At 37.8% G+C, this 72,089-nt stretch overlaps 3 pseudogenes; all 3 read left to right on the forward strand.

Annotated features, from left to right (window-relative positions):
• Positions 1-25,529: 25,529 nt before the first annotated feature.
• On the forward strand, positions 25,530-28,050 carry LOC149250584 (putative mannitol dehydrogenase; annotated as a pseudogene).
• Positions 28,051-33,634: 5,584 nt separating this feature from the next.
• On the forward strand, positions 33,635-40,225 carry LOC149250585 (mannitol dehydrogenase-like; annotated as a pseudogene).
• Positions 40,226-66,867: 26,642 nt separating this feature from the next.
• Positions 66,868-68,563, forward strand: LOC149250586 (putative mannitol dehydrogenase; annotated as a pseudogene).
• The last annotated feature ends 3,526 nt before the right edge of the window (positions 68,564-72,089 follow it).

Here is a 72,089-nt window from a genome sequence, read left to right on the forward strand (position 1 = left end):
AAGGCCTATGCTACCTCTTCTGAACCAAAAGGATAAACTCTTACTGTGCAGATACTTCTCTTGGATAATGTTATTCCAAATACCTTTATCAAAGATCCCCCGCCATAAAGTTTTACAAACAAGAGCTTTTCCAAAGGACTTCAGGTCTAACAGACCCCAGCCACCCATAGATTTCAGAGCAAATATATGTGAAAGTTTCGAGAGGTGAAACTTTCTTTTCCCTGCCTGACCACCCCAGATGAAGTTGGCGGTGAGTCTGTTCATAGATTGAATGATGCTTGCTGGTAGAAAAAACAAGTGCACCCAGTAAACCGCCAGCTGGTTTAAAACTGATTGGGCCAAAACAACTCTCCCGGCCAGCGAGAGGCTTCTGTTCTCCCATGCTGAAATCTTCTTGAAATATCTTTCAATTAACCACAACCAATCAGATTTTGAGTAACCATTTGGTTTTAATCTATAACCCAAGTACTTGATTCTCCCGCTGATGGATTGCACTTCAAAACCAAATAGATTTATTAACCAGTCCAGCTCTTCTTGGTTAATCTCGCTGTGATAAATAACCAACTTTGAACTGTTAATCTGTAGGCCAGTCGCCCTTTGGAAATTTTGAAGGATATCATGATAGCACATCCATGTTATTCTGCATATAATGCCGAAAAAATGACATCATCGACGAAAAGATTGTGTGAGATAGAAATATTCCTGCATAATTTCAAGGGGAGGCATCTGTTTTCATCAACGGCCTTGTTAATATGAAGACTCAGAGAATTCATGGCCAAAATGAATAACAGGGGAGACAGAGGGCATCCCTGTCGAAGGCCCCTCGAAGCTAGGAAGAATGCTGATGGCATCCCGTTTACAATGACTGAATAATTTACCTGTTCAACGCATGCCATGATCGAGTTGATCATGTTTGCTCTTAACCCGACCTTTGCTAGCATACATCTCAAGAAGGTCCAATCAATGCAATCGTAGGCTTTATAAAGATCTATTTTTAGAAGGAAAACATTGCAATTTTTCCCCTGACAGGCAAAAAGGGCTTCCTATGTTGAAGCAATTGCATCTAATATGTTCCTCCCCTGTAAGAAGGCATGTTGGTTCTTTTTTAAATATTGAGACAAAGTACCTTTGATCCTGTCAGCGATTATTTTTGATATTATTTTGTAGGATATATTGCACAATGAAATTGGTCGGATATCCTTGAAAGAGATGGCATTCTCATTTTTTGGGATGAGAGCTATGTATGTAGATGTAGTTTTCTGATTTATGCTGCCTGATAACCTGGAGCCCTCCACCATCTTCAGCAGGTCAGATTTGATGAAATCAAAAAAATGATAGAAAAACTCTATTGTCCACTCGTCTGGGCCAGGACATTTATCCTTTTTGAAAGCTTTTAGAGTTCTCAACAGTTACTCCTCCATGATAGGTTGAAAGATTTGATTATTTGTGTCCTCATTGAACATCTAAGGAAACAAATCGATGCCCCATAGAATATCCAGAAAAGACCTGGATCTTGTACCCTTATACTGATTTTCAAAAAACCTCTTAGCCGCCTTTGAGATTTCCTCTTGGGAACACAAAAACCCTCCTTTTCCATCACTGATTTTCCAAATTGAATTTTTTTCGCTTCTTTCATTAGCGAATTTTTGGAAAAACTTTGTGTTTTTGTCCCCTTCTCTTAGCCATAAGGCCCTACTCTTCAGCCTCCAAGTTAATTCCTCTTTTTCTAGGATTTTTGCCTTCTTCCTTTGAAGCTCCTTTATGTGATTCCTCTGATTGAAAGATATGATGTTTGATGCCATGACGTCCGCAACATAGTCCAATTCCTTTTGGATTTTCCTAAGGTCCATCCTGTTTGACTATATTTTCTTATATTGCCATTCTTTAACTTCTTTTCTTACAAGATCCATTTTTTCTCTGAAAGTCATAAAAAAAAGTGTGGATTGGAAGGCAGCCGCTCACACCAAAGGTTTTTAAAGAGTTCATTGAAATCTGGGTCTTCCAAAAAGGTCCTATTGAATTTGAAGGTATAACCCTTCCTGAAACCTTTATTCTTCCATCCCAACACTATCAGCCTATGATCTGAAATAAAAACCTTTTCTATGGATGAAAAAGGCATGCCCATCTTGTTGATTAAGCTGACATGGAGGATAAAACGATCAATCCTCTTTGTGATATAATCCTTATATGATCTTCCATTCTCCCATGTTGGAAACAACTAAGCTGGGATGACATCCACAAAATTTCTACACTACATCTCATTTTTTATTTTGTCGGCCAAAGGATCCTTTCTCTTATTTAAACCCCAGATTTCATCCATATTCAGAGTGAAATTTAAGTCCCCTGCAAACATTAAATTTTCAATGTCAAGAATTTTAGAAATAAAAAGTTTCTCCCAGAAAGGCTCTCTATTCCTGTAAGGAGCATAGACATTTAAAATATTAATGAGGAAATTTTGACCCCTTATTTGGGCCGAGATTAAAATTCCCGCCATAGTCGAAATATACCATGAGGGATACATTTTTATGAAGTAAGATATAGTAACCTCACCATCATGCATCGTTTCCTGGATTAAAATTATCTTGGGATTAACAGATAAGAACAGATCTTTTAACTCCAAAAAAAAATTCCCCGCCCCCAACCCCCGAATGTTCATTGATATCACAAAATTCATTTTGGAAAATTCTCGGCCCTGCATGCTCTAAGAGGCTTTTCATCATTCATATCTATTATTGGAACATCAATAAGCGACAAAGACCGGAAATCTCTTCCCGCACTCTCGCCCCTTCCTCTAAAATGTCTGCTGCCTCTGTCATTCTTCCTCCTTACTGTGATATTGTTGGCAGAGTTTGGGCTGATGAGGGGAGATTTCTTTGAATCAGGTTTATGGATGGTGAGGGCTTTTAGCTCTAACGACTTCTTTGACAGCAAGATATCCAAATCGCTTCCTATGGAGTTGGTGGGAGAAAGATTTGGAGAGTTTGCCGGGGTGGGAGAAATCAGGATTTCCTTTTCTTTTTCTATTTGAGGACCAGTCTCCAAGGGAGAAACTGATGGAAGATTGGAGAGGGATTCAGTTCTTCTATTGATGATGGGAGGAGGAATCAGAGGCGGGTTTGGTACCTCGTGATCAGAGCTCGGTTCGATAGGATGCAGGGGCTAAGAAAAAGTCGTAAAAGGGGCGTCTTCTAAAGGAGGCATCGAGGGAGAGATAGGCTCCACAATAGAGGAAGGATTTGGATGCATGGGATAAGGAAAAGTGTGATCCGGAGAAGATGCCTGTAAATCCTCTGTTTCGAACAAGGACCGACTTTTGGAAGAGAGGAAGAACTCCGAGTCCGGGTAAGGAGGGGATGCCTTATCTGAAAGGGGCCTGATAGCACCCCATGATTTACGTCTATATTGAGCACGCCGAGAGCAATTTCTTAATAAATGACCTATATGGTGACATGCTGAACATCTGAAGGGAATCCCCCAGAAGTCCAATCTCTGCCTGATATTCAATTCGCCCCAGGATATGTCGATATGTTCCAGGAAACCTCCCCTGTAAGGTTTATCAATCAATACCCACGCCACTCTCTTATCTTTTTCTCCAAGAGACCATGGGTCCACGTAGATGCATTTTCCAATAGCATTGCCTATCTCATACAAAGTTTCTTTGGACCATAATTCCAAAGGCAAGTCGGGGAACTTAACCCAGATGAAGTTGTTAGAGGGAGTGTTCCTAAGCGGGTTAAACCCTAGATACCATCTATGCAGAACCAGGAAACTCCTGTTGAAAACCCACTGATGCTTAAGGATGGACTCCAGGTCACTTGACTTTAAAAAATGGAAACAAAACCAACCCTTTAAAAGGCTAGCTATAATCGGAATGTAACCTATAATAGGTTTCCACTGGGCCGCAAGCCAATCTCGCATTTTGGCTTCATTCATCTCCGCGAAATGCCAGCGTCTAGTCAGGGCTTTTTCTTGGAGGCTGGATATGCGTTTAGCAAGTTGACGACTGTCTATTCTAATAGCAGTAGGGGGCGGAATCGTCTTGACCGGTTTCTGAAGATTCTGAAGATAGGCATCCTCCAGATCTTTTCGAGCGTTTTCATTTCTCGTTCCTATGAATGATCGAGAAGGACTACTTTTTTTCCTATCCCTAAGCACTGCCTCAAACTGAGACCGATGGCTTGATTAACAGATCCTCCAGGTTGGACTGCCAGTCAGATGATAGCCAAGCATTGACATGGGCGGATTCAACATTGATGACAGCTTGGTCCATTTTCTCCATCGCCGAGTCGGAGGGAAAGTCCATATTGAATGCTCCACCAACCCTTTACCTCATTTGGTACCCCCCAAATCCAAATCCGATTGATCCGGACAGAATGGGACAAAACACTCTGAACAAGTTGCCCAGAGAGAGAGAGAAAAAAGCGCAGACTTCTCACTGAGAAACTGGCAGATGAAGCCTCGAGAACTTAGAAACTCAGTTCCCAAAAAGTCCCAATGACTGAGATGATGCCATTTGTCCTCCTGACTTAACTTCCCTGATCTCATCAGGGGCAAAGATCAAATAAAAGAAAGGAATTTCAAAATTTGACGGCTCCTCCGGACTGTCTAAAAGTTAAGAATAATAAAAATATGGGGTAATGAAACAGAGTGACATCACCAGGAGGGGGCCAAGATATAGAAACCGGCAGTCGGAGACAGAGTTCAGCCTGAAAAAAAACCAGGAGAATCAGAAAGAAAGGCTCGAAAGCCGATCCAAGAGATATCAGGAGTCCCAAAACATCGAAAAGAGAAAGACCGTCACGAAGCTTCTTCACGGCAAACTACGCAGCAACAAAACAATACACAGCTGCACCACGATGGACCTAGTGTGAAACGAACATCTGAACACGGCTTTGAAAAGACTATATAATTCTGAACCTTTGTAACCGAAGCCCTCAACCAGTTCAAAACCATCCCTTACATTCAAATTATGGAGTTGAGCAGTAAAAGCGTACAGAAACTTTCATAAAGATAACAGCATTCAGGCAAAAACAAGAGTTAACAAGCGCATCTCTCATTTTAACATATCCTTCCTGAGAAAAAACATTCATATATATATCTCATAAACTTAAAGAAGAACTTCACTGACCTGGGTTCGCAAGCGTGTCGAGAAAAGAGTGCAGCAAATCAAAACAACATCGACGTAACCATCCTCAGAAAACAGGGCCGAATTATAAACCAGATAGACGGAAAGGCTCGAGGAAGAAAGTGAGAAACCACTGCGGCAGAGGCGCACAGTGGGGCGAGACAAAAACTGGTTAAATCATTGGAAAGAGAGAAGAAGAGGTGCACAGCGGGGAGAGACAAGAAAACTTTCTCCACGAAGAAAAAGATGGTTAAATCATTTGGTAAGTGGAGAGGAGGCGCAAAAGAAGGAGCGTACCCATCCTTCCTCGAGAGACAGATGTCAACCAGACAAAATGCATGTAGAACTCAAAATGTGGCATCAGGCAATGTTTTGGAAGGACCATATGAAAGGCTCACCTGTTACTAAAACGTTTTCTGGTTGGCCGCACTCCATTGCTCGCCAGCACCAGGACACCCAGCTCCAGCTCCATCTCCACCTCCTTCAGGAGTCTTCCATATGTAACGGAAGCTTACATTCATCATGGTTTTAAGTGTTATTTGCAGTGTTTTCCCAGGAAAACCAGTACGCAGGTTCACGGAGGATTGTGAAGTCTTTTCGGTTTTTTTACTTGCAGGGTTTCTAGATTCCTTGTATGTCTCAGAAGTTAAATATAAAGGTTTCAACTGAAAGACCTAAGAAGCCTTGTGTTGCATGCAGGAATTATGAGCGGATTTTTGAGCTGATGCCAAAAGTGATGGACGCTTGCTAGACTTTGACTTTCTGTGCAGTTAATTTCCTTTTGCGTCTTCAACGACTTCGTAAAAGTTTTCCTAACATGGGTGAGATTGCACAAAACATTTGATTCAATTTCGTTTTAGTTTAGTTATAGTACGATGGAGGATAGCTGAGGTCAATTTTGTTTACATTTCGAGTAGAAAGACACTTTCGTTGCTTGAATCTTAATTTCTGGTTCTGAAGGATTTCAGAGACGGTTCTTTGGGAAGGAATAAATTGCCATACTTGTTCATGACCTTTTTGAGTTGGGAGGTGTTTTTTTTCATGTTTGGCATTTAATAACTCTTAACGGTTTTGGAATATTATGTTTCAAACTCCCTTTTGTTTCTTGAGCTAAAGCATTTGCCCTTTACCCTTTGGAACATGCCACAGTGTGAAGGTTCGCATTTCCTTCTTTGCATCTATTCAAATTATACAAGGAAAGCCATGCATTTAGTCTTCAAATCTCTTCATCAATTACGCCATTTTAATTACGAATTTTATCACAAAGACCTGAATGCTACAACATACTATGGAGCGATGTGGGCTTCACGAGATGCAATGTCCTAAAGAATCCAGCTTATTGTGGTCGTTTTTATTGATTTTACATTTATTTACCCAGGTGATTGCTGCATTGGACCTTTCCATTGACTATCAACTCACATGTGTTCGCCTTGATAATATTAGGCACAATATTATTTTTCTCCAGTTATTCTTAGGCACAATTTTCACCCAAATGATAGGGAGTTTTTCTTTCTGCAATTTTGAGGCCAGGATAATTCCATCGTCCCATACAAGGAAAATTTTAAGAACCCCCCTAAATTTATAAATATAATAAATGGGCGAATCTCCATGGTATATAGGAAAAATGGAAGGCAATTTTATCAATAATATAATATGTATATATAATTTTTTGGCGAATCTCTCACTAGGCATGGCGAATATTTTACTCAATTATAAAATCTTGTAAGATCTTGGCGAGTTTTTCACTAAATAATAAAACTTTGTAAAGTCGTAGTGAATCTTAGCATAGGCTACATGCTGGTTTAATTCCCCCATTTAAATAGGCTACATTCCAGGTGAATACCATGGGTCAATACCATGTGCCATTTTTATTTTTATTAGAATATTTTACTCAATTATAAAATCTTGTAAGATCTTGGCGAGTCTTTCACTAAATAATAAAGCTTTGTAAAGTCCTAGTGAATCTTAGCATAAGCTACATGCTCGTTTAATTCCCCCATTTAAATAGGCTACGTTCCAGGTGAATACCATGGGGCAATACCATGTGCCATTTTGGTGAATACCATGGGTCAATACCATGTGCCATTTTTATTTTTATTAATTCTAATATTAGGGTTAATAATGGTTTTTTGCATGGTATTAATAACAATCTAGTCCATGGTATTTGTCCCATAGTATTTTGGCCATAGGTTTCACCTAAATATAACCCATTTTTTGAGTGTTCGTAAATATAAGGTGACTTATGGAGTAAATATAAAAAAACGTTTTATTTGTTTACCATACCTTTCGTTTATTTATATTTTTATTAATTTACCATACCTCTTTTACAAATATGGTATTTGTCCCATAGGATTTACTTAAATAAAACCTCTTTCTTGAGCCTTCATAAATAGAACGAGGGTTATGGACTAAATATAAAAAGAGGTTTTATTTATTTACGATACGTCTAGTTTATTTATATTTTTATTTATTTACCATACCTTTTGAGTAAGTATAAAAAGACGTTTTATTTATTTACCATACCTCCACTTTACTTATATTTTTATTTGTTTACACCCTTACATGTATATAAGGTGACTTATGGAGTAAATATAAAAAATGTTTTATTTATTTACCATACCTCTCATTTATTTATATTTTTATTAATTTACCATACATCTTTTATAAATATGGTATTTGGCCCATAGGATTCACTTAAATAAAACCTATTCTTGAAAATGGGCGAATGGATTCACTTAAATAAAACCTATTCTTGAAAATGGGCGAATGAAAGGCTGTAAGTCCTAATTTCAAGGGCTAAATTTACCTTTTTTACCCTCTCCCTTAAAATAAGGTGGGCTATTTGAGGTGATTTGTAAAAATGTACTATGATACAAAATATTCGCCCACTAAAAATTTAAAACCCCTTAATTTCGCCAAAGGGCGAACATTCGCCCCTAAAATTATCCTTGGTCCCATATTTTGCAGGTTTAGTTTCTTATGGGCTTAAATTGATCCCACTTTCTGGCTTGCCACCACCTCCTGGTCTCATACCAAATATCCGCAATGGATGATATGTTACCATTTAAAAGATTATTTACATCTTTAGATTTTTAAATAATATAAAATTTATTTATCCTAATCAATTCAAAACTAAATATAATATTCCTTCAAATAATACGCTGTAAAGAGTATGAAATGAATATAGTATCAAAGGTCATATCTCCACTATCATAAATTTCCATTTTAAATATTTGGAAATTCATTCATTTTTGTAAATCATTTGATTTTCTAAAGATTCAAACATTCAAATCTCTTTTACAAACCATTTTCTAAAGATTCAAACATCATATCCCAATCACTCTGACATCACTTATATGTGCATCATCATAACAACTATAATATTACTTCTGAATGCAAGTGTCTGTTGTGGATAATATCAATAGTTAAAAATAAATATCAAACCAAATCAAAATCTCCAAAATTCATAAAAAGATTTATCAAGGCAACCGAGCACATTGTCAACGACCAAAGCGAACCCAATAAAATTTACATGAACCTTGATGCAGGAGCATCTGGTCAACAGGGTGAAGACCGAGGGAGGGCGGACAAAGTTTCTGAAAAAGATTGGGGACGAGAAATAGTTCACTGAACGGACAACAAGTCTGTCACGTTCTTATGTTTTTTTTTTTCTTTCTTTCTTTGTCAGCTACATTGTTAACCGTTGTTATTTTGGTTTATGTTTATTATGTCTGAATTACTGTAATAGGTTCTAATTAGAAACGATAATAGTAGGTTAGGGTCATTAGACAGTTAACAATAAATTCCTATTGTAAAGAGCAGACTAAGTAAACTAGTTAATAGTCAAAGAGAGTCATGTCTGTAGTAACTGCTAAAACTGTAATTGAGCAACTACCAGCAGTTATCAAACTGCTTGGAAACATTGTATAAAAAGACAAGCAAGCAAACCCAGTGGGGTTCAGCAGCGGAGCACACACAAGAGAATAACAGAAAATCAATATACATTTCCTTCATTTTATTTCAGTGCACAAGCAAACAGATTATTCATATATGTGTCCTCAGTAACAAAAGACTGTATGTACAGTGCTGTATAAATACTTCACTTTTATTTACATATATCAAAAATTCTTTACAGTATTCGAAGAGTTAGGAACTGGCAGAGAAGAAAGCGAACAAGAGGCGGGAAGGACCAGCACCCACTACGGGTTCAAACCAAACAAACACAATCACCAGGCAAGCGACCAGAACTGGCAGTGAATGAGTCTATCTTCTACTTAATTTTACAATGTATCTTCTCAGCATAAAAATTACATAGAACAGTTCATCATAGTGCAACCGAACAGCGTTGCAACCGACACCACAAACCCTTCTAAGTTACGGCCAAGGGTTTGACAAACCCAGAAATTCCAAACACGACAACTAAACAGGTATTCCACATAACAAGCGACCATAATCCGTGACCAGGACCAAGACTCATTAAAGAAAAGCAAAACAAGAATAGGACTACCCGGAAGGAGTCGACGAGTGCCACTACCACGACACAGAGGACGGCCACACCTGCAAAAGACACAAAAGGCGGAAGGTCAGGGTTTCTTTTAAATAAAAACCTTGCATAAGAAGTGAAGCCATAAAGCCTGGAAACGAAAACCCTGAGCATGGATATAAGAGAGTGACCATACCTTATAGTGAGCCGGAATCGTAGGCCAAAAGAACCCGAACCAGAGACCCCTGCCCACTGAGGGGCCGAAGAACGTTAGTCTCTGTGCAAATAAAGGTAAAGAAACTCCAGCATAGAACTGTGACATACCTTGTCAAAATAGCCGAGCGTCGGAGAGGAAAGAACCTGGAATTCCATCGACCTGGGTAACTGTCGAGCTGAGCGGACCGAGCACCATTACGCCATAGCAGTTAACCAAAGAATTGTCAAGAAGACCAGACCAGACAGTACCCACGTAACCAAACAAAGGAGAGTGTTCACAGCCATGAAAAACGAAACGAGCATATGATGGAACCGTAATAACTTACCACAGAAACCAAGCGCCGGACAGACAAACCAACACAGGAACGACAGAGTATAGCTGAGCCCTCATCATATCACCACGGAACAGGCGGAAACCCAAAGGGTTTCATCACAGACAAATAACCAGAGGCGGAACCAAACAACACAGAGGCCACCGAGACCAAGCACCGAAGGTAGAAATGACCGCAAGGGCGCGAACCGGGTAACAAAAACAAGGTAGGGTTTGCCAGGATCCCGAGGAGGACAGGTGTCCAACGGAGGAGTAATGAGAGTACATGCCAAGTTGATTGCAAATTAAACAATAATCAATTTCCAATTAACGCGCATCTAACCAGTTCAATAACGTAAGTCCACATCAGCTGAGGCAAGGCGGGACCACGTGGGTTGGCCCCATCAAGTGGTATCAGAGCAGTTTTTTTTTAGAAATAGAAGAGGATGGAAGTACCAAGACGAGGACGTGGAAGAGGTGCACGTAGGGGAGCAGATGAAGGATTGAGGGAGCAGATTAGAGTTCTTACAGCTCGTTTGGAAGCAGTGGAGGCGGGTAGGCGAAGAGACCCGGAACTTGGAGATGACAGTGAGGAGGAAGCGGTAACTGCTACAGACGGGTCAGACGAAGAAGCTCCGGAATTGAGACTGCTGCGTTCAGTTCTATTGGCTAGCAGCAAACCCAAAACAGAGATTTCTAATTACGATGGCAGTCTGTCCGCAGATGTCCTGTTGGACTGGATAAGCGAACTAGATAAATATTTCGAAAATGAGGAAGTCAGTGAGGATAGAAGAGTTAGGTTCGCTGCAACTAAGTTAAAGGGACACGCCCTCTTGTGGTGGGACAGTGTCCAAGCGGACAGAAAACGAATGAATAAGTTGCCGATACGAAAATGGTCAAGGATGGTGGCAAAATTGAAGGGCAGATTTCTGCCAAAAGACTACCAGGTGGAATTATATCAGCGAGTACAGAATTTAAGGCAGAAGGGTATGACTGTCAAGGATTACACGGAAGAGTTTTACCGAGTGAATTTACGTGCTGGTTATACGGATGATACCCCAGAAAAAACAGCAAGGTACGTAAATGGCTTGAGGATGGAAATATTGGATGAAATCAGTATTCTTTCTCCCCAGAATATTGAAGAAGCCTTTCAGAGTGCTGTAAAGGCTGAGGAGAAAATCAACAGAAAACATAACAACAGGAGAGGGGGAGGGAATGGCAGAGGACGGGGACAGTCCTACGGCAGAGGAAGGACTGTTGCGAACAGCGAAGAAGGCAGCAGTTCTAAAACTTCGGGGACAGCAGAGAAAGGAGAAAGCACCAGAGGAGGTCGGTCATATCAGCGAGGACGAGGGAATGGCCGCGGAAGAGGGACTAGTGTCCAGTGCTACAGGTGCCATAGATGGGGGCACAGATCCTTTGAATGTCCAGAAGTTGAACAGGCAGGTCAGAGGGGAACACTTATGGCACAGCCTGAAGAAGCTGAAGCACAACCCCGGGAGGTGGAAGACATGGCGGAAACGGGAGAAGCTTTGATTTTGAATAAAGTGCTGTTAAAACCAGCCAAGGAGGTGGCTGAACCAACACAGCGGAAAGCACTGTTCCGGACAGTCTGTAAATCGCATGGAAAATGCTGCAAATTGATAATAGACAGCGGAAGTACGGATAACTTGGTTGCCACTGAGATGGTGGAAAAGCTGGGGTTGAAGCGGCTGAAGCACCCCACACCTTACAAGGTGTCGTGGCTACAGAAAGGCCACCAGCTGTTAGTTGATGAACAATGCGAGGTAGAGTTTCACATTGGCAAGTACCACGACACAGTGGTCTGCGATATTATGCCAATGGACGTGTGCCATATACTGCTTGGAAGACCATGGCAGTATGATCGGAAGGTGACACACGATGGAAAGACCAATTGTTATAAATTTACAAAGGATGGGGTCAAACACACACTTGTACCCATCAAAGAGGAAGACACAACAGAATCAAGCGGAACAAAGGCACTGTTAATTGGAGGAAAACAGTTTGTAAAACAGGTTGAGGAAAATGAAGTTAATTTTGCAGTTGTGAGGAGGATGAAGCCAGTATTGCTGAACTTGGAGAAATCAGAACTGCCCAAAGAAATACAGGAGCTGTTGGAAGAGTTCCAAGACATTGCGGCTGAAGAGTTACCTGATAAATTACCTCCCAAAAGGAGTATCAGCCATCACATTGATTTTATACCAGGAGCAAGCTTGCCGAACAAGGCAGCATACAGGATGAGTCCAAAGGACAATGAAGAAGTACGCAAACAAGTGCAGGAGTTGTTGGATAAGGGACTGATCAGAGAAAGTCTGAGCCCCTGTGCAATACCAACAGTACTTGCACCCAAGAAAGGTGGTGAATGGCGAATGTGCACGAATTCGCGGGCTATAAACAAAATTACGATTCGATACAGGTTTCCCTTGCCTAGAATGGACGACATGATGGACTGTCTTAGTGGGGCAGCTTACTTTACAAAAATAGATCTGAAGAGTGGGTACCATCAGATCAGAATTAGGGAGGGAGACGAATGGAAGACAGCCTTCAAGACCAACGAAGGACTGTACGAATGGCTGGTCATGCCATTTGGGTTGAGTAACGCTCCGAGTACTTTTATGAGACTGATGAATGAAATGTTAAAGGAATTTATTGGAAAATTCGTGATAGTCTATCTGGACGATATTTTAATTTTCAGCAGGACGAAAAGAGAGCACCTTCAGCATATTCGAAGGGTATTCGAGAAGCTGCAGCAGAACAAACTGCTGATAAATTTGAAGAAATGCACTTTCTTGCAGAAGGAGTTGATCTATCTGGGATTTGTAGTTGCAGAGAACGAGTTAAAGATGGACCCAGAAAAGATTGCGGCAATCATAAGTTGGCCGTCACCTAAGAATTTGTTTGAGGTACGTAGCTTTCACGGTTTAGCAAGTTTTTATCGAAAATTCATTAAGAATTTCAGTGAGATCTGCGCACCAATGCTAGAGACCATCAAAAAGGCCAGCCAACCTTTTTGTTGGACCAAGGCGGCAGAAAACAGTTTCCAACTTCTGAAGCAGAAAATAACGGAGAGGCCAATCTTGAGACTGCCCGATTTTAGTAAACCTTTTCAGGTTCGTTGTGATGCAAGCGGGACAGCTATTGGCGCTGTGCTCAGTCAAGAGGACAGACCAGTGGCGTTTTTTAGTGAAAAACTGAATGAGAGTCGGCAGAAGTATTCGCCATATGACAAAGAGTTCTATGCAGTGGTCCAAGCTTTGAAACATTGGAGGCACTACTTACTGGGCAATGAGTTTGTCTTGTTCTCTGATAATTCAGCATTACAATATGTAACGCAGCAGCACAAATTGAACCATAAGCATGCCAAGTGGGTAGAATACTTGCAGAGTTTTACTTTTGTGTTAAAACACATAAGTGGGCAAGCCAACAAAGTGGCGGATGCTTTAAGCAGAAGAGCCTTGCTCTTACAAGAAAGTGGCATACAGGTGATGGGATTTGAGTATCTGAAGGATTTGTACCAGATGGACGCGGACTTCAAGGAAGCTTTTGAAGCATGCCAAAATCCCGTATTAAGGAATACAAGCCCATGGCTAGATTTCAATTTACAGGAAGGATTATTGTTTCGAGGTGGACAGCTATGTATTCCGGATTGTTCGATGAGGGAAAATTTAGTAAGAGAGAAACACAGTGGCGGACTAGCGGGACATTTTGGCATCGATAAAACGTTGGAGCAGCTCGGGCATTTTTATTATTGGCCAAAAATGAGCCGGGACGTGCAGAGGTATGTAACCAGGTGTAAAATCTGCCAACTGGCGAAAGGACACAGCCAGAACACTGGACTGTACACACCCCTACCTGTTCCAAGTAGGCCGTGGGATTCAGTCAGTATTGATTTTGTCCTAGGATTATCCAGAACGCAGCGGGGATATGATTCAGTGATGGTGGTGGTAGACAGGTTCTCAAAGATGGCTCATTTCATTCCTTGCCGAAAAACTAGTAACGCCACGAATGTGGCACACCTGTTTTTTACAGAAGTAGTTCGATTACATGGCTTACCTAGAACTATTGTTTCAGACAGGGATGTGAAGTTCACGGGACATTTTTGGCGCACCCTGTGGAAAAAGTTGGGCACGCAGTTAAATTTCAGCTCTGCGTATCACCCGCAGACTGATGGACAGACAGAGGTGGTGAACAGGAGCTTAGGAAACTTATTACGAAGTTTGACAGGAGAAAATTCACGATTATGGGATCGAGCTCTTGCCCAGGCAGAATTCGCTTATAACGATTCGCCCAATCGGAGCACCGGATTTAGCCCATTTCAGATTTTGTATGGTATGCATCCTCGAGGGGTACATGAACTACGAGATTTGGGACAGCTAGAACGGAGAAGTGCAGATGGAGAAGATTTTGCTGAAGCAATGAGTGAACTTCATGAAAAGGTCAAATTAAGATTGCAGGACAGCACGCAGAAATACAAACAGCACGCAGACACAAAGCGACGAGAGGTACATTTTGATGTTGGAGACGAAGTCCTTGCGCATCTGCGCCGGGAACGGTTTCCTAAGGGCACATATAACAAGTTGAAATACAAGAAAATCGGTCCATGCAAAATTCTGCGGAAGTTTTCGGCTAATGCGTATGAAATTCAGCTGCCACCTGATATAGGCATATCACCTATATTCAACGTGGCAGACCTGTTCCCATATCATGCCCAGGCGGAAGATGATAGGATGGTACAGCCACAACGGGACACCCAGTTAGAGAGCAGTCTTTGGAAGAAGCAGATGCCTTCGGTCCGGACCCATGAAATTGAAGGAATCCTCAGCACCCAGGTAGCCAAGAAGACGCGCAGGAAGGAGTATCTGCGTTACCTCGTCAAGTGGAGAGACCGTCCAATGGAGGACAGCTCATGGCTCGACGCGGCGCAGATTCAGAAGGCTGGTTACTCGGTGGAGGAGCTCATGGGACGGAGCCATGAGTTCTCTTTTACCCCGGAAGCCTGATGCAGGAGCATCTGGTCAACAGGGTGAAGACCGAGGGAGGGCGGACAAAGTTTCTGAAAAAGATTGGGGACGAGAAATAGTTCACTGAACGGACAGCAAGTCTGTCACGTTCTTATGTTTTTTTTTTTTTTCTTTCTTTGTCAGCTACATTGTTAACCGTTGTTATTTTGGTTTCTGTTCATTATGTCTGAATTACTGTAATAGGTTCTAATTAGAAACGATAATAGTAGGTTAGGGTCATTAGACAGTTAACAATAAATTCCTATTGTAAAGAGCAGACTAAGTAAACTAGTTAATAGTCAAAGAGAGTCATGTCTGTAGTAACTGCTAAAACTGTAATTGAGCAACTACCAGCAGTTATCAAACTGCCTGGAAACATTGTATAAAAAGACAAGCAAGCAAACCCAGTGGGGTTCAGCAGCGGAGCACACACAAGAGAATAACATAAAATCAATATACATTTCCTTCATTTTATTTCAGTGCACAAGCAAACAGATTATTCATATATGTGTCCTCAGTAACAAAAGCCTGTATGTACAGTGTTGTATAAATACTTCACTTTTATTTACATATATCAAAAATTCTTTACAGTATTCGAAGAGTTACGAACTGGCAGAGAAGAAAGCGAACAAGAGGCGGGAAGGACCAGCACCCACTACGGGTTCAAACCAAACAAACACAGTCACTAGGTAAGCGACCAGAACTGGCAGTGAATGAGTCTATCTTCTACTTAATTTTACAATGTATCTTCTCAGCATAAAAATTACATAGAACAGTTCATCATAGTGCAACCGAACAGCGTTGCAACCGACACCACAAACCCTTCTAAGTTACGGCCAAGGGTTTGACAAACCTAGAAATTCCAAACACGACAACTAAACAGGTATTCCACATAACAAGCGACCATAATCCGTGACCAGGACCAAGACTCATTACAGAAAAGCAAAACAAGAACAGGACTACCCGGAAGGAGTCGACGAGTACCACTGCCACGACACAGAGGACGGCCACTGCCACGACACAGAGGACGGCCACACCTGCAAAAGACACAAAAGGCGGAAGGTCAGGGTTTCTTTTAAATAAAACCCTTGCATAAGAAGTGAAGCCGTAAAGCCTGGAAACGAAAACCTTGAGCATGGATATAAGAGAGTGACCATACCTTATAGTGAGCCGGAACCGTAGGCCAAAAGAACCCGAACCAGAGACCCTTGCCCACAGAGGGGCCGAAGAACGTTAGTCTCTGTGCAAATAAAGGTAAAGAAACTCCAGCATAGAACTGTGACATACCTTGTCAAAATAGCCGAGCGCCGGAGAGGAAAGAACCCGAAATTCCATCGACCTGGGTAACTGTCGAGCTGAGCGGACCGAGCACCATTACGCCATATCAGTTAACCAAAGAATTGTCAAGAAGACCAGACCAGACAGTACCCACGTAACCAAACAAAGGAGAGTGTTCACAGCCATGAAAAACGAAACGAGCATATGATGGAGCCGTAATAACTTATCACAGAAACCAAGCGCCGGACAAACAAACCAACACAGGAACGACAGAGTATAGCTGAGCCCTCATCATATCACCACGGAACACGCGGAAACCCAAAGGGTTTCATCACAGACAAATAACCAGAGGCGGAACCAAACAACACAGAGGCCACCGAGACCAAGCACCAAAGGTAGAAATGACCGCAAGGGCGCGAACGGGGTAACAAAAACAAGGTAGGGTTTGCCAGGATCCCGAGGAGGACAGGTGTCCAACGGAGGAGTAATGAGAGTACATGCCAAGTTGATTGCAAATTAAACAATAATCAACGTAAGTCCACATCCGCTGAGGCAAGGCGGGACCACGTGGGTTGGCCCCATCAAACCTGAAGTGAAATTAGAACAATGCATAACGAGCCAAATTGAATGGCTGAATAACGTTTAAGAAAACTGGAGAAAGAGATCTCCAACCAATAAAACCGAAAGGGTAATAATTTATTCATGTAAAACTACATTATTAAAGAATGTAAAACAACCTGAAATTACATCCAAATAGAATGACATCAGATCTGGGCTATCGTAAGCCACCGTTAGTCGGCTGCATTTATTTATTTGAAGAAATTAATATTGTAAAAACTTTTATAATACTGAAATTAATTTGATAATAGTATCGGCCTCTCTTTACACTTTTGAGACCATAGCTAATAATAAAAACAGGACTCCATGAAAATCCGTATCATTGCCGGTACTAAAACCATTATAATATATTTGATGAATGTTTATTGTTTAACTCTAGTATCATGCAAGCTACTGTTACTGATGTCTAAACAACATAGCTAAAGAGTAGACAGTGTCTAACGGCTCCTTTCAGGTGGACCGTAGTTACGAAGGAAAGTTTCCTTAACAAATCCGGCCTTCTCCAGAACTCGCGCCGAGGCCACGTTTTCAGGGAGCACAAGAGCCTCAATTCTCTTCACTCCCTGCAATTCTTTGAATCCCATTTTAAGTGCATTTTCGGTGGTGAAGCCCATCCCCCAGTATCTTCTAGCGATGGCATACCCCATCTCAGCTCGGCAGTTGTGAATATCGGTTCCTTGTTTGAGCATTACGTGACCAATAGTCTTCCCTCTGAAACATATAGCCTTGAACCATGGATGAGGAATCACCACCTTCAGCAGAAACTCCCTGAGTTTCTCCTTGGATTTAAAAGCTTCCCATGTCATGAACTTGATCACTTCTTCGTCACTAGCCCATTCGTACAGGTCTTCCAAGTCGGCCGGGCAAAAGTTCCTCAATTCGATTTGCCCAACAGTAAAACTGCCACGCTTAGCTTCCATTCTTTCGATCTCCGACTCTCTCAAATGCTCAGCTGTGGCTCAGCGATTCACAATGGAATCTGTAATTTAAATGAAGAATATGAGCTATGAGTTTGCAGTAGCGCAACACTAGTCGAGTTGGATGAATGCTGAGGTGAAGATGGCGGAATTTATGAACACCCAAAACTGCGTCACATGCCGATAAATGTAACGTGGAGGTCGGCAATGAATTCCTATCGAATGCTGACTTCTGGTAGGTAGCAACTCAGAATCTCTCAGTCAGTCTAATATGAAGATGCATAGTGTTGCAGAGGTCGGCAGAGCTAAATAAAGAGATTATAGGGAAAAATAATCACAATATTTTCAGATGAGTTCCGGCGCAGAGGCCCAAAGATTTCCTTCATTTCCTTTTACAGTTTGGACAGTTTGAAACGGCATGGGCGGATTCCTAACGAGGCATGTGTTTCATCTTCCCAATATCTAGGTAACCTACAATTTCACTTTGTAGAAGATATTCGAAGGGACATAAAGGAAGGTATCCAATAAAAGATTTAGAATGAGAAGTTTTAGTTGTGTTTTGGGAGGGCTGTGGATTTATGTTGAAATCCCTAGAGGGCCGACTAAGCTTCAATATCGATGTTTGGTTGGTGTTCAAATTTGACGACAGCTGACTATGTAAATTGAAACATACATATATCAAAACATACGATAAGAACACTTCCAACACATTCTTACAAAAAGATTTTTTAAAAGGTAATTTAAAACTAAATTGAGAAATTGGTACTCTAAAATATTGTAAATGTGCAATGTTCGCAGAAGTTTTTTGAAGAAATATTTCCAACGCTTCCCAATTTGCCTAGCAGCAGCTATTTAGTCTTTTCCTTATTCCACTGTCACCCAGAATATGTTTTAAAGTTCAGATGAAATTTTCGAGAATTTGATCCGCATTTCGTATTGGAATTCCTTATTCCACTGTCACCCAGAATATGTTTTAATAGTTAATATGGATATCCCAATAATTTGTCTATTTTCTACATTGAAATATTTATAAGTTAATTAAAAGTGTTTTTTAATTTTGTATTATTATATCTATATAAAATTATATTATTTAATATAAATATTGAAAAGTTTTATTTATTTTCACAATGAGTACAATGAGATTGACATTATAAATCATTTTAGTTAAATGACTGTAGTTGTAATAAATCCTTGATATTTTCGATGTTTGTTTTAACTTGATAAAACATAAATAACACTATATTGATTTTGTAACTGCCTAGTTTTGGTCACCAAATTAGTACTATGTATATTTCCTCTATTGGAATTGGCTACTTTAATCTTTTTCTTAATTTTTTTTTGATCTGATGGTATCAACTTAAAAGATGCCACTATTTTCTTGTAATCCCACTAGATCAATAAATAAACTTCACACAATTAACTTTCTTGCATAACTAAATCATATGTTTCAAAGCTACTTAAATTAACTTTTTACAAAGCACACTGAAAAGGTTCACAAGTTATTTTTCAACAAATATGAAGATTACAGAAATAAAATTAAAAATAAAAATATTAAAATTGTAGTATCAACCAATTGTGAAAACATTAACATGGTTTTATAACCAGAATTAATAGTTTTAAGTTATAATAGTATTTTTAGATTTTAGGTTTTCAATATTAACCTAATTTATATAAGATTAAGTTTTAGTATTGTTAATATAATATATAATATAATATTCTCAATAAAATATTAGATATTAGTATTAAATTTAATATATATAATTGGTTTTAATAATAAATTTGAATCACTATGTTTTCCCTCTTCAAGGTTTGTCTTCACCTTTCTCTCTTTTTTTACTAAATTTCAAATAAATTTGTTTGATTTAAAATCAACAGGAATTTGAATATATATATATATATATATATATATATATATATATATATATATATATGACAAGTTTTTTTTTTTTTTTTTTTTTTTTTTTTTGTATATAATAGAATTTTTTTAATAAAAACTAGGTAAACTATAAGATGCTCACTTGGGTAAACTATGAAAGGCTCTCTTGGAAAAGTTCAAATAATGTAAAGCCCTGATTCAGGCTTTAAATTCATTAATTTGGTTGAACCCTATATAGTGATATTTGTTATAGCACTATATTGTTCAAATGAATATTTTATATCATCATATTTATTTTCACTTGAATGCCTGTTTCAATCATACATATTTCAGTTTATTTTAATATAATATTATAGATATTATAATATTAGTTTTATGGTTTTAATGTTAACTTTTAAATTTCAATGAGTTGGCAATGGATGAGTTTTTTTTCCTTAACAAACTATTTAAATTTTCCTTTTTAAATTCATTTCAATCACAAATGCGTAAAATAAATAAAGATATTTTATTTTAAATTCAAGTATTATTAAATTTTAATAAACATATTGTTTGTTTATTAAAAATTTTAAGGGATTAATATTATCATTCTCTTCTTTTGATTGGAAGTGCCATTCTTTGAATATATAAATATAACCCTATATTTCATATTCGAACAACACACATTCTTTGAATATCTAAATGGAGTCTATTACATATTCAAACAATTCTCAGTAATTTCTTTCTCTCCATAGCCACAAATTTTTATAGGTCTTGCAAGTTACTGGTCCATTATTTATATTTAATTTTCTTTTTATCTATAGAAATTTCAGTGCATGTATCACAACTTTTGGTTTTGAATATTATGACAATATTTGTTGTAAAACAAAAATTATAACTGGAAAAAAATGTATCATAATATTTTTGTGAAATGTTTGTGAGTTGATTTATATGGGTGAAAATGTATTGTAATATTATAATATTTTTGTGAAACGTTTGTAAGTTGATTTATATGGGTGAGTTGATTTATATGAGTTGATTATAATATGTTTTCTTCCATGGACCACTCGTGTTATTGCTTCCTTCTCGGGTGAGGGTAGTCAGTCAATCGTGCCATTCCTTGTCTGTAATACCTGGTATTCATTTTAATGCATTCAACAAAAAGATCAAATCCACATAATACATATTGCATTTCCCATTGATTCAGAAGTTGGAGAATATTATGTTGTAAAGGTAGAGGAGTCAAAACACAAATTCACACACAAAACACATTAGCTGCGGCTCTTTTGTTGATCACAGAAAACATGATTGTTACAAGGAACTCGGTGAAGGGTATTTAACCTTTTCCAACTAGTGAATTGCCTAAGATATATTGACATGCAGACAGATTTAACTCAGTTAACTCATACCCTAAATATGGACTGCACTTAACTCTTTATCCATCACTCAACTTGACTCACCGCTCAACACTCAATTAACTAACTCTCCAATTTTAGTCAACTCCTCATGCGGGAGTAATTAAAATTTCTAACACTCCCCGTTAATTACGACCATATGAATCAACATAAATCAAACATGACTCAACTTTCCCTGTTAGGATTACAATAGAAATTGACTCAATTATCACTCAAACATGCCTGTTGTTCTATGTCTCAGATAGGCTTACAATGACTCAAGACTTTCATAATTTTGCATTCTTTTTTCACTTCTTCCAAATTTCAAATCTTACAATTATTGAAGAATTTCACAATTTTGCATTTTTTTCCGGTTCTTCCAAATTTTAAATCCTCGAAATTCCTTAACTCTCTGTTGCGCTTTCTTGTTGTAAGCTTTATTCACTTGTTGCTGCTGCAATTTTTCTTTGACTTGACGTGAGCTTGTTCTATGAAATAATTGGATCATGTCTTCGACAACTTCCTCTTCAAATATTCATTCAACTATGGACTGTTGCCAAAACATTGGATCTTCAAACTGTTGTCTTTGCTTTGTTGCTTGTGTTTCATATTCCTGATTTTCTTTTTGCCATATTTCCTGATACCAGAATCTTATCTCTTCTTGATTCCATTGCTGAGAAATGGTTTCAACGCATTCATCTTTGTCTTCAGAAACATCCATATCATTCTTTTCATTTCCATCGTCAAGTACTACTACATTTTCCCTGTAATCTGCACACTCAAGATCATTATTCACCATTTCATTCAATTCTTTTATTTTAGTTGCTTCTTTAAGACTCGAATCAATTTGCTTTATTGGTTTTTCAATGCATGCTTCAATGAGCCTCAAATCTGCATCAAATTTATTAACAACCTTGTTTTCAATTTTTTCACTCATGCTATTCTGAACACCTGCATATTCGAAAGCAATGTTAAAAGCATCTATATTATGCTCTTTAGTGACAACTTCCTGCTCTACCTCTTCCTTCTCTGCCTTCTTTTCAACTTCACTAAAACTATCTTCCACTATTATGTGGTCAGTGGATATTCTCATCAAAAATTATTCAATCACTTTATCATGTTCTTGATCATCAACTGTTGCTAGATCACATACTGCTTCATGAGAAATTACAACTGCTTCATATCTTGCTACTATAGTGGCAACTTTAACCTTCAATTCTTCATCAAATATTGCACTTACTATATTGCCACAATTAATATCTGTTTCAAAAAATAAACCATACATATCATCAACATAATGTTCATCTACACTATGGTGGGATATCCGAGCATGCATATGTTCATTGCCAATTTCATCTTCGCGAAATCCATCAGCTACGGTTGGATTCACCAATTCACATCTCACTTTGCAGTCATCATCCACACGTGCATCATCACAATGGGATTCACAATCATCTGTATCGTCCATGTTACAATGGATTCCTTGAGCATTTATATGCTCTTGCTTTGCTTCAAATACAGATACTTCTTCTTCTATCTCTGCAATATTTGTTGCATATTGTTCATCCATATGCATGTTTGCATAATGGGTTTCAATTTATGGTCTTGAAAACCATTGTCCACTTTTTAGTGGGATTCTCCAAGCTCTGTTTTCCTCTCAGAGTCTTGCTCATACACTCTTAGATCTGCAGCTGACTTGTTTTCCTGTGACATAACCTGATGTTGCATGTCACTCTCCCTTGCACCAAACTTTGCTTCCAGAAACTTCCATGCTTCCTTGGAAGTTGTAGCTTTTGCTACCTTGCACAAACAATTCTCATCCAATGCTTGTTTTATAAAATTCAATGCTAAAACATCACATACTGCATCATCAAGGTTATTAGACACGTACTCAATTAACTCTCTAGCTTGAATAAAAGTTAACATCTTGATAACCCAATCATCAAAATATTCACCTGTAAACATAGGAGGTGGTAGCAAATCAAAGTTACACCAATCACCCTCGTTTTCTTCTTTATCTTCTGCTAGACTTCATAGTTCCTCGGCTGCATCGTGAACCTCTCTAACCATGGCAACAATCTCTACCTCTTCTTTCTAATTCCTTTTTTTAATATGCTTCAGTTGCGGTTTGCAACCCATGACTAATGTCATTCCTTTTTTTTATAGTAGTTTTGCTGATTGCTTGATTGTATCTTCCGTATCGCCCCCCAAAAAAATATGATTTTCAATATGTGCCGCCATAAGGCACAATCTTTACCAAAACACTGTCATACTTACAAAGAACCAAATAACTGACGAATTTTACAAAGCCCTAAATTCTCTTGCAAATAATTTTTTTCATAAACTATTTTATAAAATCCCTTAATGATTTTTTATATATAAAGCCGATCTATTTATAGAATATCTTTATATATAAAAAAGGCAAAAACCTTTATAAACTTGAACTTTTCAATATATCAAAAAATGACTTTAAAAACCTCCGAATACCTTTTATGTTAAAATCCTTCAATCTTTATGGCAAAACTTTCATATTTTATAAACATTTATCACGGGGAATAACCCATAAAATTTTAATAAATCAGTCCTTCAAAAAACCCTAACACTTTAATATGGGTAAAAAGAATCCACCGAACTTTTTAAAAAGCCCTTCCATAATAGATTTTTATGAGTCAGCTATCACCACGTGACAGTTTAAACAAATTTTCTTGACTTGGTTGGTTGAGACCTGCGTACGAATTCTCTATATGGTCACGATAACCTGCGTATGTGGTAAGTTTTTCATCTTTAACGTGGTTCTATGCTAAGCACAATAGCATTATAACACTCTGAATACCACTGTAAGGAGTGTTATAGGTCAAACAAGAGGAGTGTTATATGAAAAAATATTTCTCTCTTCTATTTCACTATTGTTGATTTGTTTTTTGGGCTCTTTGTAACCGCTTTGATATCAATTTGTTGTAAAGGCAGAGGAATTCACTTTAATTTGTTGGAAAGGTAGAGGACTCAAAACAAAAATTCACACACAAAATATATGAGGTGCTGCTTTTTTATTGGTCATACAAAACATGATTCTTATTGTGAATCCAGTGAAGTGAAGGGTATTTAAACCTTTCTAATTAGTGATTTTCCTAAAATATCTTGACACGCACACACACTTAACTCAGTTAACTCATGCTCTAAATATGGATTGCACTTAACTCTTTATCTATCACTTAGCTTGACTCACCACTCAACACTCGACATTCATTTAACTGACTCATTAATTTTAGTCAACTCCTAATTACCATTTCTAAAATATTATTGTGTTAATGATTAAGAATATGCCCAATATTTTATAGTATGTGGATCCCTAAAAATATGCCCAACATTGCCATAAAAATATATATAATTTTGATCGAAGACCTACTCTGCCTCTCTACAAAACATAATATCCCACTCTAATTAGGATGGGCTGAAAGATGTAGGATAAATTTCAAAAATTCATGTGCTCCCGATTACAAATTTAAAATGGATGATGCAGGGATGATATGGGCACCTACGATATGAGATGGGATGCAGGATGTTTGGCAATTGCAAATGGACACGACGCTACAGGAGGCTGAACACCGCAACAACAGGGATAGCCAGTTCCAGATATGGGACGTGGAGAAATATGAAACATTGATAAACAGGTACGATATATTATGGTATTCGAACATACAACCTCTGCATTGATATGTAGGGTGAATGGGCGCCATTGGGGCGCTTTAAATGGCCGATGGCAATTCCGTTATTTGTTGTCATTTTTAAAACAATCATTTCTTATTCAAAAATACATTTTATTTGCTGTCAATTAAAGTGTATATTATTATTTTATATTTATTAGGCCGATAGGCCTTCCTTTGAATGAGTTTAGTCATCTACCTATTGATTCTCTGATTGACATCTGGCGTCCCACTGGCATCTGGTTTAATTGACATCTGGCATATGTTCTCGGACTATTCCTCCCTCACCAAAACCTGCATTCCAATTTCTGCTCCTCCCGCTTTCCGCTTTCTACTCTTCCACGACTTCCTGCAATAATGTTTTCAGGCTCTTCCACAACCTGTTGCAATAACGTTTCCGGTTTCTGCTGTGCACGACCTGCCTCACTGCCTAACAATGAATTTAGCTCTCGGTTATTCAGTGGTCATCCTGCTATATCCTGCCATACTTGACCTTTTAAAAACCCATCCCAACACCTGTTGTCTCCTCAAATCTGTTCTTTATATTCATCTGCTTAGCTGCTTCTTCTAAGTGAATCAAATTTATTTATGAGTGTTGTGAAGAAGAGAAGATGGTTAAGGAAGTAGGTCAGTCTAATGTTCAAGGATGGGCTGCTAGAGACGAGTCAGGAATTCTCTCACCCTTCAATTTCACTCGCAGTTTTATCCTCGTTTTACTCTCATAACTGCTTTTATTGATACCCATTTGCAGAAAACTTACATTTAAATTGTTTGCTTCTATTGATACCCATTTGCAAAAAACTTACATTTAAATTGCCTTGAAACAGAAACTGGGCCGCATGATGTTACTTTCAAGATCGTATACTGCGGAATCTGTCACACTGATCTACATCAAATTGGTAATGAATGGAAAGCTTCCCAATACCCAATGGTTCCTGGGTAATGTCTTCATGATCTTCAACACTGCTTCACATCAAATAGCAAGACAGAAAGAGTATATGCCTAGAAGTTCATACTCAATTTTAATTTACTCACAATTCTATTTTTGTAGCCATGAAATAGTAGGTATAGTAGTTGAAGTTGGTTTAGAAGTGAAGAAATTTTCTGCTGGAGATCGTGTGGGCATGGACTGTATGGTTGGAAGTTTCCATCATTGCGATTCTTGTAGCAAAGGCCAAGAACAATATTGTGAGAAGGTCATTTGGACGTATGGTAGCACCGATGTTGATGGTTCTGTCACTTTTGGAGGTTACTCATACTTGGTGGTTTATAACCAGAGGTAATTAATCATTATCCCAACTCATGCAACCATTTTTGTTTTAGGGCACATGGGCTAAACTCGCCATAAAAGGCTTCCTTTTCTGTCCATATAATCATGTTCATGTTTGGAATGGGATCAACGAGTTTCGAGAATCTCTCAATTGACTCAAAACCTCAGAAAATTTAACTGCGCCAAGCTCCGGCAGGCCTTGCCGAGATGGGTGGTTTGTCTCTTTTATATAAAACCGGAGACAAATGGCATTAATATTTTTTCTTTATATTGGTTAAATAGGGTTTTAATAATTTGGGTGGTTTGTGGTTTGTAAGTAGCTTTGTGGTGAAGGTACTAGAGAATCTTCCCTTGGATGTCGCTGCACCATTGCTCTGTGCGGGAATAACGGTGTACAGCCCCATGAAATATTTCCAGATGACGGAGCCTGGGCATGGTGGGGCTTGGCAGTTTGGGACACATGGCTGTCAAATTTGGAAAAGCTTTTGGGTTGCAAGTGACGGTGATAAGTACATCGCCTAGCAAGGAAAAGGAAGTGAGAGAAATTTTAGGAGTAGATCACTTCGTCATCAGCAAAGATGAGAAATAGATGCAGGCTGCAGTCAAGTCTGTAGAATATATTATTGACACAGTCTCTGCTAATCATGCTGTGAAGCCCCTCCTTAATTTGCTAAAGGTGAATGGTAAGTTGGTCATAGATGGTTTGCCAGAAAAACCTGTGCAATTTGCTACTCTGGCTGTTGCTATGGGTATGTCCTCCGTGCCCTTTTGTCTTGTAGATAAAAGATATGAATAAAATTATATTTTAATCAAACTGAGAGTGTCAAAGGCATCCACAGCTTAGGCAGATATGCTATCTCTAAATTTTGGATTTCTCTACTATTTTCTTGAACAAGAATTTGGGTGTTAATGACATGGAAGTTGGGATTTGATTTTAATTTTGGTGTGTGCAGCTCGTCGATTTGTTGGGGGGGAGTTTGATTGGAGGGGTGAAGGAAACTCAGGAAATGTGTTATAGTTGGTGGGGAAGCTTTTATCTCTCATAAAAGAGTAGGTTTATGGCCGAATGAGGATGTGAGAAACTAGGAACTGTAACTCGTAGAATGTAATAGATGCCCGAGAGCTTGAACAATTTGGGTAATAAAGTTTGCATAATTATGTTATAGTTTAATTTTTTGTAAATAATTTTTTTATGAGAATGAGAGCCTAGAAGAAGACATAGCTGACGAGCTCAGTACTGGATTGGGCTCTCAACTGCCTGGCAATTTCCACAAGTCTCTTGCAAAGGAGAGGACTAAGGCTTCTGGTGCCAAAGCCAAAGATGGAATGAGGACAATTGAGTCTACTGCTATAAGGTTTCTGGTGCCAAAGCTAAAGATGGAACGAGGACAATTGAGTCTACTGCTATTTCAGGTAAGAAGATTCCAAGGATCCATGAATGCTCAATCTGTCAAAAGGGTTTTGCTTCAGGTCAGGCTTTGGGTGGTCAAAGGAGATGCCATTAGGGTAGTGGAGCTTCAGATACTATAATTACTAGTTGTGGCAACAAGGAGACCCCTAAGCTGCAGCAGCTGCCTGCAAGAGTGAAACTATTGGACCTAAGCATGCCTGCCCCTTTTGATGATGATGGTGATGCTGGAGACCTCAATACTCTAGATGGTAATGCAGTGGATTCTCATGGAACTTCCCATGCCCAAACCCACAACCCTTCTTCCTTGCTGTCTTCGTTGATGAGCAACCACCCAAGACAAGGACTGTTCTTGTACAATAGTGATGCTGATTTAAGTAAAGATGATGAAGCAGATAGTAAGGTAGAAAGGATATTAGATTTGGTAAAGGGAGATATTCAAAATTCCCAGTGAGGGCACAATCATGGTTGCAATTCTAAGGCACACAATTCGTTATCTGTGATTGACTCATTTGTGTATACCTACGCATTGAAATTTCTTTTTGTATAAGACCAATAATTTCTTTTTGTATAAGAGCAATAATTGGTAAGTATAAGTATTACAACAATGATATCATGAAACTTTGAAAATATTTAACAAATAGGTTTATAACCTTCGGATTCAAATGAGTGACTGCATTGTGAAAGATAACTAACACCAACTCAACTATCTCTTTGCTTTGTACCAAACATTGTGAACATGATTTCACCAATTCCGAACATCAATGAGAAAATTCCATTGTTAATTTGTAGTTATTTTACATTTATGGATTAGTTAATTTAGTAGTTATTTTATGTTTTTAGATGAGTTAATTTTGTTAAATTTATTATATATTTTAACAATTAAATGTATGAAGATGTAGTTTTAATTAATTAATTATATATCTATATCTATATATCTATATATATATATATATATATATATATATATATATATATATAAAAGAAGATTTATTTTTTTTAAATGAAGGTGCAAGGGGAATTAGGGCAATAGCATAGTCCTCTTGTTGCCCACATTTGCTTGGAATAGGAGTTGTTGTTATGAAAGCTAGACGATGCTGGACTGCTAGGTGAAAAAGGACCTCCTGCAATAATGTTTCTTTCAATTCTATTGTTTAATTTATTTTGTAATAGATATTTCTTTACTCATGTTGTTCTTATTTGGTTAATGATCATGTAAAAATAAAAAGAAAGATATTCACCTCCTGCAATAACGTTTCTTTCAATTCTATTGTTGAATTTGTTTTGTAATAGATATTTCTTTACTCATGTTGTTCTTATTTGGTTAATGATTATGTAAAAATAAAAAGAAAGATATTCCTTTCGTCACTAATTTTGAATTGCTTGTTTGCTGGTTCAAGAGTGAACACCAAAATATTTTTTTCCATAAGAAATATCTTTAGATTCCCTCTGAAACATATTGCCTTGAATCATGGATGAGGAATCAACACCTTCAGCAGAAACTCGTTTCTCGGATTTAAAAGCTTCTCACTTCTTCGTCACAAGCCCATTCGTACAGGTCTTCCAAGTCGGTCGGGCAAAAGTTCCTCAATTCGATTTGCCCAACAGTAAAACTGCCACGCTTAGCTTCCATTCTTTCGATCTTCGACTCTCTCAAATGCTCAGCTGTGGCTCAGCGATTCACAATGGAATCTGTAATTTAAATCAAGAATATGAGCTATGAGTTTGCAGTAGTGCAACACTAGTCGAGTTGGATGAATGCTGAGGTGAAGATGGCGGAATTTATAAACACCCAAAACTGCGTCACATGCCGATAAATGTAACGTGGAGGTCGGCAATGAATTCCTATCGAATGCTGACTTCTGGTAGGTAGCAACTCAGAACCTCTCAGTCAGTCTAATATGAAGATGCATAGTGTTGCAGAGGTCGGCAGAGTTAAATAAAGAGATTATAGGGAAAAATAATCATAATATTTTCAGATGAGTTCCGGCGCAGAGGCCCAAAGATTTCCTTCATTTCCTTTTACAGTTTGGACAGTTTGAAACGGCATGGGCGGATTCCTAACTAGGCATGTGTTTCATCTGCCCAATATCTAGGTAACCTACAATTTCACTTTGCAGAAGATATTCGAAGGGACATAAAGGAAGGTATCCAAGAAAAGATTTAGAATGAGAAGTTTTAGTTGTGTTTTGGGAGGGTTGTGGATTTATGTTGAAATCCCTAGAGGGCCGACTAAGCTTCAATATCGATGTTTGGTTTGTTGGGGTTTTTTCTGGTAAAATCCTAAAAATAAATAAAAACTGAACACAGAGAGGCAATGCTCTGTTTCTTGATCTTTGACACAGGGAAGGTTAAAAAAAAAAATTGTTTGAGAACATAGTATTACATACCAAGAAAAATGCACATTAAACATAAAATGTCTGATACATATTCATCCTCTTTCACTCAGAGGGATTTACCAAAAAGAAACATTTCAACCAACAAAAATAGAACTCTGTCTCCTCCTGAGATTTTACACTGCTGGGTAAAATTCTCATTTTCTTTTACTGTTGTAAAACCCTTTTTACATTTACTGGTGTAAAACTATTTTTACACATATTGTTGTAAAAATAAATTTTCATATGCAGCTCCACAAAAAATTATGTGCTCACACTCCCCGCACTGCTGTGCGATGTATATACTCCTTCGTTTACATGCTGTTCAACTCAAATTACAATCAACACATAAAAACCTTTTATGATGCTTCCCCTGTTTTCTTTCGCTGCCGCGAGCTCACACATTGCACTGCTGTGCATATCCTCCTTGCAAAACTCTACGCACTGTTGTGCGATACATTACATGCCTCACACACTGGTCGACTCATAAAAACCATTTCTTGAAACATATGCGCTCCACCTGTTCTTTCGCTGCTGCGCGCTTACATCTCTTCCATGTGCAAAATACAACAATACAGAGCACGTTCCTTTTGTTTGGCTCGTTACATATATATGAATTAACCCTAAAACAAAAGCATATATTAAAACATAAAACAAACGTGCACTTAATTATTTTACGTGCCGTAAATAAAAAAACTTAAATGTTTACCAACTTTCTACGACCATGTTTAAATTCGATTTAACTCTTTTGCAGACGGAACCGGCGGTCAATCGGACTTTAACTTTACTCCACGCAATGTCATTAATGCAGGCTCGTATGCAAGTTGAAACGATGGATGGCGGAAATTGATGAGCTGCATCGGACGGTGGACAAGAATATCGGGAGCCCACTTCATGCCGAACGTTAGGCTCCAATATGGCAGGTTTTGTGAACGTACAGAGGACCACGCGTCCAAAAATGATTGCATCGGAGGCGAGCGTATGGAAACTCCCTCACAGCAAAAGGCGGTCCGATGAGTTTCGGGTGGTTTTGCTGAAGCGGTTTTTCCTGCTGCATGCTCGCTGATTTGATGGCGGATTCCCATTGATCACTGCCCTGCCATCGCTGTCCCGGTCCACGTCCGCAAACTCTCCTGCAGTTGGAATTAATATTCCAACATGGTTGGTATTCCAACATGGTTGGTGTTCAAATTTGACGACAGCTGACTATGTAAATTAAAACATACATATATCCAAACATACGATAAGAACACTTCCAACACATTCTTACAAAAAGATTTTTTAAAAGGTAATTTAAAACTAAATTGAGAAATTGGTACTCTAAAATATTGTAAATGTGCAATGTTCGCAGAAGTTTTTTGAAGAAATATTTCCAACGCTTCCGAATTTGCCTAGCAGCAGCTATTTAGTCTTTTCGTTATTCCACTGTCACCCAGAATATGTTTTAAAGTTCAGATTAATGAATGCGATGTATTTTGTGAAGTGGAGAAAAGAGGAAAGAACTTTAGTATCACTCAAGACAAAATGCCGAGACCTTTTGATTTTGGAACATGAAGTTTTTTAAACCTTTGATTACATGTAACCTTTGAAATTTGTAAATGGTTCTATTAGCACTCTATAAATTTCACTAGGTTGAGGTGAGAAATTCTAGAGGTAATCACAAACCACTTTTAGGCTAGGATCCAACCCTACTAGCCTTGGAGAGGGCTCTCTCACTAGGGTTTCACTCAGTCAATCAAGTGACTGAAATAATTCTTGATCTTAGGTTGGCTACGATGATACAATAAGGTAATTTCAATTTGTTGTTTGAAGGTAGGTTAAAGAAGGAAGATCCACTTCAAATAGGCTCAATATAGTTAATGATTCAAGTGAATAAGGGATAACAATGATATTTTGAGCAAGGGTAGGATAGGAAGCTATGTTGATAAGTAACCAAGATTCATTGTAGTGTGTCGATGAGTTCAACATCAAAAGGTGACAATAAGAGGATCAAACTATATATCAATTCAAATTTCCATTAGAATAAAAGGAAACACATGAATGTTTAGTTAATATAAAACATAGCACAAAGTTAATTCTGCAAAACTCCTTTAAGATGAGAATGGAGAATTCTTTTCACGCCATGGAAACATAAGAACCACTAATAACAAAGACAATACACATACCAATAGACATCTGACACAAGAATCCATGTCAAAACACCTTCTCCCTTCTTTTATTCAATTGAGAAAATGACAAAAAAATGCAAAATTTGTAAACTAGCTTCTTCACACTGACGAACTCATTTTCTGTTATATGTACATAATAATATTGAGTTAAAAAAGTCATTTCCCACCTTCATGGGTTGAATTCCTCATTAAGAATTTTGTTCCTAACTTCTGCAAGGAAAATAGATCTAACGGTTAAAAACTAGGGACTCATTTAAACAAATTATTTTCTAAGCATTTACATTAATTCATTAGCCCCAATTCAATCTTATGAGTTTCCAAATGTTTTATCACAATTAATAACACCTAAAAAAAATTGCATCATGTTTTTACTAAGATAACTCACTCAAAAATATGACTTTGCAGTTTCGTAGCTCATTCACAACAAGTCTACTACAGAACAGGGATTGAATTTCTAGAAAACTAGGGATAAAAAACTAGCTCATATCTCCTAAATCCTAAACTATGTTACAACAAAAAGGAGTTTTTTATATATTACTGTTTCCTTTTGAGAAACCTCTCTAAGTTTCAAAAAATTATTCTCCAGCTCCTCACAATCTGAACCTAAATATCATAATTAAGATAGGAAATGACAAAACATGAAAACTAGGCTGCAAAGATGAATTTGAATATTCCAATGTATGAATCATATGAAGAAGCTTAAGGATTTTTGTGTTCTTTTGGTCTTTCTTAAAAAAACATTATTTTGTTTTTCCCAAATTCAGCTCCATTTGGTCGGAACCAACTTTTGAAAATGATGAAAAAAATAGTCAGGTTTTGCAGCAAATTCATAACAAGTCCAAGTAGCCCTCCATGCTTTATATGGTTTTGCACCTCCTCTCAAATAATGGATGAAATGGGTAGGATTTAAATGTATTTTTTATGGTAGAAATATTGAATTAGTATCTCTAAAGCTTAAAGACCTCCTAGATGATTGATTTCCACTTGCGCAACAATTTCATAGCAAGTCCAACATTTCAAGCTTATGATTGCCTTTCTGTTTCAAAATGGCCGAGGAGAACTCTTACCAAATAAAAACTCCTTATAAAACCTTATAAATCTTTTAAAATTACAAATTTTCCACAATTCACCAAAATGAGGGACTATGCAACTTGCACAACAAATGCGAATGCACATCCAAGGTTGGTGTACTTCGGGTCTTCTGCAAATTCTGAGACTAGTTGGATGGTGTTCAAAAAGATTCATGAAACATTTAAAATTGAATAGAAGAGAGAAAAATTGTTACTCAAAATCCCGAGACCGTTTCACCACTTATGCAACAGTTGCATAGCAGTAGATCACTTGTGTAGCAAATTCACAGTGACTGCTTGAAATCGACCTACAACCTCTCCTTTGCCCTTCTCAATGATTTATTTCACCTTGAAATTTCTCCAAAGCTCAAACTAGACTTTGGATGAGAGAAAATGAGTGTTTTATGATACAATTTTGAATTCTTATGCCACACGAGTCAGGAATTCTCTCGCCCTTCAATTCCACTCGCAAGTTTCTTCTCGCTTTACTCTCATAACTGCTTTTATTGATACCCATTTGCAGAAAACTTAAAATTAAATTGTTTGCTTCTATTGATACCCATTTGAAAAAAACTTACATTTAAATTGCCTTGAAAGGGAAACTGGGCCGCATGATGTTACTTTCAAGATCGTATACTGCGGAATCTATCACACTGATCTACATAAAATTGGTAATGAATGTAAAGCTTCCCAATACCCAATGGTTCCTGGGTAATGTCTTCATGATCTTCAACGCTGCTTCACATCAAATAGCAAGACAGAAAGAGTATATGCCTAGAAGTTCATGCTCAATTTTAATTTACTCGCAATTCTATTTTTGCAACCATGAAATAGTAGGTATAGTAGTTGAAGTTGGTTCAGAAGTGAAGAATTTTTCTTCTGGAGATTGTGTGGGCGTGGCCTGTATGGTTGGAAGTTTCCATCATTGTGATTCTTGTAGCAAAGGCCAAGAACAGTATTGTGAGGTGGTCATTTGGACGTATCGTAGCACCGATGTTGATGGTTCTGTCACTTTTGGAGGTTACTCATACTTGGTGGTTTGTAACCAGAGGTAATTAATCATTATCCCAACTCATGCAACCATTTTTGTTTTAGGGCATATGCGCTAAACTCGCCATAAAAGGCTTCCTTTTCTGTCCATATAATCTTGTTCATGTTTGGAATGGGATCAACGAGTTTCGGGAGTCTCCCAATTGACTCAAAACCTCGGAAAATTTAATTGCGCCAAGTTCCGGCAGGCCTTGCCGAGATGGGTGGTTTGTCTCTTTTATATAAAACCAGAGACAAATGGCATTAATACTTTTTCTTTATATTTGTTAAATAGGGTTTTAATAATTTGGGTGGTTTGTGGGTTGTAAGTAGTTTTGTGGTGAAGGTACCAGAGAATCTTCCCTTGGATGCCGCTGCACCAAATTTTCTATGTGCGGGAATAACGGTGTACAGCCCCATGAAATATTTCCAGATGACGGAGCCTGGAAAGAGCCTGGGCGTGGTGAGGCTTGGCGGTTTGGGACACATGGCTGTCAAATTTGGAAAAGCTTTTGGGTTGCAAGTGACGGTGATAAGTACATCGCCTAGCAAGGAAAAGGAAGTGAGAGAAATTGTAGGAGTAGATCACTTTGTCATCAGAAAATATGAGAAATAGATGCAGGCTGCAGTCAAGTCTGTAGAATATATTATTGACACAGTCTCTGTTAATCATGCTGTGAAGCCCCTCCTTAATGTGCTAAAGGTGAATGGTAAGTTGGTCATAGATGGTTTGCCAGAAAAGCCTGTGCAATTTGCTGCTCCGACTGTTGTTATGGGTAAGTCCTCTGTGCCCTTTTGTCTTGTAGATAAAAGATATGAACAAAATTATATTTCAATCAAACTGAGAGTGTCAAAGGCATCCACAACTTAGACAGATATGCTATCTCTAAATTTTGGATTTCTCTACGGTTTTCTTGAACAAGAATTTGGGTGTTAATCACATGGAAGCTGGGATTTAATTTTAATTTTGGTGTGTGCAGCCCATCGATTTGTTGTGGGGAGTTTGATTGGAGGAGGGAAGGAAACTCAGGAAATGTGTTATAGCTGGCGAGAAGCTTTTAGCTCTCATAGAAGAGTAGGTTTATGGCTGAATGAGGCTGTGAGAAACTAGGAACTGTAACTCGTAGAATGTAATAGATGCCCGAGAGCTTGAACAATTTGGTTAATAAAGTTTGCATAATTATGTTATAGTTTAATTTTGTGTAATTAATTTATTTATGAGAATGAGAGCCTAGAAGAAGACATAGCTAACGAGCTCAGTACTGGATTGGGCTCTCAGCTGCCTGGCAATTTCCACAAGTCTCTTGCAAAGGAGAGGACTAAGGTTTCTGGTGCCAAAGCCAAAGATGGAACGAGGACAATTGAGTCTACTGCTATTTTAGGTAAGAAGATTCTAAGGATCCATGAATGCTCAATCTGTAAAAATGGTTTTTCTTCAGGTCAGGCTTTGGGTGGTCAAAAGAGACGCCATTGGGGTAGCAGAGCTTCAGATACTATAATTACTAGTTATGGCAACAAGGAGACCCCTAAGCTACAACAGCTGCCTGCAAGAGTGGAACTATTGGACCTAAGCATGCCTGTCCCTTTTGATGATGATGGTGATGGCAGAGACCTCAATACTCTGGATGGTAATGCAGTGGATTTTCATGGAACTTCCCATGCCCAAACCCACAACGCTCCTTCCTTTCTGTCTTCGTTGATGAGCAACCACCCAAGGCAAGGACTGTTCTTGTACAATAGTGATGCTGATTTAAGTAAATATGATGAGGCAGATAGTAAGGTAAAAAGGATATTAGATTTGGTAGAGGGAGCCATTCAAAATTTCCAACGAGGGCACAATAATGGTTGCAATTGTAAGGCACACCATTCATTATCTGTGATTGACTCATTTATGTATACCTACGCATATAAATTTCTTTTTGTATAAGACCAATAATTTCTTTTTGTATAAGAGCAATAAATGGTAAGTATAAGTATTACAACAATGATATCATGAAACTTTGAAAATATTTAAGAAATAGCTTTATAACATTTGGATTCAAATGAGCGACTGCTCTATGCAAGATAACTAACACCAACTCAACTATCTCTTTGGTTTGTACCAAACATTGTGAACATGATTTCACCGATTCCCAACATCAATGAGAAAATTCCGTTGTTAATTTGTAGTTATTTTACATTTATGGATTAGTTAATTTAGTAGTTATTTTATGTTTTTAGATGAGTTAATTTTGTTAAATTTATTATATATTTTAAGAATTAAATGTAGGAAGATGTAGTTATATATATATATATATATATATATATATATATATATATATATATATATATATATATATATATATATATATATATATATATATATATATATATATATATATATATATATATATATATATATATATATATATGAAGGAAGATGTAATTTTTTTAAATGAAGGTGCAAGGGAATTAGGGCAATAGCATAGTCCTCTTGTTCCCCACATTTGCTTGGACTAGGAGTTGTTGTTATGAAAGCTGGAAGATGTTGGACTGCTAGGTGAAATAGGACCTCCTACAATAACGTTTCTTTCAATTCTATTGTTGAATTTATTTGGTAATAGATATTTGTTTACTCATGTTGTTCTTATTTGGTTAATGATCATGTAAAAATAAAAAGAAAGATATTCCTTTCATCACTAATTTTGAATTGCTTGTTTGTTGGTTGAAGAGTGAACAGGAAAATATTTTTTTCCATAAGAAATCTCTTTATATTCCATATGAGGAATATAAATGTTTTGGTCCTTAGAGGATTGCTCATACATTAAGGCTAGAAGCCATTACAAAAAATATTCATTATGAACTCAATACATCACATGCAGGGATTGCACCTATTTGGGTGTGATAACAAGTTAACAACATTTATTCCAAACACCTGAGCTAAATCTGGTTGATGTGTGTGTGTGTGTGTATAAGTTACCAGATTTCACATTTAAATTTGGATATAGATCCACCGTTGTTTTAAACATCAATAATTTGTTTTTACATTACATTAAGTCATTCTATGAACAATGTCACTCTTAACATGTTACTTTTAAGATTACTTACTAACTTGTTATCAACATTTATGCCAACCACCTGAGCTAAATCCGGTTGATGTGTGTGTGCATAAGTTACCAGATTTCAAATTTAAATTTGGATATGGATCCACCAGTGTTTTAAACATTAATAATTTGTTTTTACATTGCATTAAGTCATTTTATGAACCATGTCACTCTTAACATGTTACTTTTAAGATTACTTACTAATAACATGTATGTGGTTTATAAAGTTTACATTTAATTCAATTATGTACAATGGCAGTGGTTTATAAAAATTGCTTTAATATATTTAAGAGCCTAATTCAGAATTTCACAAAAACAATTGTTGAACTTCAGACTCTATCAATCCCCTCTTAAGGTGATATGTGAGGAGATGCAAACCTGAAGGAAATATGCTACATGTCACTACCAGAATTGAAAAATGAAAAATTAGAAATGGAGTTTATTCAAGAGTAGGCTTCTATAAATCTATGGATCCCATTTTTGGTGCGGTCAATTTTATGGAAAGACCATGCAAAGTTCACAACATTTGCTTAAGAAGTACTGCGCAAATGTATGAATTATACAGTTTGGTATAGCTTCATAATGACAATGGTCTGCACTGTCCATTGTGAACAAATAATGAGTAGAAATATTAAAAAGATTTATGAATAATTATGTAAATGAAATATCAAAATTGTATCTTACTTGGGACAAGCATAGTAGATTTGATACAAACTGCTCATTTATAAATAAGTTCAAAACATATTAAAAATATATATTTATATATAAAGAAAGATTTCTCAACCTTTCTTTACAATATTTCCTATTGCACTGCACTAATGTGGCAGGTTTCACGAAGAATATGAATCAATGTTGGAGAAGAGTTACAATTGTGGAAGCATATGTTTGTGTAAAAGTTAACCAATACCCAAATTGACAATACAATTGAGATTTTAATATATATATATATATACATATATATAATTTAGACTGTACATGTTATATGGTTTCCAATATTCATTATTTTCAATTTTTTTTTTTTTAGAAATACTTGTACTTTTTAATCATTCATAGAAATTCAACAATTCCAACTTCATAAGTCTATAAGCCTCCCTTTGTACTTTTGGGACAATGGCAATTGATACGCTTTCTTTCGAATCAGTTCCCTTTTCATTTTCGTCTACTTTTTTGCCCAGATTTGACATCTGTTACATGATTTAATTAGACGTGTTACATTATTTAAGTATCCTACATTGTTTATGGAATGATATGCGTTGTTTATGGAATGATATGGCTTTAAAGTTAAGTCACTACGTGGGTTGTTGTTTTATGCCATGATGTTGCGTCTTTTTATTGTGGGCGGTTGGTTTATGCAATAATGTGGCTTGAAAGTTGCGCCACTACTCTTATCAATTGAAAGAAGCAAGTCCATCATGGTTTTAAGTGTTTTTTTTCCATAGAAAAAGCATAATACTTTTATATCAGAAATATAAAGGAGTCCAAAAATACAATAAAGGAAGAGTTCCAAAGATTTGTATCAACAGAGAAGCCATGAGCTGATGAAAAGAGGCCAGAAGGTCAGATCCAAAGAAGAAAGAAAAAAAGTATATCAGGAATCCATCCACATGGACCGATGCATAGACCAGATTCAGAAACAAAAATTCACCTGAATGCAAGGAGAAACCGTCCAGAAAAGAAACCCTGTAACAGTAAACAAAATCTACATCTTGATGAAGACCTGTTCAAAAAAACGGAAAACCCATAGCATATTGTTCGAATCAGCTAGCATCTTTGAAACAAACAGAAGCAAAAACATATAAAAAATTGCATGATAGAACTAGAAATAGGGAGGGTAAAAGTCCTGGATGGAGTAACATATCCCATTAGAGGTAACCTGTAGATGCCACGCTCCCGGAGCAGATTGAAGGCCTTTTTTGATAAGGAGTCTGTCGTCTGATTTTTTCCCCTGTGAATGAAGTTGATTGTGGCACCTTTGAAGGATGGCCAGTAGAAACTGATGCGATTAAGCCAGCCCTCAAGATGAGGCCTTGAAATGGAGATTTTCCTAGCCATATAATCCACTAGAACTTTAGAGTCACCATAAATAGGAATATCTTGAAGATTTAGGAAAAGGTAGAAACTCAAGAGACCAGCAAAGGCCATCGCCTCATCCATCATGTTAGAACCCCTTCCTCCATTCCAGTGAGCGAAGAAAAGACAGTCTTCATTTGCTTGAATATGGAAACCACAGCCACAAACCCCATTCTGTGCAGCACCATCGAAAAACGCTCTAGGCAGAGATGAGGATGCCATAGGAAAATTTGAAACAGGAGGCCTTCCCAGCATGGGTGAGGAGGGCTGGAATTCCTCAAAGAGATTACAAATGGAGGAAAACATTTCCAGCATTGGAGACTTTTTGTCATTAAAGATGAAATTATTATGCCACCTCCAAATACACCAAAAAGTAATGATAAAGATGGATCTCCATTTGGCGTTTTGTTTACTATACCAATTAAAAGCATCCATGATCGACAACTGAGACATGAATTTAAAATCATAACGAATCGCCAGGAGCGACCAAATTTGACGGGATCCCTTGCAATTAAGGAATAAATGAGAATTGTCTTCCTCGGACGATCTGCATATGGGGCATATACCCGGACGCTGCCAAGCACGCTTTTTTAAATTGTCCCACGTTAGATTTTTGTTGTGGAATGATAACCATGAAAAAAAGACCATTTTTAATTGACAACCCGCTTTCCAGTATATACTCGGGAAGGAACATTCATTTTGTTGCAGTCTTTCACTAATCATGTGACGGTATATGTCCCTTACCCTGATGCTGTCCATTCCATGAGAGTTTCCCCAGATGACACAGTGCTGTTCAACAGAGCGGAAGATGCCTCCATTTCTGAGAATAGTTAAGATCTGCATCCACAAGCCACCAATGTCTTGCGGTATATCCATACTCTCAGCTTCCCCCCAGATAGGGATAGGGCCCTGCCATCTCTCAATCATCCCATCCCGAAAAAGATACCCTTCCTATGAAAGAACTTTAACAGGGGAACAGGGACGTGGATCTCCTCACTGCCACATATAAAAGAGTCTTTTCCCACCAGAATCCGCTCCCCCGTATGAAAATGCCATAAAAGATTCTTCCAGAACATATTTTCAATTTTTCTCAGGCTCAGCCAAATTGGAGGTCCACGTGAAAGGCCTATGCTACCTCTTCTGAACCAAAAGGATAAACTCTTACTGCGCAGATACTTCTCTTGGATAATGTTATTCCAAATACCTTTATCAAAGATCCCCCGCCATAAAGTTTTACAAACAAGAGCTTTTCCAAAGGACTTCAGGTCTAACAGACCCCAGCCACCCATAGATTTCAGAGCAAATATATGTGGAAGTTTCGAGAGGTGAAACTTTCTTTTCCCTGCCTGACCACCCCAGATGAAGTTGGCGGTGAGTCTGTTCATAGATTGAATGATGCTTGCTGGTAGAAAAAACAGGTGCACCCAGTAAACCGCCAGCTGGTTTAAAACCGATTGGGCCAAAACAACTCTCCCGGCCAGCGAGAGGCTTCTGTTCTCCCATGATGAAATCTTCTTGAAATATCTTTCAATTAACCACAACCAATCAGATTTTGAGTAACCATTTGGTTTTAATCTATAACCCAAGTACTTGATTCTCCCGCTGATGGATTGCACTTCAAAACCAAATAGATTTATTAACCAGTCCAGCTCTTCTTGGTTAATCTCGCTGTGATAAATAACCAACTTTGAACTGTTAATCTGTAGGCCAGTCGCCCTTTGGAAATTTTGAAGGATATCATGATAGCACATCCATGTTATTCTGCATATAATGCCGAAAAAATGACATCATCGACGAAAAGATTGTGTGAGATAGAAATATTCCTGCATAATTTCAAGGGGAGGCATCTGTTTTCATCAACGGCCTTGTTAATATGAAGACTCAGAGAATTCATGGCCAAAATGAATAACAGGGGAGACAGAGGGCATCCCTGTCGAAGGCCCCTCGAAGCTAGGAAGAACGCTGATGGCATCCCGTTTACAATGACTGAATAATTTACCTGTTCAACACACGCCATGATCGAGTTGATCATGTTTGCTCTTAACCCGACCTTTGCTAGCATACATCTCAAGAAGGTCCAATCAATGCAATCGTAGGCTTTATAAAGATCTATTTTTAGAAGGAAAACATTGCAATTTTTCCCCTGACAGGCAAAAAGGGCTTCCTATGTTGAAGCAATTGCATCTAATATGTTCCTCCCCTGTAAGAAGGCATGTTGGTTCTTTGTTAAATATTGAGACAAAGTACCTTTGATCCTGTCAGCGATTATTTTTGATATTATTTTGTAGGATATATTGCACAATGAAATTGGTCGGATATCCTTGAAAGAGATGGCATTCTCATTTTTTGGGATGAGAGCTATGTATGTAGATGTAGTTTTCTGATTTATGCTGCCTGATAACCTGGAGCCCTCCACCATCTTCAGCAGGTCAGATTTGATGAAATCAAAAAAATGATAGAAAAACTCTATTGTCCACTCGTCCGGGCCAGGACATTTATCCTTTTTGAAAGCTTTTAGAGTTCTCAACAGTTACTCCTCCATGATAGGTTGAAAGATTTGATTATTTGTGTCCTCATTGAACATCTGAGGAAACAAATCGATGCCCCATAGAATATCCAGAAAAGACCTGGATCTTGTACCCTTATACTGATTTTCAAAAAACCTCTTAGCCGCCTTTGAGATTTCCTCTTGGGAACACAAAAACCCTCCTTTTCCATCACTGATTTTCCAAATTGAATTTTTTTCACTTCTTTCATTAGCGAATTTTTGGAAAAACTTTGTGTTTTTGTCCCCTTCTCTTAGCCATAAGGCCCTACTCTTCAGCCTCCAAGTTAATTCCTCTTTTTCTAGGATTTTTGCCTTCTTCCTTTGAAGCTCCTTTATGTGATTCCTCTGATTGAAAGATATGATGTTTGATGCCATGACGTCCGCAACATAGTCCAATTCCTTTTGGATTTTCCTAAGGTCCATCCTGTTTGACTATATTTTCTTATATTGCCATTCTTTAACTTCTTTTCTTACAAGATCCATTTTTTCTCTGAAAGTCATAAAAAAAAGTGTGGATTGGAAGGCAGCCGCTCACACCAAAGGTTTTTAAAGAGTTCATTGAAAGCTGGGTCTTCCAAAAAGGTCCTATTGAATTTGAAGGTATAACCCTTCCTGAAACCTTTATTCTTCCATCCCAACACTATCAGCCTATGATCTGAAATAAAAACCTTTTCTATGGATGAAAAAGGCATGCCCATCTTGTTGATTAAGCTGACATGGAGGATAAAACGATCAATCCTCTTTGTGATATAATCCTTATATGATCTTCCATTCTCCCATGTTGGAAACAACTGAGCTGGGATGACATCCACAAAATTTCTACACAACATCTCATTTTTTATTTTGTCGGCCAAAGGATCCTTTCTCTTATTTAAACCCCAGATTTCATCCATATTCAGCGTGAAATTTAAGTCCCCTGCAAACATTAAATTTTCAATGTCAAGAATTTTAGAAATAAAAAGTTTCTCCTAGAAAGGCTCTCTATTCCTGTAAGGAGCATAGACATTTAAAATATTAATGAGGAAATTTTGACCCCTTATTTGGGCCGAGATTAAAATTCCCGCCATGCATCTATAAGTCTTTGCCATGATCCAGACCGGATCCCATAGGACTGCTAAGCAACCCGAGAGTCCATTTGATTCTATAGCCGAAATATACCATGAGGGATACATTTTTCTGAAGTAAGATATAGTAACCTCACCATCATGCATCGTTTCCTGGATTAAAATTATCTTGGGATTAACAGATAAGAACAGATCTTTTAACTCCAAAAAAAATTTCCCCGCCCCCAACCCCCGAATGTTCATTGATATCACAAAATTCATTTTGGCAAATTCTCAGCCCTGCATGCTCTAAGAGGCTTTTCATCATTCATATCTATTATTGGAACATCAATAAGTGACAAAGACCGGAAATCTCTTCCCGCACTCTCGCCCCTTCCTCTAAAATGTCTGCTGCCTCTGCCATTCTTCCTCCTTACTGTGATATTGTTGGCAGAGTTTGGGCTGATGAGGGGAGATTTCTTTGAATCAGGTTTATGGATGGTGAGGGCTTTTAGCTCTAACGACTTCTTTGACAGCAAGATATCCAAATCGCTTCCTATGGAGTTGGAGGGAGAAAGATTTGGAGAGTTTGCCGGGGTGGGAGAAATCAGGATTTCCTTTTCTTTTTCTATTTGAGGACCAGTCTCCAAGGGAGAAACTGATGGAAGATTGGAGAGGGATTCAGTTCTTCTATTGATGATGGGAGGAGGAATTAGAGGCGGGTTTGGTACCTCGTGATCAGAGCTCGGTTCGATAGGATGCAGGGGCTAAGAAAAAGTCGTAAAAGTGGCGTCTTCTAAAGGAGGCATCGAGGGAGAGATAGGCTCCACAATAGAGGAAGGATTTGGATGCATGGGATAAGGAAAAGTGTGAGCCGGAGAAGATGCCTGTAAATCCTCTGTTTCGAACGAGGACCGACTTTTGGAAGAGAGGAAGAACTCCGAGTCCGGGTAAGGAGAGGATGCCTTATCTGAAAGGGGCCTGATAGCACCCCATGATTTACGTCTATATTGAGCACGCCGAGAGCAATTGCTTAATAAATGACCTATATGGTGACATGCTGAACATCTGAAGGGAATCCCCCAGAAGTCCAATCTCTGCCTGATATTCAATTCGCCCCAGGATATGTCGATATGTTCCAGGAAACCTCCCCTGTAAGGTTTATCAATCAATACCCACACCACTCTCTTATCTTTTTCTCCAAGAGACCATGGGTCCACGTAGATGCATTTTCCAATAGCATTGCCTATCTCATACAAAGTTTCTTTGGACCATAATTCCAAAGGCAAGTCGGGGAACTTAACCCAGATGAAGTTGTTAGAGGGAGTGTTCCTAAGCGGGTTAAACCCTAGATACCATCTATGCAGAACCAGGAAACTCCTGTTGAAAACCCACTGATGCTTAAGGATGGACTCCAGGTCACTTGACTTTAAAAAATGGAAACAAAACCAACCCTTTAAAAGGCTAGCTATAATCGGAATGTAACCTATAATAGGTTTCCACTGGGCCGCAAGCCAATCTCGCATTTTGGCTTCATTCATCTCCGCGAAATGCCAGCGTCCAGTCAGGGCTTTTTCTTGGAGGCTGGATATGCGTTTAGCAAGTTGACGACTGTCTATTCTAATAGCAGTAGGGGGCGGAATCGTCTTGACCGGTTTCTGAAGATTCTGAAGATAGGCATCCTCCAGATCTTTTCGAGCGTTTTCATTTCTCGTTCCTATGAATGATCGAGAAGGACTACTTTTTTTCCTATCCCTAAGCACTGCCTCAAACTGAGACCGATGGCTTGATTAACAGATCCTCCAGGGTGGACTGCCAGTCAGATGATAGCCAAGCATTGACATGGGCGGATTCAACATTGATGACAGCTTGGTCCATTTTCTCCATCACCGAGTCGGAGAGAAAGTCCATATTGAATGCTCCACCAACCCTTTACCTCATTTGGTACCCCCCAAATCCAAATCTGATTGATCCGGACAGAATGGGACAAAACACTCTGAACAAGTTGCCCAGAGAGAGAGAAAAAAGAGCAGACTTCTCACTGAGAAACTGGCAGATGAAGCCTCGAGAACTTAGAAACTCAGTTCCCAAAAAGTACCAATGACTGAGATGATGCCATTTGTCCTCCTGACTTAACTTCCCTGATCTCATCAGGGGCAAAGATCAAATAAAAGAAAGGAATTTCAAAATTTGATGGCTCCTCCGGACTGTCTAAAAGTTAAGAATAATAAAAATATGGGGTAATGAAACAGAGTGACATCACCAGGAGGGGGCCAAGATATAGAAACCGGCAGTCGGAGACAGAGTTCAGCCTGAAAAAAAACCAGGAGAATCAGAAAGAAAGGCTCGAAAGCTGATCCAAGAGATATCAGGAGTCCCAAAACATCGAAAAGAGAAAGACCGTCACGAAGCTTCTTCACGGCAAACTACGCAGCAACAAAACAATACACAGCTGCACCACGATGGACCTAGTGTGAAACGAACATCTGAACACGGCTTTGAAAAGACTATATAATTCTGAACCTTTGTAACCGAAGCCCTCAACCAGTTCAAAACCATCCCTTACATTCAAATTATGGAGTTGAGCAGTAAAAGCGTACAGAAACTTTCATAAAGATAACAGCATTCAGGAAAAAACAAGACTTAACAAGCGCATCTCTCATTTTAACATATCCTTCCTGAGACAAAACATTCATATATATATCTCATAAACTTAAAGAAGAACTTCACTGACCTGGGTTCGCAAGCGTGTCGAGAAAAGAGTGCAGCAAATCAAAACAACATCGACGTAACCATCCTCTAGAAAACAGGGCCGAATTATAAACCAGATAGACGGAAAGGCTCGAGGAAGAAAGTGAGAAACCACTGCGGCAGAGGCGCACAATGGGGTGAGACAAAAACTGGTTAAATCATTGGAAAGAGATAAGAAGAGGTGCACAGCGGGGAGAGACAAGAAAACTTTCTCCACGAAGAAAAAGATGGTTAAATCATTTGGTAAGTGGAGAGGAGGCGCAAAAGAAGGAGCGTACCCATCCTTCCTCGAGAGACAGATGTCAACAAGACAAAATGCATGTAGAACTCAAAACGTGGCATCAGGCAATGTTTTGGAAGGACCATATGAAAGGCTCACCTGTTACTAAAACGTTTTTTGGTTGGCCGCACTCCATTGCTCGCCAGCACCAGGACACCCAGCTCCAGCTCCATCTCCACCTCCTTCAGGAGTCTTCCATATGTAACAGAAGCTTACATTCATCATGGTTTTAAGTGTTATTTGCAGTGTTTTCCCAGGAAAACCAGTACGCAGGTTCACGGAGGATTGTGAAGTCTTTTCGGTTTTTTTACTTGCAGGGTTTCTAGATTCCTTGTATGTCTCAGAAGTTAAATATAAAGGTTTCAATTGAAAGACCTAAGAAGCCTTGTGCTGCATGCAGGAATTCTGAGCGGATTTTTGAGCTGATGCCAAAAGTGATGGACGCTTGCTAGACTTTGACTTTCTGTGCAGTTAATTTCCTTTTGCGTCTTCAACGATTTCGTAAAAGCTTTCCTAACATGGGTGAGATTGCACAAAACATTTGATTCAATTTCGTTTTAGTTTAGTTATAGTACGATGGAGGATAGCTGAGGTCAATTTTGTTTACATTTCGAGTAGAAAGACACTTTCGTTGCTTGAATCTTAATTTCTGGTTCTGAAGGATTTCAGAGACGGTTCTTTGGGAAGGAATAAATTGCCATACTTGTTCATGACCTTTTTGAGTTGGGAGGTGTTTTTTTTCATGTTTGGCATTTAATAACTCTTAACGGTTTTGGAATATTATGTTTCAAACTCCCTTTTGTTTCTTGAGCTAAAGCATTTGCCCTTTACCCTTTGGAACATGCCACAGTGTGAAGGTTCGCATTTCCTTCTTTGCATCTATTCAAATTATACAAGGAAAGCCATGCATTTAGTCTTCAAATCTCTTCATCAATTACGCCATTTTAATTACGAATTTTATCACAAAGACCTGAATGCTACAACATACTATGGAGCGATGTGGGCTTCACGAGATGCAATGTCCTAAAGAATCCAGCTTATTGTGGTCGTTTTTGTTGATTTTACATTTATTTACCGAGGTGATTGCTGCATTGGACCTTTCCATTGACTATCAACTCACATGTGTTCGCCTTGATAATATTAGGCACAATATTATTTTTCTCCAGTTATTCTTAGGCACAATTTTCACCCAAATGATAGGGAGTTTTTCTTTCTGCAATTTTGAGGCCAGGATAATTCCATCGTCCCATACAAGGAAAATTTTAAGAACCCCCCTAAATTTATAAATATAATAAATGGGCGAATCTCCATGGTATATAGGAAAAATGGAAGGCGATTTTATCAATAATATAATATGTATATATAATTTTTTCGCGAATCTCTCACTAGGCATGGCGAATATTTTACTCAATTATAAAATCTTGTAAGATCTTGGCGAGTTTTTCACTAAATAATAAAATAAAAATTTGTAAAGTCCTAGTGAATCTTAGCATAGGCTACATGCTGGTTTAATTCCCCCATTTAAATAGGCTACATTCCAGGGGAATACCATGGGTCAATGCCATGTGCCATTTTTATTTTTATTAGAATTTTTTACTCAATTATAAAATCTTGTAAGATCTTGGCGAGTCTTTCACTAAATAATAAAGCTTTGTAAAGTCCTAGTGAATCTTAGCATAAGCTACATGCTCGTTTAATTCCCCCATTTAAATAGGCTACGTTCCAGGTGAATACCATGGGGCAATACCATGTGCCATTTTGGTGAATACCGTGGGTCAATACCATGTGCCATTTTTATTTTTATTAATTCTAATATTAGGGTTAATAATGGTTTTTTGCATGGTATTAATAACAATCTAGTCCATGGTATTTGTCCCATAGTATTTTGGCCATAGGTTTCACCTAAATATAACCCATTTTTTGAGTGTTCGTAAATATAAGGTGACTTATGGAGTAAATATAAAAAAACGTTTTATTTGTTTACCATACCTCTCGTTTATTTATATTTTTATTAATTTACCATACCTCTTTTACAAATATGGTATTTTTCCCATAGGATTCACTTAAATAAAACCTCTTTCTTGAGCCTTCATAAATAGAACGAGGGTTATGGACTAAATATAAAAAGAGGTTTTATTTATTTACGATACGTCTAGTTTATTTATATTTTTATTTATTTACCATACCTTTTGAGTAAGTATAAAAAGACGTTTTATTTATTTACCATACCTCCACTTTACTTATATTTTTATTTGTTTACACCCTTACATGTATATAAGGTGACTTATGGAGTAAATATAAAAAATGTTTTATTTATTTACCATACCTCTCATTTATTTATATTTTTATTAATTTACCATACATCTTTTATAAATATGGTATTTGGCCCATAGGATTCACTTAAATAAAACCTATTCTTGAAAATGGGCGAATGGATTCACTTAAATAAAACCTATTCTTGAAAATGGGCGAATGAAAGGCTGTAAGTCCTAATTTCAAGGGCTAAATTTACCTTTTTTACCCTCTCCCTTAAAATAAGGTGGGCTATTTGAGGTGATTTGTAAAAATGTACTATGATACAAAATATTCGCCCACTAAAAATTTAAAACCCCTTAATTTCGCCAAAGGGCGAACATTCGCCCCTAAAATTATCCTTGGTCCCATATTTTGCAGGTTTAGTTTCTTATGGGCTTAAATTGATCCCACTTTCTGGCTTGCCACCACCTCCTGGTCTCATACCAAATATCCGCAATGGATGATATGTTACCATTTAAAAGATTATTTACACCTTTAGATTTTTAAATAATATAAAATTTATTTATCCTAATCAATGCAAAACTAAATATAATATTCCTTCAAATAATACGCTGTAAAGAGTATGAAATGAATATAGTATCAAAGGTCATATCTCCACTATCATAAATTTCCATTTTAAATATTTGGAAATTCATTCATTTTTGTAAATCATTTGATTTTCTAAAGATTCAAACATTCAAATCTCTTTTACAAACCATTTTCTAAAGATTCAAACATCATATCCCAATCACTCTGACATCACTTATATGTGCATCATCATAACAACTATAATATTACTTCTGAATGCAAGTGTCTGCTGTGGATAATATGAATAGTTAAAAATAAATATCAAACCAAATCAAAATCTCCAAAATTCATAAAAATATTTATCAAGGCAACCGAGCACATTGTCAACGACCAAAGCGAACCCAATAAAATTTACATGAACCTTGATGCAGGAGCATCTGGTCAACAAGGTGAAGACTGAGGGAGGGCGGACAAAGTTTCTGAAAAAGATTGGGGACGAGAAATAGTTCATTGAACGGACAACAAGTCTGTCACGTTCTTATGTTTTTTTTTTTCTTTCTTTCTTTGTCAGCTACATTGTTAACCGTTGTTATTTTGGTTTATGTTCATTATGTCTGAATTACTGTAATAGGTTCTAATTAGAAACGATAATAGTAGGTTAGGGTCATTAGACAGTTAACAATAAATTCCTATTGTAAAGAGCAGACTAAGTAAACTAGTTAATAGTCAAAGAGAGTCATGTCTGTAGTAACTGCTAAAACTGTAATTGAGCAACTACCAACAGTTATCAAACTGCCTGGAAACATTGTATAAAAAGACAAGCAAGCAAACCCAGTGGGGTTCAGCAGCGGAGCACACACAAGAGAATAACAGAAAATCAATATACATTTCCTTCATTTTATTTCAGTGCACAAGCAAACAGATTATTCATATATGTGTCCTCAGTAACAAAAGCCTGTATGTACAGTGCTGTATAAATACTTCACTTTTATTTACATATATCAAAAATTCTTTACAGTATTCGAAGAGTTAGGAACTGGCAGAGAAGAAAGCGAACAAGAGGCGGGAAGGACCAGCACCCACTACGGGTTCAAACCAAACAAACACAATCACCAGGTAAGTGACCAGAACTGGCAGTGAATGAGTCTATCTTCTACTTAATTTTACAATGTATCTTCTCAGCATAAAAATTACATAGAACAGTTCATCATAGTGCAACCGAACAGCGTTGCAACCGACACCACAAACCCTTCTAAGTTACGGCCAAGGGTTTGACAAACCCAGAAATTCCAAACACGACAACTAAACAGGTATTCCACATAACAAGCGACCATAATCCGTGACCAGGACCAAGACTCATTACAGAAAAGCAAAACAAGAATAGGACTACCCGAAAGGAGTCGACGAGTGCCACTACCACGACACAGAGGACGGCCACACCTGCAAAAGACACAAAAGGCGGAAGGTCAGGGTTTCTTTTAAATAAAACTCTTGCATAAGAAGTGAAGCCATAAAGCTTGGAAACGAAAACCCTGAGCATGGATATAAGAGAGTGACCATACCTTATAGTGAGCCGGAATCGTAGGCCAAAAGAACCCGAACCAGAGACCCCTGCCCACAGAGGGGCCGAAGAACGTTAGTCTCTGTGCAAATAAAGGTAAAGAAACTCCAGCATAGAACTGTGACATACCTTGTCAAAATAGCCGAGCGTCGGAGAGGAAAGAACCCGGAATTCCATCGATCTGGGTAACTATCGAGCTGAGCGGACCGAGCACCATTACGCCATAGCAGTTAACCAAAGAATTGTCAAGAAGACCAGACCAGACAGTACCCACGTAACCAAACAAAGGAGAGTGTTCACAGCCATGAAAAACGAAACGAGCATATGATGGAGCCGTAATAACTTATCACAGAAACCAAGCGCCGGACAGACAAACCAACACAAGAACGACAGAGTATAGCTGAGCCCTCATCATATCACCACGGAACAGGTGGAAACCCAAAGGGTTTCATCACAGACAAATAACCAGAGGCGGAACCAAACAACACAGAGGCCACCGAGACCAAGCACTGAAGGTAGAAATGACCGCAAGGGCGCGAACCGGGTAACAAAAACAAGGTAGGGTTTGCCAGGATCCCGAGGAGGACAGGTGTCCAACGGAGGAGTAATGAGAGTACATGCCAAGTTGATTGCAAATTAAACAATAATCAATTTCCAATTAACGCGCATCTAACCAGTTCAATAACGTAAGTCCACATCAGCTGAGGCAAGGCGGGACCACGTGGGTTGGTCCCATCAAGTGGTATCAGAGCAGTTTTTTTTTAGAAATAGAAGAGGATGGAAGTACCAAGACGAGGACGTGGAAGAGGTGCACGTAGGGGAGCAGATGAAGGATTGAGGGAGCATATTAGAGTTCTTACAGCTCGTTTGGAAGCAGTGGAGGCGGGTAGGCGAAGAGACCCGGAACTTGGAGATGACAGTGAGGAGGAAGCGGTAACTTCTACAGACGGGTCAGACGAAGAAGCTCCGGAATTGAGACTGCTGCGTTCAGTTCTATTGGCTAGCAGCAAACCCAAAACAGAGATTTCTAATTACGATGGCAGTCTGTCAGCAGATGTCCTGTTGGACTGGATAAGCGAACTAGATAAATATTTCGAAAATGAGGAAGTCAGTGAGGATATAAGAGTTAGGTTCGCTGCAACTAAGTTAAAGGGACACGCCCTCTTGTGGTGGGACAGTGTCCAAGCGGACAGAAAACGAATGAATAAGTTGCCGATACGAAAATGGTCAAGGATGGTGGCAAAATTGAAGGGCAGATTTCTGCCAAAAGACTACCAGGTGGAATTATATCAGCGAGTACAAAATTTAAGGCAGAAGGGTATGACTGTCAAGGATTACACGGAAGAGTTTTACCGAGTGAATTTACGTGCTGGTTATACGGATGATACCCCAGAAAAAACAGCAAGGTACGTAAATGGCTTGAGGATGGAAATATTGGATGAAATCAGTATTCTTTCTCCCCAGAATATTGAAGAAGCCTTTCAGAGTGCTGTAAAGGCTGAGGAGAAAATCAACAGAAAACAGAACAACAGGAGAGGGAGAGGGAATGGCAGAGGACGGGGACAGTCCTACGGCAGAGGAAGGACTGTTGCGAACAACGAAGAAGGCAGCAGTTCTAAAACTTCGGGGACAGCAGAGAAAGGAGAAAGCACCAGAGGAGGTCGGTCATATCAGCGAGGACGAGGGAATGGCCGCGGAAGAGGGACTAGTGTCCAGTGCTACAGGTGCCATAAATGGGGGCACAGATCCTTTGAATGTCCAGAAGTTGAACAGGCAGGTCAGAGGGGAACACTTATGGCACAGCCTGAAGAAGCTGAAGCACAACCCCGGGAGGTGGAAGACATGGCGGAAACGGGAGAAGCTTTGATTTTGAATAAAGTGCTGTTAAAACCAGCCAAGGAGGTGGCTGAACCAACACAGCGGAAAGCACTGTTCCAGACAGTCTGTAAATCGCATGGAAAATGCTGCAAATTGATAATAGACAGTGGAAGTACGGATAACTTGGTTGCCACTGAGATGGTGGAAAAGTTGGGGTTGAAGCGGCTGAAGCACCCCACACCTTACAAGGTGTCGTGGCTACAGAAAGGCCACCAACTGTTTGTTGTTGAACAATGCGAGGTAGAGTTTCACATTGGCAAGTACCACGACACAGTGGTCTGCGATATTATGCCAATGGACATGTGCCATATACTGCTTGGAAGACCATGGCAGTATGATCGGAAGGTGACACACGATGGAAAGACCAATTGTTATAAATTTACAAAGGATGGGGTCAAACACACACTTGTACCCATCAAAGAGGAAGACACAGCAGAATCAAGCGGAACAAAGGCGCTGTTAATTGGAGGAAAACAGTTTGTAAAACAGGTTGAGGAAAATGAAGTTAATTTTGCAGTTGTGAGGAGGATGAAGCCAGTATTGCTGAACTTGGAGAAATCAGAACTGCCCAAAGAAATACAGGAGCTGTTGGAAGAGTTCCAAGACATTGCGGCTGAAGAGTTACCTGATAAATTACCTCCCAAAAGGAGTATCAGCCATCACATTGATTTTATACCAGGAGCAAGCTTGCCGAACAAGGCAGCATACAGGATGAGTCCAAAGGACAATGAAGAAGTACGCAAACAAGTGCAGGAGTTGTTGGATAAGGGACTGATCAGAGAAAGTCTGAGCCCCTGTGCAGTACCAACAGTACTTGCACCCAAGAAAGGTGGCGAATGGCGAATGTGCACGGATTCGCGGGCTATAAACAAAATTACGATTCGATACAGGTTTCCCTTGCCTAGAATGGACGACATGATGGACTGTCTTAGTGGGGCAGCTTACTTTACAAAAATAGATCTGAAGAGTGGGTACCATCAGATCAGAATTAGGGAGGGAGACGAATGGAAGACAGCCTTCAAGACCAACGAAGGACTGTACGAATGGCTGGTCATGCCATTTGGGTTGAGTAACGCTCCGAGTACTTTTATGAGACTGATGAATGAAATGTTAAAGGAATTTATTGGAAAATTCGTGATAGTCTATCTGGACGATATTTTAATTTTCAGCAGGACGAAAAGAGAGCACCTTCAGCATATTCGAAGGGTATTCGAGAAGCTGCAGCAGAACAAACTGCTGATAAATTTGAAGAAATGCACTTTCTTGCAGAAGGAGTTGATCTATCTGGGATTTGTAGTTGCAGAGAACGAGTTAAAGATGGACCCAGAAAAGATTGCGGCAATCATAAGTTGGCCGTCACCTAAGAATTTGTTTGAGGTACGTAGCTTTCACGGTTTAGCAAGTTTTTATCGAAAATTCATTAAGAATTTCAGTGAGATCTGCGCACCAATGCTAGAGACCATCAAAAAGGCCAGCCAACCTTTTTGTTGGACCAAGGCGGCAGAAAACAGTTTCCAACTTCTGAAGCGGAAAATAACGGAGAGGCCGATCTTGAGACTGCCCGATTTTAGTAAACCTTTTCAGGTTCGTTGTGATGCAAGCGGGACAGCTATTGGCGCTGTGCTCAGTCAAGAGGACAGACCAGTGGCGTTTTTTAGTGAAAAACTGAATGAGAGTCGGCAGAAGTATTCGTCATATGACAAAGAGTTCTATGCAGTGGTCCAAGCTTTGAAACATTGGAGGCACTACTTACTGGGCAATGAGTTCGTCTTGTTCTCTGATAATTCAGCATTACAATATGTAACGCAGCAGCACAAATTGAACCATAAGCATGCCAAGTGGGTAGAATACTTGCAGAGTTTTACTTTTGTGTTAAAACACATAAGTGGGCAAGCCAACAAAGTGGCGGATGCTTTAAGCAGAAGAGCCTTGCTCTTACAAGAAAGTGGCATACAGGTGATGGGATTTGAGTATCTGAAGGATTTGTACCAGATGGACGCGGACTTCAAGGAAGCTTTTGAAGCATGCCAAAATCCCGTATTGAGGAATACAAGCCCATGGCTAGATTTCAATTTACAGGAAGGATTATTGTTTCGAGGTGGACAGCTATGTATTCCGGATTGTTCGATGAGGGAAAATTTAGTAAGAGAGAAACACAGTGGCGGACTAGCGGGACATTTTGGCATCGATAAAACGTTGGAGCAACTCGGGCATTTTTATTATTGGCCAAAAATGAGCCGGGACGTGCAGAGGTATGTAACCAGGTGTAAAATCTGCCAACTGGCGAAAGGACACAGCCAGAATACTAGACTGTACACACCCCTACCTGTTCCAAGTAGGCCGTGGGATTCAGTCAGTATTGATTTTGTCCTAGGATTACCCAGAACGCAGCGGGGATATGATTCAGTGATGGTGGTGGTAGACAGGTTCTCAAAGATGGCTCATTTCATTCCTTGCCGAAAAACTAGTGACGCCACGAATGTGGCACACCTGTTTTTTACAGAAGTAGTTCAATTACATGGCTTACCTAGAACTATTGTTTCAGACAGGGATGTGAAGTTCACGGGACATTTTTGGCGCACCCTGTGGAAAAAGTTGGGCACGCAGTTAAATTTCAGCTCTGCGTATCACCCGTAGACTGATGGACAGACAGAGGTGGTGAACAGGAGCTTAGGAAACTTATTACGAAGTTTGACAGGAGAAAATTCACGATTATGGGATCGAGCTCTTGCCCAGGCAGAATTCGCTTATAACGATTCGCCCAATCGGAGCACCGGATTTAGCCCATTTCGGATTTTGTATGGTATGCATCCTCGAGGGGTACATGAACTACGAGATTTGGGACAGCTAGAATGGAGAAGTGCAGATGGAGAAGATTTTGCTGAAGCAATGAGTGAACTTCATGAAAAGGTCAAATTAAGATTGCAGGACAGCACGCAGAAATACAAACAGCACGCAGACACAAAGCGACGAGAGGTACATTTTGATGTTGGAGACGAAGTCCTTGCGCATCTGCGCCGGGAACGGTTTCCTAAGGGCACATATAACAAGTTGAAATACAAGAAAATCGGTCCATGCAAAATTCTGCGGAAGTTTTCGGCTAATGCGTATGAAATTCAGTTGCCACCTGATATAGGCATATCACCTATATTCAACGTGGCAGACCTGTTCCCATATCATGCCCAGGCGGAAGATGATAGGATGGTACAGCCACAACGGGACACCCAGTTAGAGAGCAGTCTTTGGAAGAAGCAGATGCCTTCGGTCCGGACCCATGAAATTGAAGGAATCCTTAGCACCCAGGTATCCAAGAAGACGCGCAGGAAGGAGTATCTGCGTTACCTCGTCAAGTGGAGAGATCGTCCAATGGAGGACAGCTCATGGCTCGACGCGGCGCAGATTCAGAAGGCTGGTTACTCGATGGAGGAGCTCATGGGACGGAGCCATGAGTTCTCTTTTACCCCGGAAGCCTGATGCAGGAGCATCTGGTCAACAGGGTGAAGACCGAGGGAGGGCGGACAAAGTTTCTGAAAAAGATTGGGGACGAGAAATAGTTCACTGAACGGACAGCAAGTCTGTCACGTTTTTATGTTTTTTTTTTCTTTCTTTCTTTGTCAGCTACATTGTTAACCGTTGTTATTTTGGTTTCTGTTCATTATGTCTGAATTACTGTAATACGTTCTAATTAGAAACGATAATAGTAGGTTAGGGTCATTAGACAGTTAACAATAAATTCCTATTGTAATGAGCAGACTAAGTAAACTAGCTAATAGTCAAAGAGAGTCATGTCTGTAGTAACTGCTAAAACTGTAATTGAGCAACTACCAGCAGTTATCAAACTGCCTGGAAACATTGTATAAAAAGACAAGCAAGCAAACCCAGTGGGGTTCAGCAGCGGAGCACACACAAGAGAATAACAGAAAATCAATATACATTTCCTTCATTTTATTTCAGTGCACAAGCAAACAGATTATTCATATATGTGTCCTCAGTAACAAAAGCCTGTATGTACAGTGTTGTATAAATACTTCACTTTTATTTACATATATCAAAAATTCTTTACAGTATTCGAAGAGTTACGAACTGGCAGAGAAGAAAGCGAACAAGAGGCGGGAAGGACCAGCACCCACTACGGGTTCAAACCAAACAAACACAGTCACCAGGTAAGCGACCAGAACTGGCAGTGAATGAGTCTATCTTCTACTTAATTTTACAATGTATCTTCTCAGCATAAAAATTACATAGAACAGTTCATCATAGTGCAACCGAACAGCGTTGCAACCGACACCACAAACCCTTCTAAGTTACGGCCAAGGGTTTGACAAACCTAGAAATTCCAAACACGACAACTAAACAGGTATTCCACATAACAAGCGACCATAATCCGTGACCAGGACCAAGACTCATTACAGAAAAGCAAAACAAGAACAGGACTACCCGGAAGGAGTCGACGAGTGCCACTGCCACGACACAGAGGACGGCCACACCTGCAAAAGACACAAAAGGCGGAAGGTCAGGGTTTCTTTTAAATAAAACCCTTGCATAAGAAGTGAAGTCGTAAAGCTTGGAAACGAAAACCCTGAGCATGGATATAAGAGAGTGACCATACCTTATAGTGAGCCGGAACCGTAGGCCAAAAGAACCCGAACCAGAGACCCTTGCCCACAGAGGGGCCGAAGAACGTTAGTCTCTGTGCAAATAAAGGTAAAGAAACTCTAGCATAGAACTGTGACATACCTTGTCAAAATAGCCGAGCGCCGGAGAGGAAAGAACCCGAAATTCCATCGACCTGGGTAACTGTCGAGCTGAGCGGACCGAGCACCATTACGCCATATCAGTTAACCAAAGAATTGTCAAGAAGACCAGACCAGACAGTACCCACGTAACCAAACAAAGGAGAGTGTTCACAGCCATGAAAAACGAAACGAGCATATGATGGAGCCGTAATAACTTATCACAGAAACCAAGCGCCGGACAAACAAACCAACACAGGAACGACAGAGTATAGCTGAGCCCTCATCATATCACCACAGAACACGCGGAAACCCAAAGGGTTTCATCACAGACAAATAACCAGAGGCGGAACCAAACAACACAGAGGCCATCGAGACCAAGCACCAAAGGTAGAAATGACCGCAAGGGCGCGAACCGGGTAACAAAAACAAGGTAGGGTTTGCCAGGATCCCGAGGAGGACAGGTGTCCAACGGAGGAGTAATGAGAGTACATGCCAAGTTGATTGCAAATTAAACAATAATCAATTTCCAATTAACGCGCATCTAACCAGTTCAATAACGTAAGTCCACATCAGCTGAGGCAAGGCGGGACCACGTGGGTTGGCCCCATCAAACCTGAAGTGAAATTAGAACAATGCATAACGAGCCAAATTGAATGGCTGAATAACGTTTAAGAAAACTGGAGAAAGAGATCTCCAACCAATAAAACCGAAAGGGTAATAATTTATTCATGTAAAACTACATTATTAAAGAATGTAAAACAACCTGAAATTACATCCAAATAGAATGACATCAGATCTGGGCTATCGTAAGCCACCGTTAGTCGGCTGCATTTATTTATTTTAATATTGTAAAAACTTTTATAATACTGAAATTAATTTGATAATAGTATCGGCCTCTCTTTACACTTTTGAGACCATAGCTAATAATAAAAACAGGACTCCATGAAAATCTGTATCATTGCCGGTACTAAAACCATTATAATATATTTGATGAATGTTTATTGTTTAACTCTAGTATCATGCAAGCTACTGTTACTGATGTCTAAACAACATAGCTAAAGAGTAGACAGTGTCTAACGGCTCCTTTCAGGTGGACCGTAGTTACGAAGGAAAGTTTCCTTAACAAATCCGGCCTTCTCCAGAACTCGCGCCGAGGCCACGTTTTCAGGGAGCACAAGAGCTTCAATTCTCTTCACTCCCTGCAATTCTTTGAATCCCATTTTAAGTGCCGTTGTCACCGCTTCGGTGGTGAAGCCCATCCCCCAATATCTTCTAGCGATGGCATACCCCATCTCAGCTCGGCAGTTGTGAATATCGGTTCCTTGTTTGAGCATGACGTGACCAATAGGCTTCCCTCTGAAACATATAGCCTTGAACCATGGATGAGGAATCACCACCTTCAGCAGAAACTCCCTGAGTTTCTCCTTGGATTTAAAAGCTTCCCATGTCATGAACTTGATCACTTCTTCGTCACTAGCCCATTCGTACAGGTCTTCCAAGTCGGCCGGGCAAAAGTTCCTCAATTCGATTTGCCCAACAGTAAAACTGCCACGCTTAGCTTCCATTCTTTCGATCTTCGACTCTCTCAAATGCTCAGCTGTGGCTCAGCGATTCACAATGGAATCTGTAATTTAAATGAAGAATATGAGCTATGAGTTTGCAGTAGCGCAACACTAGTCGAGTTGGATGAATGCTGAGGTGAAGATGGCGGAATTTATGAACACCCAAAACTGCGTCACATGCCGATAAATGTAACGTGGAGGTCGGCAATGAATTCCTATCGAATGCTGACTTCTGGTAGGTAGCAACTCAGAATCTCTCAGTCAGTCTAATATGAAGATGCATAGTGTTGCAGAGGTCGGCAGAGCTAAATAAAGAGATTATAGGGAAAAATAATCATAATATTTTCAGATGAGTTCCGGCGCAGAGGCCCAAAGATTTCCTTCATTTCCTTTTACAGTTTGGACAGTTTGAAACGGCATGGGCGGATTCCTAACGAGGCATGTGTTTCATCTGCCCAATATCTAGGTAACCTACAATTTCACTTTGTAGAAGATATTCGAAGGGACATAAAGGAAGGTATCCAATAAAAGATTTAGAATGAGAAGTTTTAGTTGTGTTTTGGGAGGGCTGTGGATTTATGTTGAAATCCCTAGAGGGCCGACTAAGCTTCAATATCGATGTTTGGTTGGTGTTCAAATTTGACGACAGCTGACTATGTAAATTGAAACATACATATATCAAAACATACGATAAGAACACTTCCAACACATTCTTACAAAAACATTTTTTAAAAGGTAATTTAAAACTAAATTGAGAAATTGGTACTCTAAAATATTGTAAATGTGCAATGTTCGCAGAAGTTTTTTGAAGAAATATTTCCAACGCTTCCCAATTTGCCTAGCAGCAGCTATTTAGTCTTTTCCTTATTCCACTGTCACCCAGAATATGTTTTAAAGTTCAGATGAAATTTTCGAGAATTTGATCCGCATTTCGTATATGCAGAGGGTCGAAAAGAAAGATGCAAAAAGTGCGTTAACGATTGACAGGGACACTATTTTGGAATTTGTGCTTTTCTTGTGGATGTTAAGATCTGCTACGCTTACGCACAGTCACGTAAGACGAAGAATCTCCACGTGTATTTTTTCTTTATTAACTTCATTGTCTTAGTGGAATTTTGTGCAAAGCTGTCCTATAAATGGGTGCAGCGTCCATGGGACCATTGATGTATATGCCTAAGATTATGAAAAAATTGTATGGTACAGAATTCAACTTCCTTTAATCTAAATTCTTTGAAACTCCATCAAGTTAAATTCAACTTTTTTAATCTAAGTTCTTTGGAGCTGACCAAATTTATGGTATACAATTCAACTTCTTTTAATTTAAATTTTTTGAATCTCCACCAAGTTTATGGTATAGTTAAGAAATACATTTACTAGTTATGGGAATAAATTCATCTTAATTATTGATTTATTAAAGTTTGGAGATCAAATCTCATTTTTTGCAAGTCTTTTTTTAGTGGTTGATAAATCTTTAATATCTTATTTATAGACCATCTGTAATTTTTTATTGTTTAAATTGTATTTTTAGATAATTGATTATTATTAATATTTTATATTAAAAATTATATTTTAGGATAATTAACTATTATTAATATTTTTATATTAAAAATTGAATGGGTTACATATTTTCAAATTATTTTTATTTTAATTACATTTTTGCATTTATAATTAACATATTTTAGGAAGATAAACAATAACGTACATTATTATTATTATTATATATATAATAGTTAATATGGATATCCCAATAATTTGTCTATTTTCTACATTGAAATATTTATAAGTTAATTAAAAGTGTTTTTTAATTTTGTATTATTATATCTATATAAAATTATATTATTTAATATAAATATTGAAAAGTTTTATTTATTTTCAACAATGAGTACAATGAGATTGACATTATAAATCATTTTAGTTAAATGACTGTAGTTGTAATAAATCCTTGATATTTTCGATGTTTGTTTTAACTTGATAAAACATAAATAACACTATATTGATTTTGTAACTGCCTAGTTTTGGTCACCAAATTAGTACTATGTATATTTCCTCTATTGGAATTGGCTACTTTAATCTTTTTCTTAATTTTTTTTTGATCTGATGGTATCAACTTAAAAGATGCCACTATTTTCTTGTAATCCCACTAGATCAATAAATAAACTTCACACAATTAACTTTCTTGCATAACTAAATCATATGTTTCAAAGCTACTTAAATTAACTTTTTACAAAGCACACTAAAAAGGTTCACAAGTTATTTTTCAACAAATATGAAGATTACAGAAATAAAATTAAAAATAAAAATATTAAAATTGTAGTATCAACCAATTGTGAAAACATTAACATGGTTTTATAACCAGAATTAATAGTTTTAAGTTATAATAGTATTTTTAGATTTTAGGTTTTCAATATTAACCTAATTTATATAAGATTAAGTTTTAGTATTGTTAATATAATATATAATATAATATTCTCAATAAAATATTAGATATTAGTATTAAATTTAATATATATAATTGGTTTTAATAATAAATTTGAATCACTATGTTTTCCCTCTTCAAGGTTTGTCTTCACCTTTCCTCTTTTTTTACTAAATTTCAAATAAATTTGTTTGATTTAAAATCAACAGGAATTTGAATATATATATATATATATATATATATATATATATATATATATATGACAAGTTTTTTTTTTTTTTTTTTTTTGGTATATAATAGAATTTTTTTAATAAAAACTAGGTAAACTATAAGATGCTCACTTGGGTAAACTATGAAAGGCTCTCTTGGAAAAGTTCAAATAATGTAAAGCCCTGATTCAGGCTTTAAATTCATTAATTTGGTTGAACCCTATATAGTGATATTTGTTATAGCACTATATTGTTCAAATGAATATTTTATATCATCATATTTATTTTCACTTGAATGCCTGTTTCAATCATACATATTTCAGTTTATTTTAATATAATATTATAGATATTATAATATTAGTTTTATGGTTTTAATGTTAACTTTTAAATTTCAATGAGTTGGCAATGGATGAGTTTTTTTTTCCTTAACAAACTATTTAAATTTTCCTTTTTAAATTCATTTCAATCACAAATGCGTAAAATAAATAAAGATATTTTATTTTAAATTCAAGTATTATTAAATTTTAATAAACATATTGTTTGTTTATTAAAAATTTTAAGGGATTAATATTATCATTCTCTTCTTTTGATTGGAAGTGCCATTCTTTGAATATATAAATATAACCCTATATTTCATATTCGAACAACACACATTCTTTGAATATCTAAATGGAGTCTATTACATATTCAAACAATTCTCAATAATTTCTTTCTCTCCATAGCCACAAATTTTTATAGGTCTTGCAAGTTACTGGCCCATTATTTATATTTAATTTTCTCTTTATCTATAGAAATTTCAGTGCATGTATCACAACTTTTGGTTTTGAATATTATGACAATATTTGTTGTAAAACAAAAATTATAACTGGAAAAAAATGTATCATAATATTTTTGTGAAATGTTTGTGAGTTGATTTATATGGGTGAAAATGTATTGTAATATTATAATATTTTTGTGAAACGTTTGTAAGTTGATTTATATGGGTGAGTTGATTTATATGAGTTGATTATAATATGTTTTCTTCCATGGATCGCTCGTGTTATTGCTTCCTTCTCGGGTGAGGGTAGTCAGTCAATTGTGCCATTCTTTGTCTGTAATACCTGGTATTCATTTTAATGCATTCAACAAAAAGATCAAATCCACATAATACATATTGCATTTCCCATTGATTCAGAAGCTGGAGAATATTATGTTGTAAAGGTAGAGGAGTCAAAACACAAATTCACACACAAAACACATGAGCTGCGGCTCTTTTGTTGATCACAGAAAACATTATTGTTACAAGGAACTCGGTGAAGGGTATTTAACCTTTTCCAACAAGTGAATTTCCTAAAATATATTGACATGCGCACAGACTTAACTCAGTTAACTCATACCCTAAATATGGATTGCACTTAACTCTTTATCCATCACTGAACTTGACTCCCCGCTCAACACTCAGTTAACTAACTCTCCAATTTTAGTCAACTCCTCATGCGGGAGTAATTAAAATTTCTAACACTCCCCCTTAATTACGACCATATGAATCAACATAAATCAAACATGACTCAACTTTCCCTGTTAGGATTACAATAGAAATTGACTCAAACTCAAACATGCCTGTTGTTCTATGTCTCAGATAGGCTTACAATGACACAAGACTTTCATAATTTTGCATTCTTTTTTCACTTCTTCCAAATTTCAAATCTTACAATTATTGAAGACTTTCACAATTTTGCATTTTTTTCGGTTCTTCCAAATTTTAAATCCTCGAAATTCCTTAACTCTCTGTTGCGCTTTCTTGTTGTAAGCTTTATTCACTTGTTGCTACTGCAATTTTTCTTTGACTTGACGTGAGCTTGTTCTATGAAATAATTGGATCATGTCTTCGACAACTTCCTCTTCAAATATTCATTCAACTATTGATTGTTGCCAAAACATTGGATCTTCAAACTGTTGTCTTTGCTTTGTTGCTTGTGTTTCATATTCCTGATTTTCTTTTTGCCATATTTCCTGATACCAAAATCTTATCTCTTCTTGATTCCATTGCTGAAAAATGGTTTCAACGCATTCATCTTTGTCTTCAGAAACATCCATATCATTCTTTTCATTTCCATCGTCAAGTACTACTACATTTTCCCTGTAATCTGCACACTCAAGATCATTATTCACCATTTCATTCAATTCTTTTATTTTAGTTGCTTCTTTAAGACTCGAATCAATTTGCTTTATTGGTTTTTGAATGCATTCTTCAATGAGCCTCAAATCTGCATCAAATTTATTAACAACCTTGTTTTCAATTTTTTCACTCATGCTATTCTGAACACCTGCATATTCAAAAGCAATGTTAAAAGCATCTATATTATGCTCTTTAGTGACAACTTCCTGCTCTACCTCTTCCTTCTCTGCCTTCTTTTCAACTTCACTAAAACTATCTTCCACTATTATGTGGTCAGTGGATATTCTCATCAAAAACTATTCAATCACTTTATCATGTTCTTGATCATCATTTGTTGCTAGATCACATACTGCTTCATGAGAAATTACAACTGCTTCATATCTTGCTACTATAGTGGCAACTTCAACCTTCAATTCTTCATCAAATATTGCACTTACTGTATTGCCACAATTAATATATGTTTCAAAAAATAAACCACACATATCATCAACATAATGTTCATCTACACTATGGTGGGATATCCGAGCATGCATATGTTCATTGCCAATTTCATCTTCACGAAATCCATCAGCTACGGTTGGATTCACCAATTCACATCTCACTTTGCAGTCATCATCCACATGTGCATCATCACAGTGGGATTCACAATCATCTATATCGTCCATGTTACAATGGATTCCTTGAGCATTTATATGCTCTCGCTTTGCTTCAAATACATATACTTCTTCTTCTATCTCTGCAATCTTTGTTGCATATTGTTCATCCATATGCATGTTTGCATAATGGGTTTCAATTTTATGGTCTTGAAATCCATTGTCCACTTTTTAGTGGGATTCTCCAAGCTCTGTTTTCCTCTCAGAGTCTTTCTCATAAACTCTTAGATCTGCAGCTGACTTGTTTTCCTGTGACATAACCTGATGTTGCATGTCACTCTCCCTTGCACCAAACTTTGCTTCCAGAAACTTCCATGCTTCCTTGGAAGTTGTAGCTTTTGCTACCTTGCACAAACAATTCTCATCCAATGCTTGTTTTATAAAATTCAATGCTAAAACATCACATACTGCATCATCGAGGTTATTAGACACGTACTCAATTAACTCTCTAGCTTGAATAAAAGTTAACATCTTGATAACCCAATCATCAAAATATTCACCTGTAAACATAGGAGGTGGTAGCAAATCAAAGTTACACCAATCACCCTCGTTTTCTTCTTTATCTTCTGCTAGACTTCATAGTTCCTCAGCTGCATCGTGAACCTCTCTAACCATGGCAACAATCTCTACCTCTTCTTTCCAATTCCTTTTTTTAATATGCTTCAGTTGCGGTTTGCGACCCATGACTGATGTCATTCCTTTTTTTTATAGTAGTTTTGCTGATTGCTTGATTGTATCTTCCGTATCGCCCCCCAAAAAAATATGATTTTCAATATGTGCCCCCATAAGGCACAATCTTTACCAAAACACTGTCATACTTACAAAGAACCAAATAACTTACGAATTTTACAAAGCCCTAAATTCTCTTGCCAATAATTTTTTTCATAAACTATTTTATAAAATCCCTTAATGATTTTTTATATATAAAGCCGATCTATTTATAGAATATCTTTATATATAAAAAAGGCAAAAACCTTTATAAACTTGAACTTTTCAATATATCAAAAAATGACTTTAAAAACCTCCGAATACCTTTTATGTTAAAATCCTTCAATCTTTATGGCAAAACTTTCATATTTTATAAACATTTATCACGGGGAATAACCCATAAATTTTAATAAATCAGTCCTTCAAAAAACCCTAACACTTTAATATGGGTAAAAAGAATCCACCAAACTTTTTAAAAAGCCCTTCCATAACAGATTTTTATGAGTCAGCTATCACCACGTGACAGTTTAAACAAATTTTCTTGACTTGGTTGGTTGAGACCTGCGTACGAATTCTCTATATGGTCACGATAACCTGCGTATGTGGTAAGTTTTTCATCTTTAACGTGGTTCTATGCTAAGCACAATGGCATTATAGCACTTTGAATACCATTGTAAGGAGTGTTATAGGTCAAACAAGAGGAGTGTTATATGAAAAAATATTTCTCTCTTCTATTTCACTATTGTTGATTTGTTTTTTGGGCTCTTTGTAACCGCTTTGATATCAATTTGTTGTAAAGGCAGAGGAATTCACTTTAATTTGTTGGAAATGTAGAGGACTCAAAACAAAAATTCACACACAAAATATATGAGGTGCTGCTTTTTTATTGGTCATACAAAACATGATTCTTACTGTGAATCCAGTGAAGTGAAGGGTATTTAAACCTTTCTAATTAGTGATTTGCCTAAAATATCTTGACATGCACACACACTTAACTCAGTTAACTCATGCACTAAATATGGATTGCACTTAACTCTTTATCTATCACTCATCTTGACTCACCACTCAACACTCGACATTCATTTAACTGACTCATTAATTTTAGTCAACTCCTAATTACCATTTCTAACATATTATTGTGTTAATGATTAAGAATATGCCCAATATTTTATAGTATGTGAATCCCTAAAAATATGCCCAACATTGCCATAAAAATATATATAATTTTGATCGAAGACCTACTTTGCCTCTCTACAAAACATAATATCCCACTCTAATTAGGATGGGCTGAAAGATGTAGGATAAATTTCAAAAATTCATGTGCTCCCGATTACAAATTTAAAATGGATGATGCAGGGATTATATGGGCACCTACGATATGAGATGGGATGCAGGATGTTTGGCAATTGCAAATGGACACGACGCTACAGGAGGCTGAACACCGAAACAACATGGATAGCCAATTCCAGATATGGGACGTGGAGAAATATGAAACGTTGATAAACAGGTACGATATATTATGTTATTCGAACATACAACCTCTGCATTGATATGTAGGGTGAATGGGCGCCATCGGGGCGCTTTAAATGGCCAATGGCAATTCCGTTATTTGTTGTCATTTTTAAAACAATCATTTCTTATTCAAAAATACATTTTATTTGATGTCAATTAAAGTGTATATTATTATTTTATATTTATTAGTCCGATAGGCCTTCCTTTGAATGAGTTTAGTCATCTACCTATTGATTCTCTAATTGACATCTGGCGTCCCACTGGCATCTGGTTTAATTGACATCTGGCATATGTTCTCGGACTATTCCTCCCTCAACAAAACTGCTTTCCAATTTCTGCTCCTCCCGCTTTCCGCTTTCTACTCTTCCACGACTTCTTGCAATAATGTTTTCAGGCTCTTCCACAACCTGCTGCAATAATGTTTCCGGTTTCTGATGTGCACGACCTGCCTCGCTGCCTAACGATGAATTTAGCTCTCGGTTATTCAGTGGTCATCCTGCTATATCCTGCCATACTTGACCTTTTAAAAACCCATCCCAACACCTGTTGTCTCCTCAAATCTGTTCTTTATATTCATCTGCTTAGCTGCTTCTTCTAAGTGAATCAAATTTATTTATGAGTGTTGTGAAGAAGAGAAGATGGTTAAGGAAGTAGGTCAGTCTAATGTTCAAGGATGGGCTGCTAGAGACGAGTCAGGAATTCTCTCACCCTTCAATTTCACTCGCAGTTTTATCCTCGCTTTACTCTCATAACTGCTTTTATTGATACCCATTTGCAGAAAACTTACATTTAAATTGTTTGCTTCTATTGATACCCATTTGCAAAAAACTTACATTTAAATTGCCTTGAAACAGAAACTGGGCCGCATGATGTTACTTTCAAGATCGTATACTGCGGAATCTGTCACACTGATCTACATCAAATTGGTAATGAATGGAAAGCTTCCCAATACCCAATGGTTCCTGGGTAATGTCTTCATGATCTTCAACAATGCTTCACATCAAATAGCAAGACAGAAAGAGTATATGCCTAGAAGTTCATACTCAATTTTAATTTACTCACAATTCTATTTTTGTAGCCATGAAATAGTAGGTATAGTAGTTGAAGTTGGTTCAGAAGTGAAGAAATTTTCTGCTGGAGATCGTGTGGGCGTGGACTGTATGGTTGGAAGTTTCCATCATTGCGATTCTTGTAGCAAAGGCCAAGAACAATATTGTGAGAAGGTCATTTGGACGTATGGTAGCACCGATGTTGATGGTTCTGTCACTTTTGGAGGTTACTCATACTTGGTGGTTTATAACCAGAGGTAATTAATCATTATCCCAACTCATGCAACCATTTTTGTTTTAGGGCACATGGGCTAAACTCGCCATAAAAGGCTTCCTTTTCTGTCCATATAATCATGTTCATGTTTGGAATGGGATCAACGAGTTTCGAGAATCTCCCAATTGATTCAAAACCTCGGAAAATTTAACTGCGCCAAGTTCCGGCAAGCCTTGCCGAGATGGGTGGTTTGTCTCTTTTATATATAACCGGAGACAAATGGCATTAATATTTTTTCTTTATATTGGTTAAATAGGGTTTTAATAATTTGGGTGGTTTGTGGTTTGTAAGTAGCTTTGTGGTGAAGGTACTAGAGAATCTTCCCTTGGATGCCGCTGCACCATTGCTATGTGCGGGAATAACGGTGTACAACCCCATGAAATATTTCCAGATGACGGAGCCTGGGCATGGTGGGGCTTGGCAGTTTGGGACACATGGCTGTCAAATTTGGAAAAGCTTTTGGGTTGCAAGTGACGGTGATAAGTACATCGCCTAGCAAGGAAAAGGAAGTGAGAGAAATTTTAGGAGTAGATCACTTCGTCATCAGCAAAGATGAGAAATAGATGCAGGCTGCAGTCAAGTCCGTAGAATATATTATTGACACAGTCTCTGCTAATCATGCTGTGAAGACGCTCCTTAATTTGCTAAAGGTTAATGGTAAGTTGGTCATAGATGGTTTTCAAGAAAAGCCTGTGCAATTTGCTACTCTGGCTGTTGTTATGGGTAAGTCCTCCGTGCCCTTTTGTCTTGTAGATAAAAGATATGAATAAAAATATATTTTAATCAAACTGAGAGTGTCAAAGGCATCCACAGCTTAGGCAGATATGCTATCTCTAAATTTTGGATTTCTCTACTGTTTTCTTGAACAAGAATTTGGGTGTTAATCACATGGAAGTTGGGATTTGATTTTAATATTGGTGTGTGCAACCCGTCGATTTGTTGGGGGGGAGTTTGATTGGAGGGGTGAAGGAAACTCAGGAAATGTGTTATAGTTGGTGGGGAAGCTTTTAGCTCTCATAAAAGAGTAGGTTTATGGCTGAATGAGGATGTGAGAAACTAGGAACTGTAACTCGTAGAATGTAATAGATGCCCGAGAGCTTGAACAATTTGGGTAATAAAGTTTGCATAATTATGTTATAGTTTAATTTTGTGTAATTATTTTTTTTATTAGAATGAGAGCCTAGAAGAAGACATAGCTAACGAGCTCAGTACTTGATTGGGCTCTCAACTGCCTGGAAATTTCCACAAGTCTCTTGCAAAGGAGAGGACTAAGGCTTCTGGTGCCAAAGCCAAAGATGGAACGAGGACAATTGAGTCTACTGCTATAAGGTTTCTGGTGCCAAAGCTAAAGATGGAACGAGGACAATTGAGTCTACTGCTATTTCAGGTAAGAAGATTCCAAGGATCCATGAATGCTCAATCTGTAAAAAGGGTTTTGCTTCAGGTCAGGCTTTGGGTGGTCAAAGGAGATGCCATTAGGGTAGTGGAGCTTCAGATACTATAATTACTATTTGTGGCAACAAGGAGACCCCTAAGCTGCAGCAGCTGCCTGCAAGAGTGAAACTATTGGACCTAAGCATGCCTGCCCCTTTTGATGATGATGGTGATGCTGGAGACCTCAATACTCTAGATGGTAATGCAGTGGATTCTCATGGAACTTCCCATGCCCAAACCCACAACCCTTCTTCCTTGCTGTCTTCGTTGATGAGCAACCACCCAAGACAAGGACTGTTCTTGTACAATAGTGATGGTGATTTAAGTAAAGATGATGAAGCAGATAGTAAGGTAGAAAGGATATTAGATTTGGTAAAGGGAGCCATTCAAAATTCCCAGTGAGGGCACAATCATGGTTGCAATTCTAAGGCACACAATTCATTATCTGTGATTGACTCATTTGTGTATACCTACGCATTGAAATTTCTTTTTGTATAAGACCAATAATTTCTTTTTGTATAAGAGCAATAATTGGTAAGTATAAGTATTACAACAATGATATCATGAAACTTTGAAAATATTTAACAAATAGGTTTATAACCTTCGGATTCAAATGAGTGGCTGCACTGTGAAAGATAACTAACACCAACTCAACTATCTCTTTGGTTTGTACCAAACATTGTGAACATGATTTCACCAATTCCCAACATCAATGAGAAAATTCCGTTGTTAATTTGTAGTTATTTTACATTTATGGATTAGTTAATTTAGTAGTTATTTTATGTTTTTAGATGAGTTAATTTTGTTAAATTTATTATATATTTTAACAATTAAATGTATGAAGATGTAGTTTTAATCATATATATATATATATATAAAGGAAGATTTGTTTTTTTTAAATGAAGGTGCAAGGGGAATTAGGGCAATAGCATAGTCCTCTTGTTGCCCACATTTGCTTGGAATAGGAGTTGTTGTTATGAAAGCTAGATGATGCTGGACTGCTAGGTGAAAAAGGACCTCCTGCAATAATGTTTCTTTCAATTCTATTGTTTAATTTATTTTGTAATAGATATTTCTTTACTCATGTTGTTCTTATTTGGTTAATGATCATGTAAAAATAAAAAGAAAGATATTCACCTCCTGCAATAACGTTTATTTCAATTCTATTGTTGAATTTGTTTTGTAATAGATATTTCTTTACTCATGTTGTTCTTATTTGGTTAATGATTATGTAAAAATAAAAAGAAAGATATTCCTTTCGTCACTAATTTTGAATTGCTTGTTTGCTGGTTGAAGAGTGAACACGAAAATATTTTTTTCCATAAGAAATATCTTTATATTCCATATGAGGAATATAAATGTTTAGGTCCTTGAGGGATTGCTCATACATTAAGGCTAGAAGCCATTACAAGAAATACTCATTATGAACTCAATACATCACATGCAGGGATTGAACCTATTTAGGGGTGATAACAAGTTAACAACATTCATGCCAACCACCTGAGCTAAATCTGGTTGACGTGTGTGTGTATAAGTTACCAGATTTCAGATTTAAATTTGGATATGGATCCACCGGTGTTTTAAACATTAATAATTTGTTTTTACATAACATTAAGTCATTTTATGAACCATGTCACTCTCAACATGTTACTTTTAAGATTACTTACTAACTTGTTATCAACATTTATGCCAACCACCTGAGCTAAATTCGGTTAATGTGTGTGTATAAGTTAACAGATTTCAGATTTAAATTTGGATATGGATCTACCAGTATTTTAAACATTAATAATTTGTTTTTACATTGCATTAAGTGATTTTATGAACCAGGTCACTCTTAACATGTTACTTTTAAGATTACTTACTAAAACCATTATAATATATTTGATGAATGTTTATTATATAACTCTAGTATCATGCAAGCTACTGATGTCTAAAAAACATAGCTAAAGAGTAGACAGTGTCTAACGGCTCCTTTCAGGTGGACGTAGTTACGAAGGAAAGTTTCCTTAACAAATCCGGCCTTCTCCAGAACTCGCGCCGAGGCCACGTTTTCAGGGAGCACAAGAGCTTCAATTCTAAATTCTTTGAATCCCATTTTAAGTGCCGTTGTCACCGCTTCGGTGGTGAAGCCCATCCCCCAGTATCTTCTAGCGATGGAATACCCCATCTCAGCTCGGCAGTCGTGAATATCGGTTCCTTGTTTGAGCATGACGTGACCAATAGGCTTCCCTCTGAAACATATTGCCTTGAATCATGGATTGTTGGGGATTTTTCTGAGAAAATCCCAAAAACAAACAATTCAAACACACAGAGGCAATGCTCTGTTTCTACCTTTCCAGGATCTTTTGTGCACAGGGAAGCTTTAAAAAAAATGACTGAAGAACAGAGTATTTTAACACCATAAAACATTTCTATTCATTAACATATATGCCTGATACATATTCATCCTCTTTGCTGAGAGGGATTCACCACAAAAATACATTCAACAAAAACATTTACTCTGTTTTCACCTGAGAATTCACTGAGCTGGGTTTACTGCTGTAAATCCCCTTTTACATTCACTGCTGTGAAAGACACTTTACTGCTGTAATAAAAATTTACATATACATACAAATGCGCTCCACCATTTTCTTTATGCACTGCTGTGCAAAACCACACATGGTTTTTTGCTACACCTCCGTTTTACGATGGCCAACACATAAAAAAAATTACATCACAAAAAAAACTCACGCCCCTGTTCTTGTTTTTCTACACACTGCTGTGTGTTCCCTCTTGCAAATACAATGATCAAAACTCAAGCATATATGTTTTGCTCGCTATATAAAACATAATACGTAAAAACTCTATCTTATCGTGGCTTTTTTTATATTACATATGGTCAACACTCCATAAAAAAATATAACACGTTCTTTATGAATATTAATATATGCCGTATGAAAAACTTAAATATTTTACCAACGCATATGACATTGCATTGATAGAAGGTATGGTCAACCAAGCTTTTAATTTACTCCACGCAATATTTAATTTGATACAGGCCCGTATGCAGGTTTGAGCAATCAACGGTCAAAAACGCTGGAGACAATTGAACGGCGGACGGAGA

This window comes from Pinus tabuliformis, chromosome 7, assembly GCF_031772625.1.
Source record: "Pinus tabuliformis cultivar Carrire ecotype Pingquan chromosome 7, CPIR1, whole genome shotgun sequence".
NCBI classification, from domain to species: domain Eukaryota; kingdom Viridiplantae; phylum Streptophyta; class Pinopsida; order Pinales; family Pinaceae; genus Pinus; species Pinus tabuliformis.